At 31.9% G+C, this 72,089-nt stretch overlaps 3 protein-coding genes across 3 annotated transcripts in view; 2 read left to right on the forward strand and 1 right to left on the reverse strand.

Moving 5' to 3' along the window:
* The first annotated feature begins 3,330 nt into the window (after nucleotides 1-3,330).
* Nucleotides 3,331-28,359, forward strand: LOC130449443 (MOXD1 homolog 1). The gene is made up of 11 exons (XM_056787260.1): nucleotides 3,331-3,349; nucleotides 13,687-13,835; nucleotides 14,007-14,260; nucleotides 16,428-16,583; nucleotides 16,721-16,894; nucleotides 16,968-17,253; nucleotides 20,809-21,071; nucleotides 21,134-21,250; nucleotides 23,707-24,008; nucleotides 24,092-24,383; nucleotides 27,581-28,359. The coding sequence occupies exons 2-11, from the start codon at nucleotides 13,721-13,723 to the stop codon at nucleotides 27,767-27,769; spliced, it is 2,148 nt and encodes a 715-aa protein (XP_056643238.1). The 5' UTR covers nucleotides 3,331-3,349; nucleotides 13,687-13,720; the 3' UTR covers nucleotides 27,770-28,359.
* Nucleotides 28,360-31,590: 3,231 nt separating this feature from the next.
* On the reverse strand, nucleotides 31,591-52,721 carry LOC130449449 (uncharacterized). The gene is made up of 15 exons (XM_056787263.1): nucleotides 52,603-52,721; nucleotides 45,184-45,470; nucleotides 44,833-45,126; nucleotides 44,186-44,496; nucleotides 42,127-42,267; nucleotides 41,732-42,059; nucleotides 41,292-41,681; nucleotides 40,822-41,229; nucleotides 40,463-40,759; nucleotides 40,146-40,403; nucleotides 39,723-40,071; nucleotides 35,113-35,312; nucleotides 34,568-34,862; nucleotides 34,169-34,475; nucleotides 31,591-34,102 (listed from the first exon to the last, which is right to left on the reverse strand). Exons 1-15 carry the CDS (start codon nucleotides 52,608-52,610, stop codon nucleotides 33,848-33,850), a joined length of 4,128 nt encoding a protein of 1,375 aa, XP_056643241.1. The 5' UTR covers nucleotides 52,611-52,721; the 3' UTR covers nucleotides 31,591-33,847.
* A 15,603-nt stretch (nucleotides 52,722-68,324) lies between these two features.
* Nucleotides 68,325-72,089, forward strand: part of LOC130449765 (uncharacterized) — a 45,034-nt gene continuing 41,269 nt past the window's right edge. The window contains exon 1 of the mRNA XM_056787764.1: nucleotides 68,325-68,905. Within this exon, the coding sequence (XP_056643742.1) occupies nucleotides 68,889-68,905 (17 nt within the window). The 5' untranslated portion in view covers nucleotides 68,325-68,888. The remainder of the gene's footprint in view (nucleotides 68,906-72,089) is intronic.

Consider the following 72,089-nt stretch of genomic DNA (forward strand, 5'->3'; position numbering starts at 1 on the left):
TTCTATAATTTTGAACAGTTACCAACTTTTATCTTTATCTAAAAACGTTTATTACCAATTAGTCTTTTGTATCGTTAGTTAATTCGAAAACTCGTTTCCGTAATATTTTCCCACGCTGTCTATGACTACCTACTATATAGTTGACCGTTTCATGTCTACGGCCGAACAAAACTCGTACCATTTCATTCTCTTGTATTTCTTTAAAACCAGTTCGCAGATTTGTATCCTGTGCTTTAGGTACATCATTTATTATGAAGTAATTATTCTAATAGACAATTTTAATCCTAAAAACCAATAAATATATAGAAGATTTTGCCCAAATAACCGTAAGAGACGTTGATGTCAACAGTAAACTCGAACAAATTTTATATAAATCATTTCATTTTCTAGCCAGACTTCCAATTTTTATTATTGAAATATTTATCGATAGTTCGTTCCCTATGTGTGTTTTAAAAATAATTATTTAAAATTTTGAAAATCTTTTTTCCAATTATTAAAACAAATTGCTACAACGCAATCGATTAAAGTATTTAAAATAGCCTAGTTGGATGGTTACCAAAGCTTGTGATAAAGTCGGGATATAAACGTCGATCAATTGTCGAATTTTCATTATTCTTATAGTAATACGAGAAGTTTCGTATCGTGTTATGAATGAATATCACCGTTCCGAACCTTGAGATGGTTCACACAACCTCTTCGAGAGAGGGGAAATGGATAAAGTAAAGAAAAAATTGTTTGGTTCATGTTTGCAGTTATGGTCTCTTCAATTCTATCTAAAATTTTATTCTGTCTAACAAATACTCTATTGGTTTGGAAGATAAAAATAGTTTTGTAAAATTCAGAAAACTTTAACACCTAAAAACCCAAATAATAAGTACATAGTTTTCGTATCGTCCACGTCTTGCTTTGTATTTCCGAATTCCTTTTCTTTCGGGTGGATAAAAATGTATTTAGACTACAAGAAAAATGGGGGGCACATCATTTTTCCCATGTCTTGAGACCTCCTCAATACGATTATGATGGTTTTTCGAATGTCTGTAGTTTTGATTACCAAAAATTATATTTGGCGCAGTCAGTAGGATAGTGCGGTCGCGAGTTTTACGCAAAGTGCGATAGAAGTTTGGATGAAGTACTTTAGTACCTCAGCACTAAATCCACGAGCTTTACGAGGGACAGGACTTTAAATAATTAATAATGAAGCTGATAACAGTATTAATATTACTACTACTTTACAACACGAATAAGACAGAAGACATAGAAATTACGGAACTAAATAACTTGTTATTACCAATTAATTTAGGAACTAGTAATCTTATATATACTAAATACACTTTTATATATTATATAGATTTAGAATTTATTCATTAACAAATTAATAATTTGAAACAATATTATTATAGTTTAAGGAATAATTTATCTCAAGCGATCGCTACAAATCCTATTTCATATCATAATTTAGCCGAACAATCACTAAGTAGAACGGAAATTTTGATTGATACTTTAGATAGAAAATGAGAAAATATTTATCCGCATTTAAGATTAAAAAGAGGATTAATAAATGCAGTAGGCAAAATAGATAAATGGCTTTTTAGAACTTTAGATTCAGACGACGAAGAAAGATATGATAATGCTATAAATGTTTTACAACAAAATCAAAAAAAAAATAATTCATGAAGTAAATTTACAAATATCACTACATAAAAAATTAATTAATTATTATAATAAATCGATTACGACTCTATAGAATAATCAATAAAAACTTTCTGATAATTTAGAGAAATTTTGATAGAAAATAAAATAATAACTTTGAATAATTTTATAACATTTCACAGTACAATTTCACAGATTAATCTGGACTGTCAAAGTTTGATTACATTGATTGACAATATTGAAAACGCGATAACAAATTAAATACGATTCATAGTTCAGTAATATCTAGTCAAGAAATTTTAGAAATGATGAAATATTTAAGTATTATTTATAATGAAAAACAAATCCCAAAATTTAATAAAATTTTAACGTATTAAAAATTAGACTATTACGGTAGGCATGACTAGAAGAAAAATGGGGGGCACATCATTTTTTCCATGTTTTGAGACCTCCTCAACACGATTATGATGGTTTTTCGACTGTCTGTAGTTTATATAAATATCTGTTTAAGCTACAATTCTTATTTTCGTCTCTCGAGCAATTGCTATGGGTCCGATTTGGTTCAAAATTAGCTTTTTGGCGGCGGATTGATCTTATTAGAGTTTGGTTGAAAAAAAAATGAATATTTCGAGGGGTCGCAGTGCGAAAAAAGTGGTTTTTGACCTTTGTTCGCCTCTGCAGGTCAAACGAAAAGCGACTGAAAAATGAAATTTCACATGTAGGTTCAATTAGTTGCGAGATGATTTCCTGTCTAAGGTCGAAACTTTCCATCTCCACCCCTCTCCTTTTGATGGTCATTTTTGTTATATTTTCTTATTTTTTGGCCAGAAAAAGTTTAACTAGAGGGTTTAAGAATTGTCTTTCTCAAGTTCAAAGTTTTCTTCTTCAGTTCTTCTAGCACAAAACGCCCGAAATCATTTTGATCGTTGTAATTGTTGAACTGGACCGCCTCCTATTTAATGAATAATACGAGTATGATCGTTGCTAGGTGATTTTTTTTACGTCCCATTTTCGAAATTTCTTGTCATTATGACAATTTTTTCTTTGTTGTTAATTGGAATTGAACAAGAGGGTTCGAGACCACGGGGTCTATTGAAATTATGAATTTTCATTCGAGAGAAAAGTTATTGAGGAATAGCAAATTTTCCATATAAAGAAATAAGATTGAGAATTGATATCATTTCCAAGAAATTCATTTTATCGAAAGATTTGTTTGTGTATTAATTAAATTCTTCATTCGACTCTGCACTGCTGCTCACGGCTTTTTGTTTATATTTTATTCAAAATATAATAAACTAACATTTCTATATTTTGTAATAACTTTATGACCGATGACTTGTTAAATTTGTTTCGTTCTTTATATACAGTATGTTGGTGCAACCAGCATAATAAAATCATAACAGCCCATCTGTATAGGTAGCTGACTGCCGGTTGGAAGGAAGAGGGTTTGCCTGAGGCACCGGCCTGGTGAAAATCGACCAACGAGAATTGAAACTACACATATGCACCACCGACAGTTGTTTACTTCTTCGGTTGTGGAATACATCGAGTTTTTTACCTTTCGAAGAGACCCGAAAATTAATGATTTCGTATTTGCTTTTTGAATTATTATGAATTATTCACAATAAAACGTGACGAAATTGATTTTGAATCCAAAGGATTACGTGTTGTTACTACAAAGGTTAATCGAGACAGTTTGGTAAGTTTTGTTTTTTTGGAAATTTGTTTCATTTAAATAATTTACTGTGACAACAATAAATAAATTTTGCTTATATATTTAGTTAATTACATTTCCATTCTAGTCTAGGAAAAAATTATAACAAGGAATCTAAACGATCCGATGAATTAATCTTTAAAACTTTATTCATATCGACATGAAATTTGGATTCATTGACAAGCAATTTAAATCGAAACTTCATAGTCGTGTTATTCAGTTTTGGTCCTAAATTAAATCTATAATTACCTATAAAATGTTCAAAATTTCAAAAGTTCTAGGTACTTATTGATTCAAAATATTTTCGGCTAAGATACCCTTATACGACTTTGAGAATTCCCATTTAGCCTCGAGAACTTATAACGACAATAAAATCGGATTCTTGAGATCTTTACTGGAACGAAACCAGTTTGTTAAATACCTTTCTTGTGCATTTACAACGACCGAAGTTTGTAATTAATTGAAGAGGAAAGCATACCTCGTCCATTTCAGAATTCTTTTTTTTCTTCTTAATCCTGGCGACTACAGAATAGATTTTAAAAACTGTAGAAATTTTGTCGTGTCTAGATATATATTCAAGCATCGAGAAGTAAGTTCTACAATATCAAATTCTTTCTGAGATTTTCCATATTGTTGTTTTAGGTTTATTTTTCCTTGATTTTAACATTATAGTACTTGTTTTGTCTTGTATTAATCAAGTGTAGTATAATTTTATTGAAAAATATAGGGAAGTAGATTTCGAAAAGATATTGAAGTGTTTATATATATACGTTTGCCCCTTTTTCAAAGATTATGGAAATCAAAATCAGAACCTTACTTTAAAAACCAGTTCTGTGAGTTTGAAGTAGCCATGCACTAATTTGCGATTTTAAGAAAACTTGTTTAAAATGCAAATTGGAGGTTATCAATCTATTATTTCCAATTTGCGTGTTGGCTTTGTTTATAAACAAAACTGAATTACTAAACGAGTTTTTTACATTTATTCCAGTTCGATATACTAAAATTTAATTGAATCTCCTTGAATTTAAACCATTCTAATGAAATTCTGTTTGTGAATAATATCACGGTAAATTACATTTTTCACATAATAATTAGTTTTTGTATATTCTTCGTGTACATGTTAAGTACGTGAGCCACATTAAATGCCACAATTTGAATACATGAAATTTTGATTATCCCGACAAGTTTCGTGAATCCATCCGTATTTATATGAATAAATAGATTTTCCTGAAACGTGGATATTATAACGATCATTGTCGACGGGAATATATATGACATTATTATAAATGCCATGACAAAATTTCGGTAATTATACACTTTCACGGTCACCTGGTTTTTTGACTCTAGAAAATCGAAAAATGGATGGATTTTAATGATCTTGATATCAAAATGTTCCATTTTACGGTGGTTTTATAAAAAAAATTAGTAGAAATAGCTGGAATGAAAATTTCTCTTAGTTTTACTGTTTTAAATCGTAAAAATACGGTTTTGCAAAATAATCCTGTACAAAAAATTATGGTAATTATACACTTTGGCGGTCACCTGGTTTTTTGACTCTAGAAAATCGAAAAATGGATGGATTTTAATGATCTTGATATCAAAATGTTCCATTTTACGGTGGTTTTATAAAAAAAATTAGTAGAAATAGCTGGAATGAAAATTTCTCTTAGTTTTACTGTTTTAAATCGTAAAAAAAACGGTTTTGCAAAATAATCCTGTACAAAAAATTATGGTAATTATACACTTTGGCGGTCACCTGGTTTTTTGACTCTAGAAAATCGAAAAATGGATGGATTTTAATGATCTTGATATCAAAATGTTCCATTTTACGGTGGTTTTATAAAAAAAATTAGTAGAAATAGCTGGAATGAAAATTTCTCTTAGTTTTACTGTTTTAAATCGTAAAAATACGGTTTTGCAAAATAATCCTGTACAAAAAATTATGGTAATTATACACTTTGGCGGTCACCTGGTTTTTTGACTCTAGAAAATCGAAAAATGGATGGATTTTAATGATCTTGATATCAAAATGTTCCATTTTACGGTGGTTTTATAAAAAAAATTAGTAGAAATAGCTGGAATGAAAATTTCTCTTAGTTTTACTGTTTTAAATCGTAAAAATACGGTTTTGCAAAATAATCCTGTACAAAAAATTATGGTAATTATACACTTTGGCGGTCACCTGGTTTTTTGACTCTAGAAAATCGAAAAATGGATGGATTTTAATGATCTTGATATCAAAATGTTCCATTTTACGGTGGTTTTATAAAAAAAATTAGTAGAAATAGCTGGAATGAAAATTTCTCTTAGTTTTACTGTTTTAAATCGTAAAAAAAACGGTTTTGCAAAATAATCCTGTACAAAAAATTATGGTAATTATACACTTTGGCGGTCACCTGGTTTTTTGACTCTAGAAAATCGAAAAATGGATGGATTTTAATGATCTTGATATCAAAATGTTCCATTTTACGGTGGTTTTATAAAAAAAATTAGTAGAAATAGCTGGAATGAAAATTTCTCTTAGTTTTACTGTTTTAAATCGTAAAAATACGGTTTTGCAAAATAATCCTGTACAAAAAATTATGGTAATTATACACTTTGGCGGTCACCTGGTTTTTTGACTCTAGAAAATCGAAAAATGGATGGATTTTAATGATCTTGATATCAAAATGTTCCATTTTACGGTGGTTTTATAAAAAAAATTAGTAGAAATAGCTGGAATGAAAATTTCTCTTAGTTTTACTGTTTTAAATCGTAAAAATACGGTTTTGCAAAATAATCCTGTACAAAAAATTTTGGTAATTATACACTTTGGCGGTCACCTGGTTTTTTGACTCTAGAAAATCGAAAAATGGATGGATTTGAATGATCTTGGTCTCAAAATGTTCCATTTTACGGAGGATTTATAAAAAAATTAGTAGAAATAGCTGGAATGAAAATTTCTCTTAGTTTTACTGTTTTAAATCGTAAAAAAAACGGTTTTGCAAAATAATCCTTTACAAAAAGTTCTTATAAAGTTCTTATATATTTTTTGTATTCTACATAAATTAATAAACAATTTAAAAAAAGATCCAATAAGAATGAGTTTTTCAGTTTTTATAGCTTAAAATGAAATCGATGAAAAATAATCAATTTTCGTGAATAGTTTCGTACTATATTCTTCAATGTTAATAGTTTTTGGACCATTAAAAATCGAAAAATACATAAATTTTATAATTTTGGTCTCAAAATGTTCCATTTTACGACGAATTTATGAAAAACACGGGGGTAGTGGCTGAATTTGCGGTTTTTAATAGTTTTAAACCTTAAATAGTAGAAAAACTTTTTGTTTTTTCAAAATATTCATTTTCTTATGTCAATTGCGAAAAAAAATATACGAACTTGATTCCACGACGTCAGAAACAGTTACAAAGGATTATATGTAGAAAGTCATTTTTTTGCATTTAAAGTCATGAAACTGTAAAAAATATTTATTTTTTTTAATTTTCTTATTTTTTTTATAAATCCGCCGTAAAATGGAACATTTTGAGACCAAGATCATTCAAATCCATCCATTTTTCGATTTTCTAGAGCCAAAAAACCAGGTGACCGTGAAAGTGTATAATTACCAAAATTTCTATATTCCGCAAAATAATCGTACGTAGTAAATTGAAGAATAAACGAGGTCCTATATGTCACAAGTTATTAACCATTTTCATTGTCGATATTGAATTGAAATATCTAACAATCATATTTTTCATATATTACAAGATTTGAATATTTTTTCACCGTACAAATTTACGAAATTATTCAGACGCACTAAGTAACAGACAAAAAAATAACTACAACCAATGGACATTATATTTCTTTACATGCGTAGTGAACTTGATAGTGGCGTAACTTCCGGTGTAAAGATATTGATGAGCTAGCGGAAGTGGCAATGAAATCCTTATATTTTTCACACAGGAAAAGGTGCATCGAAGGGGATAACTACCTACTCTTCAGTAGGCTATACAAAAGTGAAACAAAGAAACCTACCCGCACTTGTTATACAAGTTTACGTAGTATGATGGTGTAAAAACGCATAATCTATACCAGACTGGAAATTCTCAATGAAAGTAATTGTTAATTATGAAAATTAAAAGCGTTAGGTCATTACAATAAATATATTATTGATACCGAAGATTACTAGTCTAAATTAACTTTGTTTTTTAATTGCGAATCACTTTAATGAAATCGACCCTGGGAAAAACAAATTATGTATTAATAATGTTTGTACACCAATCAATAATAATTTAGGCCCAGTCTATACAACCACGATATAGGTAATTAGTAGAAAATATCGCAGTTTTTACGGACCAAGCTCGAAGTACATTCATAAAATTTCTTCTTCTTGTGTCTTGTGTTTTCAAAGAGGCAGCCTAAGTTGTGACTCCGAGGACCAGCTCTTATACCAGCGCTTTGGTGGTCTCCCAGGTGGTCTACTTGCATTGGATCTCTCTTCCTTTGCGATTTTCGTCAGTCGATCGTCGTCCATTCTATTGACATGATCTCTCCATGCTCTTCTTCTAGTTCTGGCCCATCTCACTATATCCGGAACGTCACACATTCTTCTGATTTCATTGCTCCTTATTCTGTCTCTTAGTGTTTTCCCTGTAATTGAGCGTAATGTCTTCATCTCGGTCGTTCTAAGAATCCGTTTAGTAGTTGCAGTCTCCGCTCTCGTTTCTATGGCGTATGTCATTACTGGTCTGACACAAGTTTTATATATCTGTGCTTTGCTTGCTTTCGATACTTAAAAATTTATTCCTTCATATCACGGTTCGAAGGAATCCTGATATCCTAGATGCTGCTGTTGTTTGCGTTTTGACTTCTTGTTCCTATTGCTCGTGATGTTAACCCCTAAATATTTAAAAGACATAACCTGCTCTACACTTTTACTATAAATTGCCAGTTTGCATCTTCTTGGTTCTCTCGCTATTGTCAAGGATTGCGTCTTTTGTGTCGATATGATCATATTGAATTTTCCTGCAACTGTTTCAAATGTGTGTAGCAGTTTTTGCAGATTATCCTCATCTTCGGATATCCCAACCGCGTCATCAGCGTAGCAAACTAACTTAAACTCATGTTTTCCCATTCTGTATCCTCTGCCTGCCGTTTTGACTTCTTTTATGATTTCGTCCATTATAATGTTGAAGAGTATTGGGCTGAGACTATCTCCTTGTCTGATCCCTGTTGATACTAGCATTTTACTGGATAGTTCGTTGTTTACTTTTACACTTTACTCTATGGCCTTTTCGGCAATCTGTCTTAAGATGAATATAGCGTCTATGGTTGATCTATTTTGTCTAAATTCCTGTTGTTCTTCGCTCATGCCGCTACTTGAGATTTCTTCTGCAATAATTTTTGTTAGTAATTTTGAAGTCTTGTTTAGGAGGCTGATCCCTCTATAATTATTTGGATCTTTCTTTTCCCCTTTTTTAAAGACGGGGATCGTTATGCTTACTTTCCATTCCTCTGGTACTTTTCTCTGCCAGTATGGCCGTTGGGCGGATTGAGTAGCTCAGCGACCATGTTGCCGGTCCCAAGCCCGGATAAAAGAGGAGGGTTGTAAGGCAAGGCTAGCTACCTACCTCATGTAAAACAGCCATTTGCTCAGAGAACGAAGAAAGTAGCCTCGGATGGGACTGATAAAACTTATTCATAAAATTTAAAAATGTATTTACATGTACCGATCTTGATCTTAGACTGAGACTTGACGTTTGGTCAGTGCTTCTTTACGGGATGGAGGGTTGGACCCTTAAGGTAAAAAACATCAACAAATTAGAGGCATTCGAAATGTGGGTATATCGTAGAATCCTGAGGATACCATGGACTGCCAAAGTGAGGAATTAGGACAGAGGTGGGGAACCTTTTTACCATTAGAGGCCACATTTAAATTAGGCAGCAATAAGAGAGGCCGCATAAGCTGAACGACCTAAGAAAGTTACTTTTGTGAAATATACATATAAAATAATATAAAAATATTATAAAAAAATACAATAAAAAATATTTTTTTATTCACCAAGTTGGTGATTTATTTGGCTTTGGTTTTTGTATGGCAGTAATTGTATATATGGATCAAGCTTCGTGACACACAGCTTTAAATGATTCTCTAAAAGTGTATCTGTAATTTGCTTTCTTAAATGTGGTTCAAATGCCAGTTTCATAGCAGGAGTGTGCTCGTCAAAAACAGAAAATCTTTTGTTTGGTCATCATACCAGACAAAAATGCCAGGTTTCTGAGAAATACTTCATCTGATAGATCACATTGTTTTCCTTGTTCTTGATAAAAGTTTGTCGTCGTAACGACAAAACTTTTATCAAAACCTGACCTGTTGATAGCCAGTGAACCTTGCAGAAGTATGTTTCCTCATCTAAAGAGAGCATCTACCGAAATTCACGGATACGCATTGCATTTACGCGAATATTGTTGACAATTGCTCTATCCAAATGGTAGATTTTGCGCAAAGATTTTGCTGATGCAAAATGCAGTGGAATGGTATCAATTTTTTCAAGTTTAAGTTTTCCTTCTTTAACAAAGCAACGAATCCTTCTTTTTTGCATATTGTGGAAGGTGCGCCATCGGTGCAGACACCGACTAAATTACTGACATTCAACTGTAATTTATTACAAACTTCTTCGAAGTTTTCGAAAATATCGGCTCCGTGAGTTCTTCCAGTTAGTGTATCCAACGCAAGTAGTTCTTCGTAACATTGAAAAAATCTTTAGTTATAGCACGAATAAAATAAACTCTACCATTTTGTACTAGGTGGCAAAGGGCCGCACAAGAACCTCGTGGAGGCCGCAGGTTCCCCACCTATGAATTAGGATATTCTCAGGCGTATCAATAAAGACCGCGAACTCTTTAACATCGTGAAGAAACGAAAGATTGCATACCTTGGCCATATAATGCGAGGCCATAAATATCAATTCCTTCAGCTGATAATCGAGGACAAGATTGAAGGTAAGAGAGGATTGAGACGGAAGAGAATGTCATGGTTGCGGAACGTGAGGCAGTGGACGGGTATACAAGATATTTATTCAGACATTGATCCATACCACTAGAGATAGAGAAGCCATGAAAAATGTGGTCGCGAACATCCATTAATGGATATGCATTAAAAGAAGAAGAAGAATCAACGAACCAACATCCCATTCATCACCTTAAATTCTATTAATTGAAGAATAACTAGATTATGGAATTATTTCAATAGATTTCCTATTAGTAGTATGTATTCCGGCGGTGATATATAATTACCAATAATAATAATAATAATAATAATAATAATAATACTAATACCATCGTTTCAATTTCTATATAATTAACAACCATTTTTAATTACAACTTATTTATAACTAATGCAGTTTAATATCTTAACAATTACAGAAGTTTCCTTACTTTATATCGATCTCTATTAATATAATTATATCATTTCATTATCATTATATTTTTATAAATATGTTGTTCAAGATAGGTAAATAATATAAAAATGGAAAAATACTTATAAAAAGATTAATAATATGGAAAGTTGTATATTGTAGAAACTGTGTAAAGAATGGTAACGAAATAATCAATAGGATCAAATCAAAAAATTTATGTTTACAACGATTACATGAAAAACAAATTCGCAAGTTACATGCGAAGAATTCCTGAAGGACATTTATATAACAATACCATTGTATCTAATATCATAAACATGTATCAGCATTTATTCTATTTTTGTATGAAATAACGTAAACATGTATCAGCACTATTTTACTATAAATAAGATGTTTGTAAACAATTCGATGATATTTAATGTTTATAATTAGTTCGATCTTGAGATTAATTGTATTCATATAAATATTCAAAAATAAAGTTTTTTAAAAATAAATTTCGAAACCCGAAATTTATAATTGGCGCAGTCAGTAGGATTAGTGCGGTCGCGAGTTTACGCAAAGTGCGATAAAGTTCCGGCTAAGTACTTCAGTACCTCAGCACTAGATCTACGTACTCAACGAGGGACAGGACTTCAGATAGCTATAATGAAGCTGACAATAGTATTAACGTTACTATTACTTTACAAGATGACCAAAACAGAAGACATAACAGTTTCGAACGTAAATAATTTATTATTACCTATCAATTTGGGAACCAGTAATCTTATACATAGTAAACATACTTTTATATACTATATAGATTTAGAATTCATTCATAAACAAATCAATAATTTAAAACAATATTATTATAACCTAAGAAATAATTTATCTCAAGCGAACGCAACAAATCCTATTTCATACCATAACTTAGCTGAACAATCATTGAGTAGAACAGAAATTTTAATTAACACTTTAGATAAAAAATCAGAAAATATTTACCCACATTTAAGATTGAAAAGAGGATTAATAAATGCTGTAGGCAAAATAGATAAATGGCTTTTTGGAACTTTAGATTCGGACGATGAAGAAAGATATAATAACGCTATAAATGTCCTACAACAAAATCAGAAACAAATAATTCACGAAGTTAATTTACAAATATCACTACATAATAAATTAATTGATCATTATAACAAATCGATTACGATTCTATGGGATAATCAACGGAAACTTTTTGATAATATAGAGAAATTTCACATTTCAATTGAAAACAAAATAATAACTTTAAATAATTTTATAACATTTCAAAGTACAATTTCACAGATTAATCTGGATTGTCAGAGTTTAATTACATTGATCGATAATATTGAAAATGCAATAACGTTTCCTAAATTAAATACAATTCATAGCTCAGTTATATCAAGCCAAGAAATTTTAGAAATGATAAAATATTTAAGCACAATTTACAATGAAGAACAAATACTAAAATTTAATAATATTTTGACATATTATCTCTTTCTTGGTTCACAAGTAACCTTTTCCAAAACCAAAATAATATTTGCTACCCATGTTCCTATCCTAAAACCTAAAACCTATGAATTCTTTCATTTATACCCCGTAATTCAAAACCATACAATATTTATCCCTCCGCAACCTTACTTGGCCAGAAGTCAAAATGAAGTTACTTTCATCAAAGAAGATTGCCCCGAATTAGAAGGAAAATATTATTGTAAAGAAACTTTCAAATTACAAGATAACTGTACTGTTGAACTTTTGAATGGACATTCCGGTAAAAATTGTGTCATTAGTGAAATTAATCTTCAAGAAACAATATTGGAACAAGTAACAAATGATGAACTTTTAGTGATCCCAAATTCAGAAACTGATGTAATTTCTAAATGTGTATCAGACCGCTATTTTAAATTAATATATCCATCACTTATAAAAATTCCAAAAAATTGTAATATTCAAGTAGGAAGTGAAATTTTCTCAACCAATGTACAAATTAAAAAAGGGAAATCAATGATACTACCGAAATTAAACTTTAAATTTTTGAATAATCACATTTATAAATCCCCTAATTTAACTAATATAGATTTTAATAAATTGTATGAAATTAATAACATCGCTAAGAATATAAAACCAATTCATGAAATTTATAATCCACAAAGTCATGTATCGATAGGACTATTTACTGTAATAATAATAATTTGTATAATTTTCATAATATTTTGGATAATTCGAAAATATAAATATAAGTTTGTAAGAAAACAGAAAATAGAAGAAATGAAGAAAGAAGACATCGAATTAGAAGAGGAAAGACAACAAAGGATGAAAAATACCTCCGTCATTTTTCATTCTTAGGGATGGAGGAGTTACATGCGAAGAATTCCTGAAGGACATTTATAAAACAATACCATTGTATCTAATATCATAAACATGTATCAGCATTTATTCTATTTTTGTATGAAATAACGTAAACATGTATCAGCACTATTTTACTATAAATAAGATGTTTGTAAACAATTCGATGATATTTAATGTTTATAATTAGTTCGATCTTGAGATTAATTGTATTCATATAAATATTCAAAAATAAAGTTTTTTAAAAATAAATTTCGAAACCCGAAATTTATAATTCGCAGTTGTTTTTTTAATTGTATACTGAAAAATATGACTGTCACAACACTATACGCTTCGTTTATTTAAATTCTGTGTTGGAATTTTATTATCCTGATTCCCAAGAACTCCATTCAGGCATTCAACAAATGTATGATAGTACCGTTCTAAAGACTCGATGACTCACGATACTAAAACTTCTGTAATGTATTCTATTCACAATTATAATCATAGTTGTTACAAACTTTTCGAAAATTACGATTGACTATTGCCGTATTGCTCTAGTTTATAATTTTCATATATTCATTAGATCCTTATTTACAGCTATGAATAATTAACAGCGTCATATATAACCAAGATGACATTAAAATGGTTGAGTCGATGCATACTACTGATATTTCTTCTGAAAACTATTAGATGTGCTACGGAAGATTTACTCGATCAGTATGTTAAGCATGTCGAAAATGTAAATAGTATAAATTACGATATTAAGAAAAGACTAAACCAAAGATATCATCCGAGATTGAGGAGAAAACTTTCCTCAATTGAACAATCCTACAATCATACTTTTCCGTCTGAAAACGATTATTTAAAAATAACAACAAAAAATAAACATTCGTCTAGAAGATTACATAGTTTAGAAGATGTAAACGAAAATATATATCGTCGTAATCGTAGAGATACATCTACCGATATAGTTTGGACACACTCAGAAGTTTTGGATAAAGAAGGAAAGGTAATACTGAGATGGCAACCTAGACATCAAGAAATATTATTCAGAGTAGAAGCCAAAACTCGTGGATACGTTGGACTGGGATTTAGTCCAGACGGGAAAATGGAGAAAGCTGATATTATACTCGGTTGGGTGGATGATAATTCTGGTGTTGCAGTTTTAATGGTGAGTTTTTAATTTGATTGTTTCATCTTTCGTATTTCGAAGTAATGTTTTTAAATCTATTATTCTGCAAACCAACAACAAAAACCAGATCGACTTGTTTAATGGCTTTCCTCTTATTTATCTCGAGTTCTTTTTGGAGCTAACGATACTTATAATAACGGTGACTTCCGGAGATCGGTTCAACTGTAAAACGTTTAAATGGTAAAAACAAACATCTAAAACGATCTGTAATTAATATAGAAATTTATATTAATTGGATATTTCTCGTTCACAGTAAACTGGTATGTAGAGTAGACAGGAAAATAAAATACTTGTCTCGGATAAAAAACGATGATCATGATCTAATAAAAATATTGTTTTCCAATATATCAGTTTTCGTAAACTATCGACAACAAAAATATATTAGAATTATGAACAGTTTCGTTTTTTTTTTAACGTAATTTCCTTTATTTATAGATGAATTTGGTTCAATTTAACGAACTATTACTTTTCATAGGTACTTTCAAAGAAATGTAATGAGATTACTAAAGAGCAATTAAAATTAAATGAAGATTTCCAGGTATAATTAAAACAATTTAATTCGTTTCTCTGAAAGAATCGGAAATTCGTTTTTTTTTATCTCACATCCTGTGTTCAAAAGAGTAACGCGTATATTTATATCACCACGGTGTGGTGCACAAGGTGTACAAGATAACCAGTGAACCAGCTTCACATATTATAATATACATATTCTGTCTTATTCGACTTCCTGTGGCGGTTGCCATATCCGTTTTAGGTTTAGTTATTTTTTATATTTCCTCCGTTTCAGTTAACATTTGGAAGTGTCTACGAAACTACAAGTTTCAATCTTGAAAATATCAAATCAAAAAGACACATCAAAACTTTCTATAATTTCGTCGACTCCCCATAAACGTTCACAAAATATTTTCATCCTACGCGAGTTAACTACATACTTGGTCATTTTAATTAATGGGTTGATTTGTAGATTAATATAATAAACGACTGTCGAAAGAAAACCTGCCGGTGGCAGCTGTTTCTAAGAATTTGAACCTGTAAGTCCGATGTAATAATTGTTACAAAACGACCAAAGTCACGAAATTACTAAAACAGTTTCAATTTAATGATATCACAGAATGTTTCATAGAAAACGAAAAGCAGATTCCAGAAACGTTTTATTAGCAGTAATTAAAAAATAATATGTTTACTGTAAAGGTCAGTAGGAAAGCCACGTAGAAAAAAACTTTTTGAAATCGTCTAGAACCGAAAGAAATGTAAAGGCACGTGGTGCCAGGTGCAAAAACATCTGCGACGCGTTATAAGAACCGGCCTGACTCTGGTGGCACCGCTTAAACCCCGAGCGAGAAACGTAGCATCTGTTTTTTCTTTCTTTATAAATAGGGATGGGGACAAAAATGTTTGACTACTCTTTGGGTCGTGCCGTGAGAAACTTTCAGCTGCTTTTGCGTAATAAAATAATTTTAATCCTCTCGTCGTTGAGTACATTAACAATTCTTGGGAAGCTGTTGAAATTTGAAAAGCACGACAATATTTTAAAAAATAACATAACAATTCAACAAAAAACTATATTACAATGTTAAATTTGTGTCTTACTTATTGATTTTGTATTAGAATTGAAATAAAAAAATTTGGTCACGAAAGTTTCTATAGAATATGAATGCAATTATAATTTTATTGTTTACTTTTGATTAATAGATATTGATGGGTGCGGTTAACTTTTGTATCCGCGCTACCCATACTTCTATAGTTTTACAACGTAAAGTTGCGGTGAGACGCGAAAGAAAATTACTTTTTTTTTAACAATTTCTAAACCGTAATACTTATAACGCAATATCGGGAGAATTTATTCAACAGGAAAAAGCCTCAGGCGAAGGTAACCATAAAAAAGAAGTTAAAGCTGCGGTTGAGTCGTTTCCTATATACCTCTATTGCAACTATTGTTTATAGCGTGTGAAAAACTTTAGGGTGTGAATCGAAATTTACGGATTACGCTCGATTATCTCATTTAAAAACGATTATAATAAAATTTTTTACAAGGAAAAATATAAATGTGTCATTTGATCCATGTTCAAAACGTGATCATACCACAAAATTACCAAATCTTCATTCGAATATTCTGTATTGAAATTATTTTTTATTCTGTTCTTAGGATTGCCACGGAGTACCCGCTAGCCAAGGCAGTGCACCTGTCAGAGATGAAATCGACAATTATACGTTAATGAGGGGCCTGCAGAACTATACGCATACGGTCATCGAGTTTCGAAGAGCTTTCGACACCTGCGATCCCGACGATTACGTTTTATCGGTATGTCGAAAATAAGTTCGTAAATTCATCGGCTGGTCGTCGAAATTAGTTTTCTAATACTACAATATTGAAAATTTATTCATTTAGATCCTACAGAGTTGTTTCGGAAATTCGAGGTAATTATTTAATTATTTCAGAGTGATACTGTACGGGTGATTTGGGCGCTTCACGAATATGATCCGCAACGAGGCGCGGAAATGGTTTATCACGGTGAAAATCGAGGATACCAAAGTATTCACTTATTAGGACCGCCGCCTGTAGCTAAAATGAGTGCTGGACACTCCACTTCATGGGACGTTGTTTTAGAGAATGTAAGTACCACAAAAATTCGTTTTATATATTATTATTATTATCTACTATTACCGAAAAATTATTTCCTTCAAGTTCAATATTCCACAATACGCGGAGACGTTGTACTGGTGTAAAATATTCAAAGCGCCCGCTCTAAATTCAAAGCATCATATAGTTGGATTCGAACCGAATATCGGTAAAAATCATTCTAAAATGATACATCACATGGTAATGCACGAATGCGAATTGGACGAAGAAGAAGATATCGAATTATGGGAAACGTTCTCTAGAGATAAAGGCAAATCTTGTTATTCTAATATACCGTCTTTGTGGGATAAGTGTTTGACACCATTAGTAGCTTGGGCAGTTGGTTCGAAAGGTAATTAAATCTAATTTTATCGTATAAATACACTGGATATCGTTTATAACGACCTTCAATGGACCAGGCACATTTGGTCGCTATAGCCGATCGTCGTTATAACCGATCATGACATCTACATTAAGCAAATGTGAAATAGGAATTTTGTTAAATCAATTACACATTGTCAACATAATAATAATAATAGAATTTTTTATTGATAATGATATAAAACTTAATTTTTTAAAATAATTAACATAAATAAAAGGAAAATCAATTTCGAGCTGAAAAGTAATCGGTAATAACTTTTTGTTTTTTACATTTTTTTAGATAAAACTCGCGCGAAATTTTTTTTTCGATTTCATCAAGTCCAGATTTTATATTCTAAGTACAAAATTGATTGTCACACATCACAAATTTCTTCAAAAGTTGTGCCGCCCTCAATGCGTCGGTTAACGGTGGGATGTCAAGTTGTTCTTCTTCATCCTCTTCTCCATTGTCGGTTTCAATATCGGCGTCAAGTTCATTGATAAGGTCCTCATCACTAATATCTTGTTCCGTGTGGAGACCCTCGTCAATTTTTGCATAGTCTGCAAAGACATCTTTATTTATTAAGGTTGGCAGTTCTAAGGATTCGGACCACGGCAAAAACTAACTGCGTTAGTTTCGGCTGGTTCTGACGGTTGTTCCTCATTTTGATTTCCCAGCACACCAGAATGTTTGAAACAATTTGTGATTGTTGTCGCAGGTACATCTTCTCAAGCTTGGTGGACCATTATAATAGCATCAAGGATGCTAATTTTTGTTTCCCGATTTTCCTCCACATCTTGAAGAAACCGTAAAACAAGCTGCTTTCTGAAATTGGTTTTAATCTTCTGTATTATCCCTTGGTCCATTGGCTGGAGAACGGACGTTGTGTTAGGTGGTAAAAATACAACCTTTATAAATTCAAAATCTCTCAAATTAATATGAGAAGGGCAATTATCGATGAGTAGCAAAATCTTTCTGCGCTTTTTCTTCAATTCCTTGTCCCAGTCTAAAAGGAATTTATTGAACAGATCGGTTGTCATCCAGGCTTTCTGGTTATTGTAATAATCGACTGGCAAATTTTTTACATTTTTGAAGCAACGCGGGCTCTTAGACTTTCCTATCACGAAAAGCTTACGTTTTTCTGATCCACTCATGTTTGCAGCAACTAAAACAGTTATTCTTTCTTTCTAAAGTTTCCCGTTTGAACATTTTTCTCCTTTGAAGTGAAGGGTACGGTCAGGCGTAAGTTTATAAAATAAACCTGTCTCATCAGCGTTGAATACGTCACTATCACTGTAGCCTTCTCGAATAGTAGGCCAAACTTTGGATAGCCAATCATCAGATGTTGCCGATGGGACTCCCGCGGCTTCCCCACTAAGTTTTTTAAAAACAATGGCATGCCTAACGCAAAACCGTTGGATCCAACTTCTGGAAATAATTTCTTCCGATTCCCTGGAACTACGGGGGATAGATTTTAAAAAATCATTCGCTTTTGCTAGCAGAATTGGGCCAGAGATCGGAATATTACGACTGCGTTGGATTTTGAACCATTTCAAAAGTAACTGATCCACATTCTCGTTAGTGGAATTACGGAGTTTCTTTTTTTTTTAATGAATCCCCTTTTTGAACAATGTCTTTTATCTCATCTCTTTTTTTCCAAATGGATGATATTGTAGAGTGACTCACCTCTAATTCTTTTGCTAGGCTGATGTTCGTTTCTCCATTCTCTAGACGGCAGCAAATGAGGTATTTCTCCTCCAACGTAAAAGTTTTTCTTTTAAACATGATGTTCACAAGTTACCACACAGAGTTGCACCTTTGAATGTTAAAGTTGAACTACATAAGCAAAGAGTGAACAGTCAGAAAAGTCCCCACCACTTCAAAACCCGATCGAAAAAGGTTTCCTAGAAAAATTAGGGATTTTTGTACGCAATTTTCTCCTTATGAATTACTGGTAAACACCCAGAAAAGTCCTCACCAGTTTAAAACCTGATTTTCTATCAAAAGGGGTTTCCTAGAAAAATAAAGGCTTTTGTAGACAATGTCTCCTTATGAATTACAGGAACGGCGTCGCTAATACCGATCTTTTAATTTGGTGGGTCTTACCAAAATGAGTTGTTATAACCGATCAGTCGTTATAACCGAGGTTGTTATAAACGATATCCAGTGTATATATTGAAATGATCAGAAATCTAAAAGCAAGTAGGTACATAATGAAAATTTATAATTTATTGAGATTAGTTTTACCAAAGATAATAATTAAACTAAAGGCAGAAAATCGATAAAAAAAATAAAAGAAATTGAATTGATATTTGCAAGTTAATTAATTATAGTTATTTTATATATAAGGAATTATTTATTAACAATGATATATTCTAAAAGGATTGCATATGTACAAATCATAATTTGTATCATAGAATAATGTTATTAACTATAAATTAATATAAAACTTAGTGGAAGATTGATTTTTTTTAAAAAATATATGAAACTGTTGCCAAAATGACCCATAATAGTGAAAATTCATAAACTATTAATGAAATAAAAGTTTATTTAAAAACATAAATATAAGAACTGACAAGTGTTTGAAAAGTGAAGGACATTGTGAGGAGACAAGAGCAGCAAAAGTCTAGTCAGTCATATTATATGGTTGCTAAGGAAAGAAAAAGAGTATCAGCAGAAAAGAGAACAGGGAGTGCAAAGTTATAAGAAATAGAAGTTAAATTTGAATCAAAATACAAAATAATTGCGAATTATTAAAGATGAATGGAAGATAAATATCTGGACTGAAGAAAATCCAATGAGTTGAAGATTTGTTACTAATCCAATGAGTTGAAGATTTGTTACTGACAATTCACAGAATTAAATGCAAGTTTTAGATCTGATATTGCAAGATATTATCATCTCAGGTCAGTTCCTTCACGTATTATTGGCCAATAATAATAATAATATAAAATAATTTATATATAAAAAAGGAATATTACCTATACTTACGTTGACAATGGATAAAATTCCTTATTTGTGAGGTTAAGATTCCTTTTCCGTAGAAATAATATGAATTGTGTAGTATAATTAAATTTTGTTCAATGTATCATATGTAATCCTTCCACAGAAATAGAACTTCTTGATTATATCATATAAAATTGACATAATTTTTTAGTATTTTCCTTATATTGTACATCTAAATAATAGAATATTCATCTGAGTCGATTTATAACAGAGAACTGTGTAGAATTATCAAATTAGAGGAACGGCCAACTTCAGGTTAAACTCATAGGCGTACTCAACTACATTTTATTAAACTTTATTTGAATTAAAAATAATACAATTAACTTTTAACATAAAACTTTTATTGTTTTGTTAAAAGGAAAAACATCCATAAGTTATTTATTTATGCCAGAACTCAAAGAGAGAATGAGTTTCATGCCCGGCAAATAACGTGCTAGCGACAACAATAGAAAAATAAAAACAATAATAAAAACAATAATAGAGGTAGAAATAAATAATTACAATATATACATATGCGATATCAATTTTTCAATTCAACAGGTGAAAATTTTCCCAACCACGTAGGGCTACCGCTGGCGGAGAAAAAACATTCTTTCTATATGTTGGAAGTTCACTTTGACAATCCGTACGTAAAAAACGCTGTAGATACGTCCGGTTTAAAGGTGCATTATACAAGCGAATTGAGAGAAAATGAGGCCGGTGTTTTGGTAACGGGCGTAGCGCCATCTACACTGCATTTTATTCCTCCATATCAAACGGAATACAAAACCGCCGGGTATTGCAGTGTCGATTGCACAAAAGAAGTATGTAACATTTTTTTCTTTTTGATTAATTTATGACGATCGCTTACCTTATTTATTTTTAGCTTATCCCTAAGGAAGGTATTAACGTCGTCTCCGTTATGTTACATTCGCATTTGGCGGCGAGGAAATTGAAATTGAGGCATTTTAGAGCTATGAAAGAATTGACGCCATTAGCTGAAGTAATATTTATATTATATATACATTGATTAATTAATTTCTTGAGCTAAATAGGAGAGGGTGGGGCAAGTTGTCGACCTTAATGTGTTAAGAATCAAACATATATTTCAAAAGTTAAATCAAAATGCGCATATAAAATTGTAGAACATGACAAAAAAAAGTTTAATTTCTTACAACTTGCCCCATAGTGGGGTAACATGACGAACATATAGGGACAGGACGACTAATTATTACAGAAGTCACAAATAAATTCAATTTCCCCATCAAAATGACTACATAACTCATGCCACCACTTTTTACATTTACTACACATTATCCAGTCGTCAATAGGGGGATCTTTATATTGTTCCATACATCCAGGGCAGAAAATCTCAGACTCTGGTTCTACCGTTTTTGATGTTTTCGCACTATCCATAAAAACCGAACGCTTAACTTGTTTCTTTCCTTTTTGACCAATTGTTGTTTGTAGTTTTCTTCGAGCTCCTCTTTATTGGGAGTGGACGTTAAAATTGTCGCCTTCTGACGACGTCTTTGGCTATGGTTGATTGACTGGAGGTGGCCTAATATCAGTCAGAGACTTATTAGTATTAGAACATTCTGGCTCAGAAGTTATGTTGTCTTGTATCTTTTGTGTCAAAATACCACTTTTTCTTTCACTGGGCACTCCAGATGGACCAGTTACGGCTTCTTCTACGATAGTTTCTTTTACCATTGTTTACCATGTGTTTTCTCTCTGTGATTCACTGTTTCCATCCTCAAATCCTATAATACTCAGTCTAATTTTTTTTGTTAATAAGGGCTCATTATCGCTTGAGTCATCGGCATGATTTTCAGGAATTTGGCGTTCACCGAATTTGGAAGTTGCAAAATCAACATCAGTAAATACTTGAGGATTGAATGGCTCTATTCCACACTTTTTCTGCTGTCCCAACTGTGGCTGCTTTTAAATAGGCCACACCAAACCATTTAGCTACCTCTTTATCTGTTATTGCTTTTCCTGGATTGTTGACCATAAAATTCTCACAAGCTTGACTATAATAGGTTTTCATAGGGCCAAAAAACTCACATCTAATGGTTGGAGTCGGTGAGTTGAGTGGGGTGGAAAGCTCACCATTATTATGCCGCTTGAAGTGATCGATGAGAGGCATGATTGTCAAGTAACAGTAAAACTGGACTTGCTGGTGAAGGGTTTGCATACTTAATAAAATGGTGAAGATATAAAATAAAAGTTTCATTTGTCATCCACCCGCTTTGTTGGGCAATTCCGTCGCTGTTGGGAGGACTACCGTTCAGCAATTCCGGCCTCATTCTCACTCTTGGGAAGATAAACCAAGGTGGAAGATATGATCCTTGAGCGTTTAAGCAACAAACTATTGTTATATTTTTACAACGATCGGCGCTGGCAACTTTTGCTACTCTTCGGCTGCCGGTAGGAGACAAAATTTTTGGTTGTTTGGTTGGAACCGTTGAAAACCCGCTTTCATCAGCGTTGTAAATTTCGTCCGGGGAAAAATTGTATTTAAATCGAAATACCTGGTTACTTCCAATCTATTAAATCTCATTAGTCGGCCTAAAGATGTTGACTCGGGACTTAAATTGTGTCTTTTCATAAATTTTAAGACCATTGTTAAACTGGTGCTTGATATTTACTTCCGCAAATTCGTAAGCTAGTTTTCGACATTCTTTTGATGTGAGACCAAATGCCATCACATTGAATTCCTTTAAATAGTTAGCCAATTCGCGTTATTGTTCATTACTAAAAGTTCTTTTAAACCGACCACCAGAGGTTGAAAGATCTTCCACATTATTTTGTTTCTTAACAAATCTTCTGGAATACCATATTGGATACTTGCAGAATTGACGGATTGATTGTCATGTTGGACACCATGTAATGCTGCGATTAGGCTGTCTTCTGACCAACTGCGCCGCTCAGTTTTTCTAATGTAGGTTCTCACCATCCGAAAAGAGCAAAACATTTTAAATATTACAATATTACATATTATGTACATATTAGGGGGCAAGTTGACGAATTCGTCATCTTGCCCGCGCCAACTTGCCCCTTTATAACCTAAAAGTTATTTTAGGAAACAAAACAAAACACAAATACAAATTATATTTTATTTATTGAAAGGTTTACACCTTAGGGCCTATAAATACGATATAAGTATGTATCTAAATGAACTTACCTTTCTTTTTGTTGCTAAACTTTATTTAAACAACGAAAATATTAGAACCACAACAGCGTAATTTGTCAACATGCTCTTAAAGCGCCAACGAACAATACTGATACATTCAGCTTGGAAATATTACAAGGTCGCCGGGTTATAGACCTTCTGCACCCATGGTTAAAATTTAAAATATTTTTTCTTAGGAAATAAACGGAATTCGTCATCTTACCCCGTCCGTTAACTTGCCCCGCTCTCCCCTATTAAGATTTCATCAAGTTAAATGTTTTTAGGACAATAAATATGATTTTAATTATCAACAATCGAGGTCTTTACCGCAGGATATTCCTATATTACCAGGAGACGGCCTCATAACCGAATGTACTTATTCGACGTTGAATAGAAGTAAACCGACTTTGGGAGGTTATACCACATCAAATGAAATGTGTTTGGCTTTTGTATTGCATTATCCAAGAACTCGACTCGCGGGATGTTACTCCATACCGCCGGTAAAGTATTTCTTCGAAAATCTTGGAATCAAAGAATTTTATGGGAAGGATATGGGGGAAATCGAAAAAGCGCTTCTGGAAGGAAGGTAACTAACTATAACCTATACGAATTAAATTAGTAGTAGAATTGTTATTGAATATATTAAAGTTTTATTTTATTTTTTTTTAGTATCGAAAACGATTCCACTACAACTTCACCCAATAATCAAGAAAGTAAAATATCTCCGGAAGTCGATAAAAAAGTCAAAAAACACTTGATCGATGATCAACAAAGTGAATGGAATATCGTATTTGATAAATTGGTCATAAAAGAACCTCAAGAATTTCGAAATTTAACTTTTACCGAACATTTACGTAATATGCCGTATAATGAGACCGTATTTACAAAAACTATGGAAAAATATTTCTATGAGGGATTGCATTTAACGTTTTGTCGGAAAAAACACGATAGTGTCGATATGGTAAGTCAAATTTATGGTTTTATTTAATGGATTTTCAAAAAAAAAATAAAATAAATCTGTTATTTTGTATTGGAAAAATATTTTTAAAGATTTCTAGAAAACTCCAATATTTCTTTTATATAAGTAATAATAAATGAAATATTATAGGACGATTCTGTCGATTTTAATTTATACTAGCTTTTACCCGCGGCTTCTCTCGCATCGAATTCATTAAATAAGTATCAGAAATCTTATAATAGAAAAGAACGAACTCTGTAGCTATATTAGAACCTGAGATATAGAATGTAGAAAAATTTCCAAAAACCTACAAAAATCCATAGCTCCACATTGAATCTCCGCGCCTAGCTCCACTCCAACTCAGCCGATTTAAGTGTTTAAAAACTCAAAAGAAAGAAGATATTTCAGCCAGTGTTCTTAGATAAAAACGAACTCTAAAGCTATATTAGAACTTCAGATATAGATCTTTGAATGTAGAAAAATTGCCAAAAACCTACAAAAATCCATAACTCCACATTGAATTTCCGCACCTAGCTCCTCTCCAACTCAGCCGATTTAAGTATTCAAAAACTCAGAAGAAAGAAGGTGTTTCAACGAGTGTTCTCAAGCCAAAACGAAGTCTCTATCTTGAATAGAACCTGAGATATAGATCTTTGAATGTAGAAAAATTGCCAAAAATCTACAAAAATCCATAACTCCACATTTCATGTTCGCGCTTAGCTCCTCTCCAAATCAACCGATTTAAGTGTTCAAAAACTCAAAAGAAAGAAGGTGTTTCAACGAGTGTTCTCAAGCCAAAACGAAGTCTCTATCTTGAATAGAACCTGAGATATAGATCTTTGAATGTAGAAAAATTGCCAAAAATCTACAAAAATCCATAACTCCACATTTCATGTTCGCGCTTAGCTCCTCTCCAACTCAACCGATTTAAGTGTTCAAAAACTCAGAAGAAAGAAGGTGTTTCAACGAGTGTTCTTAAGCCAAAACGAAGTCTGTAGCTTTATTAGAACCTGAGATATAGATCTTTGAATGTAGAAAAATTGCCAAAAATCTACAAAAATCCATAACTTCACATTTCATGTTCGCGCTTAGCTCCTCTCCAACTCCACCGATTTAAGTGTTCAAAAACTCAAAAGAAAGAAGGTGTTTCAACGAGTGTTCTTAAGTCAAAACGAACTCTGTAGCTTTATTAGAACCTGAGATATAGATCTTTGAATGTAGAGAAATTGCCAAAAATCTACAAAAATCCATAACTCCACATTTCATGTTCGCGCTTAGCTCCTCTCCAAATCAACCGATTTAAGTGTTCAAAAACTCAAAAGAAAGAAGGTGTTTTAACGAGTGTTCTCAAGCCAAAACGAAGTCTCTATCTTGAATAGAACCTGAGATATAGATCTTTGAATGTAGAAAAATTGCCAAAAATCTACAAAAATCCATAACTTCACATTTCATGTTCGCGCTTAGCTCCTCTCCAACTCCACCGATTTAAGTGTTCAAAAACTCAAAAGAAAGAAGGTGTTTCAACGAGTGTTCTTAAGCCAAAACGAACTCTGTAGCTTTATTAGAACCTGAGATATAGATCTTTGAATGTAGAGAAATTGCCAAAAATCTACAAAAATCCATAACTCCACATTTCATGTTCGCGCTTAGCTCCTCTCCAAATCAACCGATTTAAGTGTTCAAAAACTCAAAAGAAAGAAGGTGTTTTAACGAGTGTTCTCAAGCCAAAACGAAGTCTCTATCTTGAATAGAACCTGAGATATAGATCTTTGAATGTAGAGAAATTGCCAAAAATCTACAAAAATCCATAACTCCACATTTCATGTTCGCGCTTAGCTCCTCTCCAAATCAACCGATTTAAGTGTTCAAAAACTCAAAAGAAAGAAGGTGTTTCAACGAGTGTTCTTAAGCCAAAACGAACTCTGTAGCTTTATTAGAACCTGAGATATAGATCTTTGAATGTAGAGAAATTGCCAAAAATCTACAAAAATCCATAACTCCACATTTCATGTTCGCGCTTAGCTCCTCTCCAAATCAACCGATTTAAGTGTTCAAAAACTCAAAAGAAAGAAGGTGTTTTAACGAGTGTTCTCAAGCCAAAACGAAGTCTCTATCTTGAATAGAACCTGAGATATAGATCTTTGAATGTAGAAAAATTGCCAAAAATCTACAAAAATCCATAACTCCACATTTCATGTTCGCGCTTAGCTCCTCTCCAACTCAACCGATTTAAGTGTTCAAAAACTCAGAAGAAAGAAGGTGTTTCAACGAGTGTTCTTAAGCCAAAACGAAGTCTGTAGCTTTATTAGAACCTGAGATATAGATCTTTGAATGTAGAAAAATTGCCAAAAACCTACAAAAATCCATAACTCCACATTTCATGTTCGCGCTTAGCTCCTCTCCAACTCAACCGATTTAAGTGTTCAAAAACTCAGAAGAAAGAAGGTGTTTCAACGAGTGTTCTTAAGCCAAAACGAAGTCTGTAGCTTTATTAGAACCTGAGATATAGATCTTTGAATGTAGAAAAATTGCCAAAAACCTACAAAAATCCATAACTCCACATTGAATTTCCGCGCCTAGCTCCTCTCCAACTCAGCCGATTCAAGTATTCAAAAACTCAAAAGAAAGACGGTGTTTCAACGAGTGTTCTCAAGCCAAAACGAACTCTGTAGATATATTAGAACCTGAGATATAGATCTTTGAATGTAGAGAAATTGCCAAAAATCTACAAAAATCCATAACTTCACATTTCATGTTCGCGCTTAGCTCCTCTCCAACTCAACCGATTTAAGTGTTCAAAAACTCAAAAGAAAGAAGGTGTTTCACCGAGTGTTTTTAAATCAAAACTAAGTCTCTATCTTGAATAGAACCTGAGATATTGCGGATGGAACGTGTGTATGTGAAAAACTCCCATAAATAATGTACAGGGGGAAATCGCATTTGAGTATAACTTGAGAATGGTGAAAATTAGATGAAATCCGATAGATGATGGCTGATCTGTGCATCAATACCTTTCATTGAAAAAAAAAAATGAAGCAAATCGGTTGGGTAGAACGCCTGAACGGAATGGAAATCAACAATTTTTTTAATATATAAGATAATATACGGTTACTTTAATGAACCGAATTTGTCTACGAAAAAAATCTATATTAATTTAAATAATTAATCAAGTCCATTAATTTTCTAAATTTGTATTACAGAATAAACAAATCGTGAAACTTCCCGAATTTCAACAGTACGAAAAAAAAGAAAACGTCCAATGTAGTTATCGCTCAAAAACAATTTACACTACACACACGGTTGGGGCACAGTCTAGGAATTCATCCCCCGATTTAATTTTATCATTAAGTTATTATCTTTTGATCAAGGTACTAACGAGTATTATTTAGAACCTTTGAATTTAGAATCGAAAAACTGAAAAATCACAAAAGAAATATTTCTGCATTTATCGTAGATAATGATCAATTTAGTCATGTATATAAATAAGGGATTTTGTTGAAAGTTGAAAATAAAAACGCTTGTTTTACCATCTTTTAATAATAATTAAGGATATTTATAATTTATGTCTCATGTATATAGCATTTTTGTTATTATTTTTTATGTTATTAAAACATTAGAAAGTAAAATACAGATAACATCCAGAAATATTTATGATTTGGTCGATAATCATTTTTCTTTTACAAATTTAAATCCGATTTGTTCGAATTTTTTATTTATTATTTATTCATAAGAAAATTGTATATTTTTGCAAGTCGGAAAAATAATTCATTTTGTACATTTTGATGTATATAAGGATTCGTACCAAAAAATTAGATTGTAATATTACATTATTAAGTAAACTGTGCTGTGAATTAATTCGACATACACAACGATCAATTTCAATTGATTCGTATGTATTTATTTATGATATAATTAGATTTCACTAGATATATTCCGTACCACTACATTATTTTAATACAATTATATCTTTTTGCAGAAAGATTGTTTTATTTTTTTATATACCTTCCATACACAGATGGCGTTGAATTGAATCAATTCAAATGCTCTCTACATCTCATATGGTTCTGTTGATCATTATTAGTTGTCAACGACACTTTTTTCATCTTTTCTACTACAAAAATTAAAACTGCTTTCATTAAATTACAACTTGTATGATTGCCGGATAAACTATAAAATTATTCACTGAACTATTTCACATTTTCTTCTTCTTCTTCTTGTAGTAGGACGAGGTCCTGTTAGGTCTGTCATCTGCCCTCTTGTGACGCCGATGTCCAGCTATCGTATCAGCGTTTTGGGGGTCTACCGATTGGGCGTCTTGTGTCTGGTTTCTGTGTTTTGGCCCCTTTGGCAATCCGTTCTGGAGCCATTCGTTCTACATGGTCTCTCCATTGTCGGCGTCTTGCTCTTACTCATCTTGTACTCCCAGTTCTCTTAAGGTATCTGTGTTGGGTATTCTATAGTGGAGTGTGGTACCCTTTATTGTTCGTCTCTGCTGTTCTCATTTTTCTCTTTGTTTGTGTTGTGTCTGCCCTTGTTTCTGCGGCATAGGTTAGTATGGGTCTGATACAGGTCTTGTAGATTCGCGTCTTACTTTCTATGCTCATATATTTGTTTCTCCATATAACGTCCCGTAAATATCCCGATATTCTAGTTGCTTTTAGGCATTTTATGTCTAAAAAATATTAAACTTAAATAACAAAACCTTCTAGAATATTTGAAATCTTTCAAACTATCGAATGATTTGCTGGAATCACTTGTAAATTTGAATTTTAGCGATTTTTTTTTGAAAATTAACACGCAAAAAAGATTTATCTTGTCGAACGTGAAAATTCACTAATTCCAAGAAGTATTTATTGTTGTTACTTATTCAACATAATCAAGAGTTTTATCTTCCGTTCATCTCCATTGAAAACGGTTCTTTCTTGTTGTTTATTCTCAACGTAATATTTTACTGGTAAATTTTTTGTTCTCGTCGAACCAGTTCGAAGATTTTTCCAAGATGTTCCATATCTTTTTTGCGTTTTCATTTATATCTATAACGGCAGAATCAACTTGACCTTTTTCGTTAATTAATCTCAATAGCTTTAAACAAGAAACGCGGTCAATGTAATGGATAAATTTGACTTTATATATTTTGTAACATATGTATCGATCCGCTCTTTGAATAAGTTTGGATTTTTTCGAATATCCGCGTTATATTCCGATAAGAATAAATAAACTTTAATTATAGATATAGATATTTAATTATATATTAATAAAAAAGAAACATCGACATCGATTTTTCCTAAACCGTGTTTCATCATGTAACACACAGTGTACGGATAACACGTAGCAATTCCTTTTAATGAAAACATCTTGTTTTTGGAATCTTCCAAGGATTTATAAGCTGCGCAAATAAAGTGACAGAAAAGCTGAACATAGAAAGCCTTAGCGATGACACCACAAAATACTTCTACCAGCAAAGACTAAGGAAGGCAATAAATGAAAACAAGATCTTGAAAGATGATACCGAAGAACTAGCATGGAAAAGATTAAGTACTAATATAAGGACAGCTGCAGAAGAGGCATTAGGCAAACGAAAGATGAACCTAAACGGAAAGCCCAACACGAAACCATGGTTCACACACGAAATCTGGGACAATTCTGGGAGAAATATTCATCAGACATGGAAAACGACTTATATGGAGGACAAAAAAAGATCTGGAATATGATAAAGAACATCAAAAGACCAATCAATGAATACATCCACACGAAAACAATAACGTTAAAAGAATGGGAAAGGTATTTCGATGAACTCTACGGTGACACAATAACAAGCCAACCCACTGAACAGAAACAAGAAAATATATCTGGGGAAGGAGAAGACATCCAACAACAATTAATATCAAAAGACAAAATTGAAGATGAAAAACAGGAAATCACCAGGGTTGGATAACATTAATAACGAGCTTCTTAAATATGGTGGCATTGACAAGATATACGACCAGAGAAAAGTACCAGAGGAATGGAAAGTAAGCATAACGATCCCCGTCTTTAAAAAAGGGGAAAAGAAAGATCCAAATAATTATAGAGGGATCAGCCTCCTTAGCACGACTTCAAAATTACTCACAAAAATTATTGCAGAAGAAATCTCAAGTAGCGGCATGAGCGAAGAACAACAGGGATTTAGAAAAAATAGATCAACCATAGACGCCATATTCATCTTAAGACAGATTGCCGAAAAGGCCATAGAGTAAAGTGTAAGAGTAAACAACGAACTATCCAGTAAAATGCCAGTATCAACAGGGATCAGACAAGGAGATAGTCTCAGTCCAATACTCTTCAACATTATAATGGACGAAATCATAAAAGAAGTCAAAACGGCAGGCAAAGGATACAGAATGGGAAAACATGAGCTTAAGATAGTTTGCTAGGCTGATGACGCCGTTGGGATATCCGAAGACATTACGCTCAATCACAGGGAAAACACTAAGAGACAGAATAAGGAGCAATGAAATTAGAAGAATGTGTGACGTTCCGGATATAGTGAGATGGGTCAGAACTAGAAGAAGAGCATGGAGAGATCATGTCAATAGAATGGACGACAATCGACTGACGAAAATCGCAAAGGAAGAGAGACCCAATGCAAGTAGACCGCCTGGGAGACCACCAAAGCGCTGGTTTGAGAGCTGGTCCTCGGAGTCACAACTTAGGCTGCCTCTTTGAAAACACAAGACATAGTCTTAAAATAAGAAGAAGAAGAAGAAGAAGCAAATAAATTTGATAGGTTGTATCCACTCTTTGTTAAACGTTTTTATCGCTTTTTCACTAGTATAAACCAAAAGTTGAATGAAAAGATTTTTTTTAGTGTTGAATAAATTTTCACCGCTTTATAATGTAACTTTGATTGGATCTGCTACAAACTATCGATTCACTTTAAATATCTAAATGATATTTCACCTTTTTTTGATCTGAAATAAGATCTTTTAATTCCGAGTGAGTTTTCCTCCATTTCGATAACACAGAAAACACAGAAACGGCTCTTCTTCTGAGACAAATATCCTGGTACAACGTGTTTCAAATTCGACGTAGATAAATATTTGGTTTCTTCACAGTGACTTTTGTAAAGCGAAGATTTACTCGCACATTTAACGGAATTAATATTCGATATAATTTTTTCCAACCACTTACTTAGAAATATAGACAGTAACTAACATAACAAACTCGTTCATAGCAATGTTATCTCTCAAGATATGTCTTGAGCTTATTCAGCAAAAATTTTTATCGCTAATGATGAAATGTAGTTTCAAATTACTTGTTTATAGGGTAATTCAATTCACTACCGAAATTGAAAACGTTAATAAATATATTAAGACTCAAATCGTGTTTCTACCGAATTATTTTCGTATATATACATAGCAAATATTTTATATTTAATTACGACGTCTCCTTATGATTATCATTTGAAATAAAAGAAGCGTTTAAAATATTTATTTGGCACACGGGTAGTTGTGTCCATTCAATTTACATTCAGGCTAAATCACAGTTTGGTTTTTATTAAATGAGAAAATATATATACAATACTTAGTTATAGCGAAAGTAAATATCTAAAGCTAAATATAATATTACAAATTATTCATATTTAGTTGTACTAAATTCATAGTAAAGTCGAAATTGAGTAACACCCTGTATAAATGTAATTAATGACGGTAATTATACACTTTCACGGTCACCTGGTTTTTTGCCTCTAGAAAATCGAAAACTGGATGGATTTTAATGATCTTGGTCTCAAAATGTTCCATTTTACGGCGGATTTATAAAAAAAAAATACGAAAATTAAAAAAAATAAATATTTTTTACAGTTTCATGACTTTAAATGCAAAAAAAATGACTTTCTACATATAATCCTTCGTAACTGTTTCTGACGTCGTGGAATCAAGTTCGTATATTTTTTTTCCGCAATTTACATAATAAAATGAATATTTTGAAAAAAAAGTTTTTCTACTATTTAAGGTTTAAAACTATTAAAAACCGCAAATTCAACCACTACCCCCGTGTTTTTAATAAATTCGTCGAAAAATGGAACATTTTGAGACCAAAATTATAAAATTTATCTATTTTTCGATTTTTAATGGTCCAAAAACTATTAACATTGAAGAATATAGTAGGAAACTATTCACGAAAATTGATTGTTTTTCATTGATTTCATTTTAAGCTATAAAAACTGAAAAAATCATTCTTTTTGGATTTTTTTTAAATTGTTTATTAATTTATGTAGAATACAAAAAAATATAAGAACTTTATAAGAACTTTTTGTAAAGGATTATTTTGCAAAACCGTTTTTTTTTTACGATTTAAAACAGTAAAACTGTGAGAAATTTTCATTCCAGCTATTTCTACTATTTTTTTAAAAAAATCTGCCGTAAAATGGAACATTTTGAGACCAAGATCATTAAAATCCATCCATTTTTCGATTTTCTAGAGCCAAAAAACCAGGTGACCGTGAAAGTGTATAATTACCTTAATGACAAAATAAATCGGAGTTCGACGCTCAAAAAAATGATTTATGGATTTATAAATGAGAATGATGTTACTAACTAAATGATGAAGTAAAATTCTATTAAAAAAATCAATGGCTATTGCTGAATCAATGTTTTTACGCCATTGTTTAACACGGAAGTATATTTAATCTCAACAGGTGACTAATTTGAAGAGCACCCGAATAAAAAAGTGTATTTACAGCTTTAATTTGAAAAAAAATGAAAATTATATCGTACATCTACTCAAATTTTCTCAAAAAAGTATTTGTTTTATCATATGCGAAAGTTTTTGGAGTTTACTCCTTAAGAATCGATTTGCATATATAAGGGGCCCAGTATGAGAAAAATGTGAGGAGTAAAATCTATCGATGAATGACCTCGTTAAGTTTTTGGTGCGCACCCTATGATGCGCAACTTTCTAATTTGTCAGTGTCAACATACTTATATTGCTGTTAATGTGAAGTTTTATTATCATTGTGTTCCGCTAAAGTGAACTGAAAGTATTTTCAAATAACTATGGCAGAAAGAGGTGTAGATGATATTGCCGGAACATCTAACAAACACGTGGTTGCAAGGTACGTTATAATTCATGTATTATATGTATAAGCATGTGCAATTTGTATTTATTAAATATTTTAATAATTATCGATGTAGTTCATATAAATATATGTTTGAAAACAACACATAAAATTAGATAATCAACTTTAAGTTAAATAAACTCTTTTTGCGTCTGGTTAGACTATCGAACTTAAGGAGTAAACTCCAGTCGTGCGTCGGAGCTGACACACACAATTTTCATTTTCTTGTAGTATGTCTACTTCTTTCCGAATTATTCATGTTCTAAATATTTTTTTATAATGAGATCATCTAGTAATTTTATTGTCTTAAAATCGTTTTTCTATATTGCTCATTTGCATTTTGAACACGCTATATCGTTAGAAACGAAATTCATTTTTTTAACAAATATGAAAAATCTATAAGATCGAAATCGTCGGAATTGTCTAGATTGGTCGGCGGAAATTGTGGTTTATTCCTAAGAAAATTTATCGAGTGTTGTCGGAATTCGTGCGCTGACGATGAATCTAATTTAGATAATAGGTAACCACATTGGGCTGTACAAACTTCATCTTTCAAAATTTCTCGTTTCGACCAAAATCTAATCAACTTATGACAGTCGGCTATTCTTAAAGAGGCACAATTTCCCTAAACAAACAAAAATAAAATGAATAAATAGGGGATATTAAGAGAAATATCATTTTTTCTACGTACTCCTTGTGGTGTACAAGTACAAGCGGAACACGGACTCGGAAAATTAGATTCTCCAACCGCCACATATTTATCTCCGATTAAACATCCTCTATGAGCCCCGTATTCTTTCCAAGCACGAATATTAATAGACGGTAGTGAATGACAAGGTACTCGGGGGTTTAAGAAATTCGATGGTAAATCGAACGCGTAACGTTGAATATAATTTGCTACATCCATATTATCGCAAAGAATTTTCGCTAACGAAATTTTTCTTATTTCGGCTAATTGTTGTTCTGTAAACCTCGTCGCAAAATTATCGTTTTCGTACCTTAAAACAACAACTATTAATATATTATCAATCGAGTAATTGGAACGATCGGATTGGAATTGGAAAAAATTATGTTCCAATTACTTACTCACCAAAATCTGTCACATTTCTTCAATTGTCTAAATTGAATACCAATAATACAGGCGAAAGTGGGTCCTACCATACCGCCCTTCACCGCTATTTCGCTCATTCCACCCGGAAATAAATCTATATCATCAACCGATGCATATATACTTTTCAATTTAGCAATACTATCTTGAGTCATTTCTCGATGAAGATCTTCGAAAGTCGTAGCTCTCTTCAAATTACAATAAGCTCTATAATTGTTATAAGATGGAATTCCGTGGTCTCTAGCTCTTTGAAGGTTTCTCGAAATTAAATCAATTCCTACAAAAAATATTAAATAAAATCATTCTTGTGCCGATCTCAATCACGTTTTTTTCGGATGCAACAAACACATTCATAAGACAAACAATTTTATTAAGGATCATTGGAAAAGTCTGTGACTGAAGGATTTGCTTCCAAGCCGTTTTCTTTCACACACACACACACACACACACACACACACACACACACACACACACACACACACACATCTTCAAAGGAATGATATCTTTCGTAAATAATGGAATATCACCTGAAAATGGTATTTTCCTATCTTCAAAAAGGTGATTCGTTACTTCAGCTGTTATAAATTGATCCATACTTTCGATTGGTGTCGAAATAAGTCCTCTCGTAATTTCGTCCACCATGTTTTCTCTTAACATCATGTCCATTTTGAAAAAACCATCTCTTAGAAGTATGGGTGGATTGACGATTTCGTAATTAGCGTTCGCTCTGATGGTATAATTAAAAAAGTTACTTTTAATTGATTCAAACTTGAAATTTTTTGGAGTTTACTCCTTAAGAATCGATTTGCATATATAAGGGGCCCGGTATGAGAAAAATGTGAGGAGTAAAATCTATCGATGAATGACCTCGTTACGTTTTTGTTGCGCACCCTATGATGCGCAACTTTCTAATTTGTCAGTGTCAACATACTTATATTGCTGTAATTGTGAAGTTTTATTATCATTGTGTTCCGCTGTGAATGAATTGAAAGTATTTTCAAATAACTATGGCAGAAAGAGGTGTAGATGATATTGCCGGAACATCTAACAAACACGTGGTTGCAAGGTACGTTATAATTCATGTATTATAACGAGTGGCCCAAAAGTCGCGCAACGCTAACACAAAATGCGCATGAGTTGGTTTCACCCTACTAGTACAAGGTTACGCGTTTCTACCGAATATCTTACAGTTGTTCGTGTGTAAAGGAGCGGTGAGGGTATTTATAAATGTGTAATGAATGTGTAACCATGGCAACGGGATCGAGTTATCGGTTCACAATTGCGGAACGCGTGTTTTTAGTGACCTCGTACTACCGTTATCATGCCTATTATCAAAACATTTTCTCCGATTTTGCCGAAAAATTTCCTAACAGTCAAGTTCCGAGGCGTGAAACTGTGTATCGTTTGATAAAAAGGTTCCAAAAAAATGGTACTGTGAATGATACGAAGCGTTCGGGGCGGCCACGCAGCGTGCGAACTGCAGAAAACCTACACATCGTCGCTGAGTGTTTTGTTGAAACACCGGCGCGATCAGTCCGTAAAGCTTACCATGAATTGGAAATTTCTCGTTCCAGCTTGCAGCGAATAATGAAGGAAGTAGGTATGCATGTTTACAGACCACGTCTTTTACAAGCATTAACAGAAGACGATCCGGACCGCAGACTTCAGTTTGCTGAGTGGTACGTAATTCGATGTGAAGCGTTCAAAGACTTTTTTAAAACCATTTTGTGGTCAGATGAAGTACAATTTAAATTTAATTGGCCGAATCAACAGAAACAAATGCGTATACTGGTCTACAGACAATCCGCATATCACCATCCAAGAAGAATTAAATGTTCCAGGTGTAACGGTATGGCTTGGTGTTTGCTCCTTCGGAAACATTGGCCCTTACTTTGTCGACACAACAGAACAGGTGCTGCATACCTTGATTTGTGGATGGAATTGCGCGAAGAACTGAATAATAACCCGGATTTTTCTGGTCGTGTGTCAACTCTTCAACAAGATGGCGCGCCGGCCCATTACGTTGTAATTGTTCGCGAACTCCTAAATCAAAATTTTCCGGATTGGATTGGTAGACGAGGTCAAGTCGAATGGCCACCAAGATCTCCTGACCTGACTCCTTTAGATTTTGCAGTGTGGGAAATTTTAAAGGATAGGGTGTTCAAAAATGCTTTACCAGATGTGGAGACCATGAAATACATAATCACCAACGAAGTCGATACGCTGAATGCAGATAAACCTACACTTGCGCGCATCTGTAAAGCTGTTAAGAAGCGATGTCTGAAGTGCACAGAACAAGAGGGAGGTCATTTCGAACATCTGTTATGATGCCAAGGAGTCAGCTTTTGCCTTGCTTCAAACTAATTTTGTGTATTTCGTTTTTTTTGCGAATAAATTTTGTACTTTTGCTACGCAATGTCATTTTTTTTCAATTGGTTGCGCGACCTTTGGGCCACTCTGTATGTATGAGCATGTGCAATTTGTATTTATTAAATATTTAAATAATTATCAATATTAATGTCCCGAGTGCATGTCAAATTGTCGATAATTTAATTTTCTCGAGGAAATTATGAGACAATTTGACGTGCACGAGAGGGCATTTTGGCAGACTATTTCCTGAGAAAAATTTAATTTAAAATAAACTTAATTCTGTGTTTAAAATTTGTTATTCTTTAAATTATACCGTAGTTGACGATCATCATATTGGCATTGAATTGGTATCTACGGTAACTTATTGACAACAGTTTTGTTCGTGAAAAAATATTTCAAAATGAGTTTACGTTTTGGGCAGAATTCCACGCAAGTAATAGACGCCGCAGTGGATAAACTAAATCCACTGAATACGAAAAAGTCGAGAGATTCTGCGTGGCGATAGTTTCAACAATTTTGTGATGAACGAAAATACACTTTGAACAAGGAAACTTCTGTCGCACAGCTGGCCGTAATTCTAAGAGATTTCGCTTTCAACATGAGACGTAGTGATGGGGAAGAATATAAAGAAGGTGTTGTCAAAACACTTTGGAATACAGTAGCGAAAATTTTGCAACAAAAATGTTATGAAGAGTTTAACATTATTTTCGATCCTTTTAAAGATGTAACGTTTGAATGCGCCAGAACTGCGAGAGACCCAAAAAGGAAGCAGTTGCAAAAGTGTCCTGAAAAAAGAAAAACAAGTGCATCTAACTTATCAGGACAAGATATTGATAAAATGTGTGCCATTTGGGACGAGTCGACTCCGGACGGACTTCAACGCAAGTTCTTTCATATTGCTTCATATGAACTGGCGTGGAGAGGAGGAGAAGCATGTAATTGCCTTTTGAGTTACTTTGAAGAAGAATTTGACAACTACGGCAACCCTACAGGACGCATAGCTTATAATCCTATTTTTTCTAAGACAGCGCAAGGAGGGAGTCATAGGTTAACAGAAAAAAGATGGTTAGTCCAAAACACCACCGAGCCTGATAAATGCCCAATAAGGTATTTAATGTAAAGCATGATATCAAATAATCTATCATTATAATTTTGCGGGCTTTTTAAAATGTTGAAAGAAAAAAGAGGAAAACATATTACGGTCGATCGTCTTTTCTTAACTGTAAACCCATCATGGATGAAAGAAACATCAAAAGGTTTTTTTTAAAAATTGTCCAGCAGGACGAAATGAAATTTCAAAGTGGACAAGAGATGCAGCGGAAGCTATAGGAATTGACACGAAAAGAATAAAAGTGACAAATCACTCGAACCGTGCTGCGGCAGTTACTCAGCTTGCCAAGGTTGGGGTTTCAGAAAATCAAATTATGAAGGTTACCGGACACTCAAATCAGGCCTCGATAAAGAGTTACTTCCAAGTAAATAGTGAACACCACGAGGAAATTGTACAAAAAATGCGAAATGACAGTAGCGAAGTAACAATGAGAAGTGGTGGAAGCAGCATAGAAACACCATCGTCGGCCTCCAGTAAAGTTGTATATTCTAATTGCATTTTCAATAATTGTTCCTTTTCTTGAAATATAAAATTAAAACCAAATGATGTTTATTAATCCTAGACGAAAATTTGGCACTAGTGCAAATTATCGATAATTTGCACTAGTGCAGTATTATCGCTGAAATTTGATCGTTGCTAGGTAAACATAAAATATTACAGCTTTTTGGTTGGCTTAAATTTTTCGAAGGAAATAGTCGATGTAGTTCATATAAATATATATTTAAAAACAACACATAAAATTAGATAATAATCAACCCAATATGAATTATCGGGCGCATCCACATAAAATAGAAAATTTTTAACCTAACCAAAGATTAATTTTCTTGTCGATGTCTATAAATTCTTCCACGTTATTATGATTTATTTTATAAATAATTTTTAAATATTAACAACTGTAGTCAATAATTCGATAATATTATCAGAAAAATCGACAATATTTTTTCATTTAATAATGTTTTCATATAATTTTCTTTCGAAAAGTTATTTTTTAGCTTATTTAAATAATGTTCATATACTATTTATTATTGTATGTAAAAGATTTAGTGACATAATTATCTTTTTATAACCATTTTTGTTAATTATTAAGATAATATTATATTTTAAATAAAAAATTAATTATAATAATTTGAAAAAAATGTTTATAAAAACCTTTTTTTATCAATTTTCTTAAAGTCGGTTAAAATTTTTATAATTATGCATTTATAAATTTTCTAATTTTTGTTTATACTTTTTGACTGGGAAAAAATCTAAATCTTGAGAGCGAGCTTACAGGTTAAAAAAAAATTAATGAAGGAAGCCCAAAATATTCTGGCAATCAACCAACCCTCTGGGTCCGTCGCACCCGTGATTGCTGCACAGTTGCCACCATCAAGTCCTGATATAGGACCCAGAATCATAGAGCACGAAGCAGTCATCGAAACTGTACCATCGAGGCCATCAATAAAAACGAAAACCTCAAAAAAGAATCAACGTTTCTAGTAAAAGTATATTATTTTCATTAATTAACACATTTACCCTTTTATACAGTATCAATCAAGTTAAATAAACTCTTTTTGCGTCTGGTTAGACTATCGAACTTAAGGAGTAAACTCCAGTCGTGCGTCGGAGCTGACACACACACACACACACATACACAATTTTTTTTAATCACCTCACCTAGGTATATGTGGTCTCAATAAAGAATGGCCTATCCTGAAAGCGGCGGCTGCAAATTCATTAAACGCCGTAGGATTACAATCGGGATCGTAACCTTTAAAATATCCATTAGGTAATAAAGTGAGTTCGTACAAATTCATAGCGTTCCAGCCTAAAAGTCTCGGTAAAAATTCATTGTAAGTTATATGTTGGAATTCGGCCGTCACAATTCTTCTAACGTGCTCGAAAATATTTTCTTCGTCCCAATGAGGATTCAATTTATACAAAATTTCCGATATTCTGTTATGTTCTCGCATAAATATTGTGTGGATCGTTGCCAAAGCTGGTTGTTCGGAAGCGCGCGGATCGCCTAAATTACAACATTCATTATTGAATAGATCGAATTTGATTGTAATTGATATATTGAAAATATTAACAAATTACCTGCGATGAAACATAATCCCGAACGCGATTTACATTCAGGGTGATGTGAACTTTGGGGTAGCAGGGGTTTGCCTTTAATAGGATGATTAGTATAATTCATAATACCTAATCTACTTTTCAATTTTCGCGCTTTACAAGGATTCTCCCCGTAAATCATAGAAGCGTCGAGAAAAGCACTGTTCATGTTCATTTGTTCTCTAGGACCCAAATGTTGTTGAGCCGGTAAAGATCTCATCGAATGGAGACATACTCTTTCGCCTGAAACAACAAAAATTATTAAAAAATATATTGTTAATAACAACTATTAATAAGTATACCTGTTTTAACGTTAAATTCTGGATAATAATGATCGCCGGGAGGTATTGGTAACGGATCACATTCCGGATGTACAGTAAAACGACTGTTACACGACCTGCAATCTGGTATAGATTCCTCGAAACCCTTATGAACAGGTGTAAGTGTTATATCGTGATCTAATAGTTGAGCGAATTGCATCGTCATTAAAGTATATTTAGAATGAATATTACTTATATCGGGATGAATTATCCTTGATACTATTCTAGGATTCGGAAGAGGTAAACCGCTAACGCCAGTCACTATAGCTTTCGATATACCTTTAAACAAACGAAATATAATTTAATAATAAACAATAATTTTATTATAAACGCGTAATTACCATCTTCATATGCGCTAGGTAACATTCTAATGAAAGGAGTTAGGGAGTTTCCCCAATGGGGATGTTTCAAATTATTACAATATCCTGTATAGGTTCTGAAAGGAGACGTCGAATCGCAAATTTCTTTTTCGTCACAATCTTCATTAGGTTTCATTTGTTTGAGTAAATCTGATAAATATATGTTTATATCTAGATTTTTAAGATTTTCCGTCAATTCGTTCCTTAAAATTGGTAATTCTTCATCGATAAAAACGTGTCGTTTCCTTCTACGATGCATAAGCGTATCGATAATTTTGTTAGAAGTCAATTCAAATAATAGGGAACTATTAGCCAGTTGAAGAGCGTCTTTGCTAGCTTTACTAAAAGCTACCGCCGTACCTTGAGGAGACTTTGGGTTAACGCCCCCTACTGTAATCAAAAACAAACCCGATATTTATTAAGTTAGTTGAGGTTAATGCGAAAATACCTACGTTCGGTCCAAACTTTATATTCCATCTTTCTCCTTTCCACGAGATCTTTTTGAGCTTCAGCTAGAGCTTCCTTTAGTACGTACTCATTAATATCCGTTTCGTTTTCTTGATCTGTCCATTCTGTAAATTGTGGAAGTGGATATTGATCACAAGATATGCCAGAATTTAAAAATATATCTTCCTGTATAAATATTTTAGGAGGTAATTTATAAAGTTCCGGAACGTTAGCGCACAAAATACTAGAAAGGGTTGCTTTCTTGATTTCTTTCAATTGATTGTTAGTGAAAGAACTAGGTGGTAAATCGTTTTCGTACCAAAATCTGTCTGATTCTCTTAAAAGTTGGAATTGTTTTTTCAAAATACAGTTAAAAGTTGGACCCAACAAAGAACCTAAAATAGATATATAAAGATATTTCAATATATAAAATTTGTATAAATACCTGGTAAAGGTTCTTCTAAAATGGCCCCGACTATAAGATCAATATCGTCAGGGTTTTTATATAATTGTTCTAAATGTATTAAATTTGATTTCTGGATTCGAAATATTTCTAAATCGGTATAACGTTCGATGGTTTTTAAAGGTTTGTTGCACAATTTTAAATATTCTGTATACGGTGCAATACCATGATCTCTACTCATATGAAGAAGAAGTGCAAAAGTGTCCCAATTGCTCCGTAACGTCACATATATTTGGGCATTTGGTATTAAAGCAGGATTTCTAATTAGGTCAATTACCTTTTCTGCATAACTCCCGGAATTTATCTTGGTCTAAAATCAATAAAACATATGTCGAGTTAATTTGAGAAAATTAAAAAGCGATTCTTCTTTATATTACCAGTGATTGTGGTAACAACGACAGCAATATCGGTAAAGCCGTTACGGCAACTTCATTATATATTCCAGTTCGATTTTTACTCGAATATTTCGAAAATCTACCGTATTTTTTCAATCCAAGATCAAATTCCGTCATGGTTTCCTATAATAACCGTTTGATAAAACAATACTCTTTCTATACAGGGTGATTCATTAAAAATGTCCAATCTCTGAACTGTAGATTCTAGACCTCAAAATATGATGATTCTGCTCAACATGCCTTTTGCAAATATTGCTAGTTTTCGGGTGTTGAAAGTTTAAATTTTGATTTTCGCAATAATTTATTATGTTTTCACAATTTCTCTTTGAAAATTGGCAATTTTACGTTTTTTGGCATGAGAAATCATAATTTGCACTCTAATTTAACATTGCTAATAGCTAGTTACACTTGTTCGTGTTAATTAAATCAAAGTAAACTATTTTTGAGCTAAACTTACAACTGAAATAAGAAAAAAATATTAAAAAGCGTTCAATTCCACAAAAAAAAGTTATTCTTCTTCGATTCGTGTAACTCAATCGGTTATCGAGTTATTTGCTTCTAAAAATTTTAATATTTTCATAAAAAATTTTATTATTCCTTAAATATTTTCTGGATACAAATTCTTTTTACTGATGAGGCAACATTTACCAGACGAGGAATATTTAATTAAAAAAATAATCATTTGTGGGATTCTGAAAATCCACATGCTACGAGGAAAACACATTTTCAGCACGAGTTTAAGGTTAACATTTGGTGTGTGGTGTAATATGTGGGTATTTAATAGGTCCTTTTGAACTGCCAACCAATTTAAATGGATCTCTTTATTTAGATTTTCTTCAAGAACATTTACACGATTTACTAGAGGATATACCTCTCGCTTTAAGACAAAATATGTGGTTTTTGCACGACGGAGTTCGTCAATACTTAAACGAACAGTTTCCGCATCGATGGATTGGTCGTGGAAGTGAGTCTGCTTGGCCACCAAGAGGCCCTGATTTAAATCCTTTGGATTTTTCAATTTGTTCGCAAATGAATGGCATTAGTTTACAAAGAAAAAATTACTTCTCTTCCACAACTGCGACGGAAAATATAAGAAGAGATCTCTACGAAAGCGGATCAAAAAGTGTATTGAAGTAAATGGTGGGCATTTTGAGCATTTGCTTTGAAGTTTTTTTATTTTTGTTTACAAATTTGTTATTGTTACAATATTTAAGGAATAATAAAATTTTTTTTTAAAAGCAAATAACTCGATAACCGATTGAATTACACGAATCAAAGAAGAGTAACTAGCGCCCTCTATTAGCAACGGTTAATTTTAATCTTAATGCTGCTCATGCCAAAAAACGTAAAATTTAAAAATCGAAATTTAAACTCGGAAACTAGCAATATTTGCATAAGGCATGTTGAGCAGAATCAACATATTTTGAGGTCTAGAATCTACAGTTCAGAGATTGGACATTCTTAATGAATCACCCTGTATATAAATTCACCATCATTCCCGCGTATGGAAGAAAATTTATTCAAGGACAAAGGTGAAAAGCGGTAAGTTTTATCATAAAAATAAAAAAAATTGTAGACCATAAAATGATCTAAAAAAAAAACGTATCGATACTTTTTTTCTTACGAGCCCCTGTTTGCGAGATATAAAGAATCAAAAAGTCGTAAGAGATAGATAAAAGAGATTTAAATTAAAAAAAAAATTGGGAAACTTAATCGTCCAAGTCGTAACTTTCAAATTTTTCTTCTTGTTGTACTCATGCATATTATGACGATTACAACTTTTTAAATCGTTATAGCTATAGCTCAGAAACGGTGGCTCGTAGGAAAAAAAGTAATAACACGTTTTTTGTAGATAATTTTAAGATCTACAATTTTTGTCTGAAGTATTTTTATGATAAAACTCACCGTTTTTTTAAAAATTGCGAAAAACCCATATTTTGAACTTTCCATACACGAAATGATATAGCTTCACTGTTATTTTATCTTTAATGTTTATAAAGTAATCATGAATATTTCTAATAAAGTATAATGAATATTTTACCTCTCCTAGAACGAGCGGTAAGAACTCATTATAAGTAATATGTTGAATTTCCGCTATTACAATTCTTCTACTTTCATAAAAGAGATCATCGTCTTTCCATTGTGTATTTATATTCTTTAGCTCTCTAGCTATTCTGTTGTGTTCTTCCATTAAAACAGTATACAAAGGATTTGAAAAACAAGTAGCGCAATTGGATTCATTTATTCTACCTCCTTCGTATAAACGAATCTTGTTCATATCGTCTAAGGTATTCCCGTAAATTGAGGATGCATCCAAAAATGATGTTGCCAAATTCATCTGATCTCTGAATTCTGAAAAATTACCATTAACAAGTTCCGACTTCGATAAATTTCTATACTTTCTAAATTAAATTTGAATATACATCTCTTGTCGTATTATTTGTAAAATTCACATACATTTCCAAAGTAATCACCTGTTGGTTTAGTTTCTAATGATCAGTAACACTTAAGGCGTGACCGAATTTTATTACCTTCTTAACTACCTGATTGGTATAATTGATATAATTCATTGAGTCCTTAAAGCGATATCTCAATTAGTGTAATTGAGCAAATAAAATTTTTTATAAAGAAACGTGAAATTCTGTGTCTGTATATACTATATAATGTTTTGTTTTCGAAAATTCTTACCGAATTTACAACGTTTTATATCAATGGACGGTAACGTTCTCATATATTCTAGACAATCTTCTTCATTTAGATAACTGTTGTAACATTCATCGTGTTTTTTGTTTTTATCACAACAATGCGGATTTTTCAAAGTACCAGTACTGGTTAGATCGTGTAATAATAATTCGCTCCAAGCCGCCAATAAAGCAGTCACGGATTCATGTTTATTTTTCGGATTTTTTCGGAGAATCGAACTCACATGTCGTGAATCAGGTAGTAAATACGATGGATAATGATTTATAGGAAATGAAGTGCCTAAAAACAATAACAAACAACTCAAAAATTTATTAAACTATTCTCAACACTACTTACCATCGGCATAATTAGGTCTTATTAATCTTAATAATTTCTGTCCTCTCGCACCCCAATTCGGATGTCTAACATTATTACATTTGCCCGATGGTTCTCTAAATTTCATAGCGGGACAAGTTCTTTCCTCAACATGTATGCAGTTCATTGTCGATTCTACTTTTTCTAATAACAACGCCTTTTCTACAATGTGTTTAATATCATCGGGAAGCGATTTGACGTATTCGGTTACATTGTAATCGGTCGCGATACAAAAATTTGCGACCACCACAATTAATATTAGTCCAAACCTGTAATAATATTCGCCGATTTTGAAAAATATCTAAGTTGTAGTATTGGTAAATCACTAAGACATTGATGATAAACAATTGATCAAATTATAATATGCCGGACGATTTTATTTGAAATTTAATATCAGTTTCAAATGTTGTTGTATTAGATATTGACATGATGTTAACTGTCACCAATAACACCCCTTCATCCCCATTCGTTATACGCCATTTCTAGAGAAATAATCGTTCCAATATATCCTATTTCCTTTATTAAGATAAATTATAACTAGCTTTTACCCGCGGCTTCGCTCGCATCGAATCCATTAAATAAGTATCAGAAATCATTATAATAGAAAAGAACGAACTCTGTAGCTATATTAGAACCTGAGATATAGATCTGTGAATGTAGAAAAATTTCCAAAAATCCATAACTCCACATTGAATGTCCGCGCCTAGCTCCTCTCCAACTTAACCGATTTAAGTGTTCAAAAACTCAAAAGGAAGAAGGTGTTTCAGCGAGTGTTCTTAAACTAGAACGAACTCTGTAGCTATATTAGAACCTGAGATCTAGGTCTGTGAATGTAGAAAAATTTCCAAAAATCCATAACTCCACATTGAATGTCCGCGCCTAGCTCCTCTCCAACTCAACCGATTTAAGTGTTCAAAAACTCAAAAGAAAGAAGGTGTTTCAGCGAGTGTTCTTAAACTAGAACGAACTCTGTAGCTATATTAGAACCTGAGATCTAGGTCTGTGAATGTAGAAAAATTTCCAAAAATCCATAACTCCACATTGAATGTCCGCGCCTAGCTCCTCTCCAACTCAACCGATTTAAGTGTTCAAAAACTCAAAAGAAAGAAGGTGTTTCAGCGAGTGTTCTTAAACTAGAACGAACTCTGTAGCTATATTAGAACCTGAGATCTAGGTCTTTGAATGTAGAAAAATTTCCAAAAATCCATAACTCCACATTTAATGTCCGCGCCTAGCTCCTCTCCAACTTAACCGATTTAAGTGTTCAAAAACTCAAAAGAAAGAAGGTGTTTCACCGAGTGTTCTTAAACTAGAACGAACTCTGTAGCTATATTAGAACCTGAGATCTAGGTCTTTGATTGTAGAAAAATTGCCAAAAACCTACAAAAATCCATAACTCCACAATGAATGTCCGCGCCTAGCTCCTCTCCAACTCAACTGATTTAAGTGAAAAAAGTCTCAAAAGAAAGAAGGTGTTTCACCGAGTGTTCTTAAACCAAAACGAACTCTGTATTAGAACCTGAGTCTAGGTCTTTGAATGTAGAAAAATTGCCAAAAATCCATAACTCCACATTGAATGTCCGCGCCTAGCTCCTCTCCAACTTAACCGATTTAAGTGTTCAAAAACTCAAAAGAAAGAAGGTGCTTCAGCGAGTGTTCTTAAACTAGAACGAACTCTGTACCTATATTAGAACCTGAGATCTAGGTCTTTGAATGTAGAAAAATTTCCAAAAATCCATAACTCCACATTGAATGTCCGCGCCTAGCTCCTCTCCAACTTAACCGATTTAAGTGTTCAAAAACTCAAAAGGAAGAAGGTGTTTCAGCGAGTGTTCTTAAACTAGAACGAACTCTGTAGCTATATTAGAACCTGAGATCTAGGTCTTTGAATGTAGAAAAATTGCCAAAAATCCATAACTCCTCATTGAATGTCCGCGCCTAGCTCCTCTCCAACTTAACCGTTTTAAATGTTCAAAAACTCAAAAGAAAGAAGGTGCTTCAGCGAGTGTTCTAAAACTAGAACGAACTCTGTAGCTATTTTAGAACCTGAGATCTAGGTCTGTGAATGTAGAAAAATTTCCAAAAATCCATAACTCCACATTGAATGTCCGCGCCTAGCTCCTCTCCAACTCAACCGATTTGAATGTTCAAAAACTCAAAAGAAAGAAGGTGCTTCAGCGAGTGTTCTTAAACTAGAACGAACTCTGTACCTATATTAGAACCTGAGATCTAGGTCTTTGAATGTAGAAAAATTTCCAAAAATCCATAACTCCACATTGAATGTCCGCGCCTAGCTCCTCTCCAACTTAACCGATTTAAGTGTTCAAAAACTCAAAAGGAAGAAGGTGTTTCAGCGAGTGTTCTTAAACTAGAACGAACTCTGTAGCTATATTAGAACCTGAGATCTAGTTCTTTGAATGTAGAAAAATTTCCAAAAATCCATAACTCCACATTTAATGTCCGCGCCTAGCTCCTCTCCAACTTAACCGATTTAAGTGTTCAAAAACTCAAAAGAAAGAAGGTGTTTCACCGAGTGTTCTTAAACTAGAACGAACTCTGTAGCTATATTAGAACCTGAGATCTAGGTCTTTGATTGTAGAAAAATTGCCAAAAACCTACAAAAATCCATAACTCCACATTGAATGTCCGCGCCTAGCTCCTCTCCAACTCAACTGATTTAAGTGAAAAAAGTCTCAAAAGAAAGAAGGTGTTTCACCGAGTGTTCTTAAACCAAAACGAACTCTGTATTAGAACCTGAGTCTAGGTCTTTGAATGTAGAAAAATTGCCAAAAATCTATAACTCCACATTGAATGTCCGCGCCTAGCTCCTCTCCAACTTAACCGATTTAAGTGTTCAAAAACTCAAAAGAAAGAAGGTGTTTCAGCGAGTTTTCTTAAACTAGAACGAACTCTGTAGCTATATTAGAACCTGAGATCTAGGTCTTTGAATGTAGAAAAATTGCCAAAAATCCATAACTCCTCATTGAATGTCCGCGCCTAGCTCCTCTCCAACTCAACCGTTTTAAATGTTCAAAAACTCAAAAGAAAGAAGGTGCTTCAGCGAGTGTTCTAAAACTAGAACGAACTCTGTAGCTATATTAGAACCTGAGATCTAGGTCTGTGAATGTAGAAAAATTTCCAAAAATCCATAACTCCACATTGAATGTCCGCGCCTAGCTCCTCTCCAACTCAACCGATTTGAATGTTCAAAAACTCAAAAGAAAGAAGGTGCTTCAGCGAGTGTTCTTAAACTAGAACGAACTCTGTAGCTATATTAGAACCTGAGATCTAGGTCTGTGAATGTGGAAAAATTTCCAAAAATCCATAACTCCACATTGAATGTCCGCGCCTAGCTCCTCTCCAACTCAACCGATTTAAGTGTTCAAAAACTCAAAAGAAAGGAGGTATTTCAGTGAGTGTTCTTAAACCAAAACGAACTCTGTAGCTATATTAGAACCTGAGATATAGATCTGTGAATGTAGAAAAATTTCCAAAAATCCATAACTCCACATTGAATGTCCGCGCCTAGCTCCTCTCCAACTCAACCGATTTAAGTGTTCAAAAACTCAAAAGAAAGGAGGTATTTCATTGAGTGTTCTTAAACCAAAACGAACTCTGTAGCTATATTAGAACCTGAGATCTAGGTCTTTGATTGTAGAAAAATTGCCAAAAACCTACAAAAATCCATAACTCCACATTGAATGTCCGCGCCTAGCTCCTCTCCAACTCAACCGATTTAAGTGTTCAAAAACTCAAAAGAAAGAAGGTGTTTCAGCGAGTGTTCTTAAACTAGAACGAACTCTGTAGCTATATTAGAACCTGAGATCTAGGTCTTTGAATGTAGAAAAATTTCCAAAAATCCATAACTCCACATTTAATGTCCGCGCCTAGCTCCTCTCCAACTTAACCGATTTAAGTGTTCAAAAACTCAAAAGACAGAAGGTGTTTCACCGAGTGTTCTTAAACCAAAACGAACTCTGTATTAGAACCTGAGTCTAGGTCTTTGAATGTAGAAAAATTGCCAAAAATCTATAACTCCACATTGAATGTCCGCGCCTAGCTCCTCTCCAACTTAACCGATTTAAGTGTTCAAAAACTCAAAAGAAAGAAGGTGTTTCAGCGAGTTTTCTTAAACTAGAACGAACTCTGTAGCTATATTAGAACCTGAGATCTAGGTCTTTGAATGTAGAAAAATTGCCAAAAATCCATAACTCCTCATTGAATGTCCGCGCCTAGCTCCTCTCCAACTCAACCGTTTTAAATGTTCAAAAACTCAAAAGAAAGAAGGTGCTTCAGCGAGTGTTCTAAAACTAGAACGAACTCTGTAGCTATATTAGAACCTGAGATCTAGGTCTGTGAATGTAGAAAAATTTCCAAAAATCCATAACTCCACATTGAATGTCCGCGCCTAGCTCCTCTCCAACTCAACCGATTTGAATGTTCAAAAACTCAAAAGGAAGAAGGTGCTTCAGCGAGTTGTCTTAAACTAGAACGAACTCTGTAGCTATATTAGAACCTGAGATCTAGGTCTGTGAATGTGGAAAAATTTCCAAAAATCCATAACTCCACATTGAATGTCCGCGCCTAGCTCCTCTCCAACTCAACCGATTTAAGTGTTCAAAAACTCAAAAGAAAGGAGGTATTTCAGTGAGTGTTCTTAAACCAAAACGAACTCTGTAGCTATATTAGAACCTGAGATCTAGGTCTTTGATTGTAGAAAAATTGCCAAAAACCTACAAAAATCCATAACTCCACATTGAATGTCCGCGCCTAGCTCCTCTCCAACTCAACCGATTTAAGTGTTCAAAAACTCAAAAGAAAGAAGGTGTTTCACCGAGTGTTCTTAAACTAGAACGAACTCTGTAGCTATATTAGAACCTGAGATCTAGGTCTTTGAATGTAGAAAAATTTCCAAAAATCCATAACTCCACATTTAATGTCCGCGCCTAGCTCCTCTCCAACTTAACCGATTTAAGTGTTCAAAAACTCAAAAGAAAGAAGGTGTTTCACCGAGTGTTCTTAAACTAGAACGAACTCTGTAGCTATATTAGAACCTGAGATCTAGGTCTTTGATTGTAGAAAAATTGCCAAAAACCTACAAAAATCCATAACTCCACATTGAATGTCCGCGCCTAGCTCCTCTCCAACTCAACTGCTTTAAGTGTTCAAAAACTCAAAAGAAAGAAGGTGCTTCAGCGAGTGTTCTAAAACTAGAACGAACTCTGTAGCTATATTAGAACCTGAGATCTAGGTCTGTGAATGTAGAAAAATTTCGAAAAATCCATAACTCCACACTGAATGTCCGCGCCTAGCTCCTCTCCAACTCAACCGATTTGAATGTTCAAAAACTCAAAAGAAAGAAGGTGCTTCAGCGAGTGTTCTTAAACTAGAACGAACTCTGTAGCTATATTAGAACCTGAGATCTAGGTCTGTGAATGTAGAAAAATTTCCAAAAATCCATAACTCCACATTGAATGTCCGCGCCTAGCTCCTCTCCAACTCAACCGATTTAAGTGTTCAAAAACTCAAAAGAAAGGAGGTATTTCAGCGAGTTTTCTAAAACTAGAACGAACTCTGTAGCTATATTAGAACCTGAGATCTAGGTCTTTGAATGTAGAAAAATTGCCAAAAACCTATAAAAATCCATAACTCCACATTGAATGTCCGTGCCTAGCTCCTCTCCAACTCAACCGATTTAAATGTTCAAAAACTCAAAAGAAAGCAAGTGTTTCAGCGAATGTTCTTAAGTAAAAAAGAAGTCTCTATCTTGAATAGAACCTGAGATATTGAGGATAGAACGTGTGAATGTGAAAAACTCCCATAAGTAATGTACAGGTGGAAATCGCTTTTGAGTATAACTTGAAAATGGTGAAAATTAGATGAAATCCGATAGATGATGGCTGATCTGTGCATCAATACCTTTCATTGAAAAAAAAAAAATTAAGCAAATCGGTTGGGTAGAACGCCTGAACGGACTCGAAATGGAAATCATCAATTTTTTTAATAAATAAGATTATTATTGAAAAATTTATATTGAACATTTAATTAGTTACACGTTGATGGAATATTTATTAATTAATATTTTCCTTCAGTTCCTCATTACGTAACTATATATTGTTCAAACAACGATTTCTCCGAGCATTTTACTACATAAATTATGAAGAGCGTTGGAAGTGAATGCGATTCTATTTAAAAAAAAAAAACGATAATTCATGAAAACCTAGAAGGTAAATAAATGTAATTAACGGTAACAGATAGAATGCTTAGATAGTTTTCACGTCAAACGGATTAATAAATCGATATTTCTTTCATTTAGAATATTTGCAAAAATATACAACGAATCAATAACAAATAAATGTTTGAAAGTAAAATCGAAAGTAACATTCTATCGAATGGATTTTATTATATTTTTTGGTCAACGTGAAGGGTCAAGTTTATGGATTACATTAAAAAAAAAGTTATGTTTGATCAACGAAAGTTGACCGGAAAGTAAAAGCGCACCACGTAACATGTTTATGTATCTATTTTTTAGATGTAATCTACTATAATTGTTAGAAAGTCCAGTATTAAACTCTTGAATTGTTTATTTGATTTTAATGTTTTTCCAATCTAATGATTCATATATTTCATATATTCTCATAGTTAAAGGTGATCTAAATAATTTTGAACGTTAAAGAAATTTAAAAACCTAACCTAACCAATCAAATTTTCAAAATAAATAAAATGATAAATATGCAATAATCTAATATCTATAAACTATAAAGATTCATGGTTAAAGTCAAAAAAAAAACAGAATGAACCAATTTAATTTATTATAAACAACGCATATTGTACAACATTTATATCGCTGTATCGCTTTGAATACTAAATATTTAATTCGATCGACTAGATTGTTATGCAATCTAACAACAATTGTTTCTATTCACATTGGGTAATATAATTAGAAGAACCTCTTTGGATATATATCCGTAAAAGAGTTTATCGAAGTTAAATGAAAATATAAGCGGTCATGGGCAAAGAGAAACAGCCACACAGATTGCTCAAACTAAAATTTTAATAGGAAAGGAAATGAAAGCGAAAAACACGCATCATTACAATAAACAAATTTGTTAACCTGAAATGTAAGTAATAAATAAACTATCGGATAAGAAAATTCGTGTTTATTAGGAGTTAAATTTAAAGAAAAATTGAGGAAATAAAAAGAAAATTAATCACTATATAATACGTTAAAAGTTTAATTTTTATCTGGCATGTAAATAAATTTTAGAATAATTTCCTTTCCAATAAAACTATTACCAAGATAGAAATCGATAATACCAACTGCCCCAACCTATTTAGACATTAATTTCGTATAGAAAAAATAAATATTTAACATAGTTGTTAAAGAAAATAAAAACTTACTTAACCATTTTCACTATAAACACAGCACTTCCACATTAAAATTTCCGGTAAATCGTAACAATCGTTGTTGGAGAATACGCTTCTCGACGGTGATGATGTCCACGCCAAGTGGATCTTCTTTGCGACTGCACTTTCTGATCGACATTCCTCATATATCAGAGAAAGGAGTAAAATGTAGGAGTACTATTATTAATACAGTCTCTATAAAATCCGATATATCTATTAAAAAGCTATTTGCATTAGATGAATACACGGTGATTTATCTTTTTAGCGCTTCAAAACTTTTTTACGCGATTCGAAATAAAAATTATATTAGAATATCCTTCAACTTTCTAAAAAAATCAATAGGTATTCACTTTCTCTTATTTTTTTTAGAATAATATACTGAAGAATTGGTTTTAAGCTGTAGATTGTTAGTTATTTGAAATATTTCGGATGCAGTTTTCACAAAATAAAATTTAATTCATTTGATAACCGAAGCAGATCATTTTTTTTTTCTTAATTCTAATTTATTACCGAGTGTAAATTCTGTAATGCTTTTCTAGTTTCATTAATTAAAATAGTACTGAACTTTTGATTTATTTAAAATATCCTAAACTCGTAATCAGTGGCTTTTCTCATTTGATTTAAGATGATTGATTTCGCTCTAATAAAGTCTATTTTCACCTGGATCTGTATACTTTTTGAGATTGTTCATCATCGCGGATCGTTGACAATACTTTTAGCATTATATTTTGTATACAATTGGTATTAACTTTTTTTAATTAAATTCGAATTGATGCAGATTCTAAACATTTTTCATACAACATTCTAATTATATTTTTCTTTGTAAGAACATAATTCAAAGTGTCCAGCTATAATATTTGATACAATACATATTTTTGTTTAATTAGATCCATCAGAAACTTTAAATTTGATATTTTCTAATGTGTGCCATGGATTTTTCAGCAACGAAATCTTTCGATAATTGCGACGTGCAGTAGATAATTTCCAAATAATTTAAGAGTTATACAAAATAGATTTAACGTGTTTAAATTCTTAGAATCCCCCTATAATGCTTGTTTAGTTTCATTAATTAAAACATTACTGAACTTTTGAATTATTTAAAATATCCTAAACTCGTAATCAGTGGCTTTTCTCATTTGATTTAAGATGGTTGATTTCGCTTTAGTAAAGTCTATTTTCACCTGGATCTGTATACTTTTTGAGATTGTTCATCATCGCGGATCGTTGACAATACTTTTAGCATTATATTTTGTATACAATTGGTATTAACTTTTTTTAATTAAATTCGAATTGATGCAGATTCTAAACATTTTTCATACAACATTCTAATTATATTTTTTTTTGTAAGAACATAATTCAAAGTGTCCAGCTATAATATTTGATACAATACATATTTTTGTTTAATTAGATCCATCAGAAACTTTAAATTTGATATTTTCTAATGTGTGCCATGGATTTTTCAGCAACGAAATCTTTCGATAATTGCGACGTGCAGTAGATAATTTCCAAATAATTTAAGAGTTATACAAAATAGATTTACCGAGTTTAAATTCTTAGAATCCCCCTATAATGCTTGTTTAGTTTCATTAATTAAAACATTACTGAACTTTTGAATTATTTAAAATATCCTAAACTCGTAATCAGTGGCTTTTCTCATTGGATTTAAGATGGTTGATTTCGCTCTAATAAAGTCTATTTTCACCTGGATCTGTATACTTTTTGAGATTGTTCATCATCGCGGATCGTTGACAATACTTTTAGCATTATATTTTGTACACAATTGGTATTAACTTTTTTAATTAAATTCGAATTGATGCAGATTCTAAACATTTTTCATACAACATTCTATTTATATTTTTTTTTTGTAAGAACATAATTCAAAGTGTCCAGCTATAATATTTGATACAATACATATTTTTGTTTAATTAGATCCATCAGAAACTTTAAATTTGATATTTTCTAATGTGTGCCATGGATTTTTCAGCAACGAAATCTTTCGATAATTGCGACGTGCAGTAGATAATTTCCAAATAATTTAAGAGTTATACAAAATAGATTTACCGAGTTTAAATTCTTACAATCCCCCTATAATGCTTGTTTAGTTTCATTAATTAAAACAGTACTGAACTTTTGATTTATTTAAAATATCCTAAACTCGTAATCGGTTGCTTTTCTCATTTGATTTAAGATGATTGATTTCGCTCTAGTAAAGTCTATTTTCACCTGGATCTGTATACTTTTTGAGATTGTTCATCATCGCGGATCGTTGACAATACTTTTAGCATTATATTTTGTATACAATTGGTATTAACTTTTTTTAATTAAATTCGAATTGATGCAGATTCTAAACATTTTTCATACAACATTCTAATTATATTTTTCTTTGTAAGAACATAATTCAAAGTGTCCAGCTATAATATTTGATACAATACATATTTTTGTTTAATTAGATCCATCAGAAACTTTAAATTTGATATTTTCTAATGTGTGCCATGGATTTTTCAGCAACGAAATCTTTCGATAATTGCGACGTGCAGTAGATAATTTCCAAATAATTTAAGAGTTATACAAAATAGATTTAACGTGTTTAAATTCTTAGAATCCCCCTATAATGCTTGTTTAGTTTCATTAATTAAAACATTACTGAACTTTTGATTTATTTAAAATATCCTAAACTCGTATTCAGTGGCTTTTCTCATTGGATTTAAGATGGTTGATTTCGCTCTAATAAAGTCTATTTTCACCTGGATCTGTATACTTTTTGAGATTGTTCATCATCGCGGATCGTTGACAATACTTTTAGCATTATATTTTGTATACAATTGGTATTAACTTTTTTTAATTAAATTCGAATTGATGCAGATTCTAAACATTTTTCATACAACATTCTAATTATATTTTTTTTTTGTAAGAACATAATTCAAAGTGTCCAGCTATAATATTTGATACAATACATATTTTTGTTTAATTAGATCCATCAGAAACTTTAAATTTGATATTTTCTAATGTGTGCCATGGATTTTTCAGCAACGAAATCTTTCGATAATTGCGACGTGCAGTAGATAATTTCCAAATAATTTAAGAGTTATACAAAATAGATTTACCGAGTTTAAATTCTTACAATCCCCCTATAATGCTTGTTTAGTTTCATTAATTAAAACAGTACTGAACTTTTGATTTATTTAAAATATCCTAAACTCGTAATCGGTTGCTTTTCTCATTTGATTTAAGATGATTGATTTCGCTCTAGTAAAGTCTATTTTCACCTGGATCTGTATACTTTTTGAGATTGTTCATCATCGCGGATCGTTGACAATACTTTTAGTATTATATTTTGTATACAATTGGTATTAACTTTTTTTAATTAAATTCGATTTGATGCAGATTCTAAACATTTTTCATACAACATTCTAATTATATTTTTTTTTTGTAAGAACATAATTCAAAGTGTCCAGCTATAATATTTGATACAATACATATTTTTGTTTAATTAGATCCATCAGAAACTTTAAATTTGATATTTTCTAATGTGTGCCATGGATTTTTCAGCAACGAAATCTTTCGATAATTGCGACGTGCAGTAGATAATTTCCAAATAATTTAAGAGTTATACAAAATAGATTTACCGAGTTTAAATTCTTACAATCCCCCTATAATGCTTGTTTAGTTTCATTAATTAAAACATTACTGAACTTTTGATTTATTTAAAATATCCTAAACTCGTATTCAGTGGCTTTTCTCATTGGATTTAAGATGGTTGATTTCGCTCTAATAAAGTCTATTTTCACCTGGATCTGTATACTTTTTGAGATTGTTCATCATCGCGGATCGTTGACAATACTTTTAGCATTATATTTTGTATACAATTGGTATTAACTTTTTTTAATTAAATTCGAATTGATGCAGATTCTAAACATTTTTCATACAACATTCTAATTATATTTTTTTTTTGTAAGAACATAATTCAAAGTGTCCAGCTATAATATTTGATACAATACATATTTTTGTTTAATTAGATCCATCAGAAACTTTAAATTTGATATTTTCTAATGTGTGCCATGGATTTTTCAGCAACGAAATCTTTCGATAATTGCGACGTGCAGTAGATAATTTCCAAATAATTTAAGAGTTATACAAAATAGATTTACCGAGTTTAAATTCTTACAATCCCCCTATAATGCTTGTTTAGTTTCATTAATTAAAACATTACTGAACTTTTGATTTATTTAAAATATCCTAAACTCGTATTCAGTGGCTTTTCTCATTGGATTTAAGATGGTTGATTTCGCTCTAATAAAGTCTATTTTCACCTGGATCTGTATACTTTTTGAGATTGTTCATCATCGCGGATCGTTGACAATACTTTTAGCATTATATTTTGTATACAATTGGTATTAACTTTTTTTAATTAAATTCGAATTGATGCAGATTCTAAACATTTTTCATACAACATTCTAATTATATTTTTTTTTTGTAAGAACATAATTCAAAGTGTCCAGCTATAATATTTGATACAATACATATTTTTGTTTAATTAGATCCATCAGAAACTTTAAATTTGATATTTTCTAATGTGTGCCATGGATTTTTCAGCAACGAAATCTTTCGATAATTGCGACGTGCAGTAGATAATTTCCAAATAATTTAAGAGTTATACAAAATAGATTTACCGAGTTTAAATTCTTACAATCCCCCTATAATGCTTGTTTAGTTTCATTAATTAAAACATTACTGAACTTTTGATTTATTTAAAATATCCTAAACTCGTATTCAGTGGCTTTTCTCATTGGATTTAAGATGGTTGATTTCGCTCTAATAAAGTCTATTTTCACCTGGATCTGTATACTTTTTGAGATTGTTCATCATCGCGGATCGTTGACAATACTTTTAGCATTATATTTTGTATACAATTGGTATTAACTTTTTTTAATTAAATTCGAATTGATGCAGATTCTAAACATTTTTCATACAACATTCTAATTATATTTTTTTTTTGTAAGAACATAATTCAAAGTGTCCAGCTATAATATTTGATACAATACATATTTTTGTTTAATTAGATCCATCAGAAACTTTAAATTTGATATTTTCTAATGTGTGCCATGGATTTTTCAGCAACGAAATCTTTCGATAATTGCGACGTGCAGTAGATAATTTCCAAATAATTTAAGAGTTATACAAAATAGATCAGCTTTATGACATTTATAACCTTTTAAAAAGAAAGTTGTTTCGATAGATTTATTGTTTAAACTTATTTAAACACAGTGCAATTAATTTAGTCGAAATTTTTTCTAGTTGTATTATTGAAGCATATTGAAGATAATATTCGGACAGTTTTAACAGGAAATCTTGAAATATAATTATTTTTAGGCAGGGCCGGGGATTAAGATTTGTAAGGCCCGGGGCTAAAATAATGACGAGGCCCCCTTAAGGTTATTACGGAAACCCGGAAAAATTCACAAAATAATATCAATACGTTAGATTTGTGGTATCAACACATCAAAAAATACAGAATGATTTCCAAATGATGGGGCCCTCTTGGACCTGGGGCTATAGCCCCCCCAAGCCTTTAGCTTAATCCGGCCCTGTTTTCAGATAAGCAGTACGGTGTTAATTTTCTGGAAATCAAATACCAAGAAGAGATATCGATATTCTCGACAATTATACAAATTAATTTTTTTCATTCGTTGCAACCAAATAAAAGTTTCGTAATCAGATTTCTAAACAACACTCTATCTTGTAAAAGTTGCATATTAATTAATTTCTTTTATTACCAATTCGTTATAAATATATTATATGCTTATAGTTTTTTTTTTTCGATTTTGATACACAACGGAAACTGATATTATTTTTATGATGGTTATGAATAGTTAATTTTAGAAAAATTTTAACGAAACGAATCCTCTTTTCATCCGGAGACCTCATTTAGTATTTGTCAGATAATACGAGAACTTATTTACTCATTATTTAAGTAAATCAAAGCGTCGTAACTAAAGTTTCAAATAACTCAAGTATCACAAACTCACTGATTATTTTGTCTTTTTTTTTGACCGTCATGTACATAAATAAAATTACTCAAGATGACTTCGAATGCGCAGTAATTGCAATAAATTAAACCAGTGGCACACAAACAATACGATAAATAATTTCTAGGTGACGTAATCACGATAAGTGAAAGTCACTTTTTTATATAAGGAGAACGGTTCCTTTCCGTTTATTTTTTATGTATAATCCAAGAAACAATATTTTATTTAAAAAAATATATTATAGAAAATATGGTTAGAAATCTACAATTTATTTATTAGAAACTAGAAAACGATAAAGTAATAATTAGATTTGAAGGTTATAAGTCGATAATAAATTTTTAATTGAAACTGAAATGAATAAATGAAATATTTTATGCTTGATACTCCTAATTGTAATTATTTATAATCATCTCTGCTATTAGAATTTCCGCGTTTTTTTTATTAGAATGTCTATCACTTTTTCTAAAGTTCAAATCATTATATTCCAACCCACAATGGTTTATGAAATTTTGTTTTTACATACTTGTACGTATGCAACCATTACTACATTGGTGTATGTGAAAACATATAACACGGTTGAAAAATGAATTATATCACCATTGATGCGGATTTTGCAATAAGAGGTGTTATAAATGATCGGATTTTTATTTCATTATAAAGAGGAAGGTATGTCGTTAATAATGGAACACAACATCAGCCAAATGACCGCCACGACTGCGCTTACAGGACCATATCCTTTTCATGAAATTTTCCGTAATCAAATTGCAAAGCGGCTGCCCTATGTCCTCGATAGCCTCCCGAATTCCATCTTTGAGGTCTTGAATCGATGCTGGACTGTTGGCGTAGACCTTATCTTTCTTTGTTGGCCCCAAAGGAAAAAGTCGCAAGGTGTTAAATCACAAGATCTCGGTGGCCAATTGTGATCACCTCTTCGAGAGATAACACGGTCCGGAAATTTTTCCCGTAAAATATCGAGATGGTTTCGTTGCTTGTGTGGCACGTAGCGTCGTCTTGTTGAAAGTAAACGTTGTCCAAATCAATACCATCCAATTCCGGCCATAAGAAATCATTAATCATCTCTCGATAGCGCAATCCATTCACCGCAACTGTTGCTCCAGCCTTATTTTCGAAAAAGTAAGGTCCAATGACACCGCCAGACCATAAACCGCACCAAACAGTCACTCGTCGAGGATGGAGAGGATTTTCAACAATAACTCTTGGGTTTTCCGAGCCCCAGATTCGACAATTTTGTTTATTGGCGTAACCACCAAGGTGGAAATGGGTCTCATCAGTTAAGATGATTTTTCGATGAAATTCCGGATCATTTTCATGCATTTCAAGGACCCAATCAGCAAAGACACGACGTTGTTGATGATCGGCCGGCTGGATCGGACAAACCTGCGTTTTCTTCAACACTTTGGGCTACAGCAGCGATAATCTCAGTTGTTCTTGAGCAACGTGCACGGGTTTTATTCTTCACATCACTACTAACTTGTCCCAATAGCTCAAATTTTTCCACCAATTTCTGTATTGCGGTCCGAGAAGGTGCTTCACGTCGACCCAAAAATGTTTTAATTTTACGAACCGTCTCTGCCAAACTTTCACCATTTTTATAGTGAATTTTAATAATTTCATTGCGGTGTTAAAGCGTGTATCGTTCCATTTTCGTTAATGGCGTAGTTTCTACTTGTCAAATGTCAAAAAATGACAGCTTCAAAAGTGACATTTACCGAAATAGCGGGCTGTTCAAAATAACACCTCTTATTGGAAAACCGTTTATAAAGAATAGGATAGTAGAACAATTACAATGTTAAAACCATTTGAGGCAATTTTGCACGACATCTAGTTACTTTTACGCTCGTTCTAAATAAGAATGACCCTTAGCTTAGTGCCATCTGAAATAAACAGCACTATTTTCAACAACTAAATTTTTTTGGGAAGATCCCAACTGAATGTGAAGTTTTGTTTATCTTCGAAATTCGAACAGTACATTGTTGCCGATTTTACTTTTTATTACGAAAGTGACACAAATTACCTATTCGATAGGAATCTTTACAATAGATAGATAGGGTGTATTTTGAAATATCATGTTTCTAATAACGTTATAGCATGTATTCATCTCGAACCAAAAATAAACTTAATCTCAGTACTAATTAATTGTCACCAATTTCAATGTATAAAAAAAAGATTTTTGTAATGAGTTCGTGTCGCACTAACAAATGAAACAAATAATTTTTCATTAATCTGTTAATCACTTAAATTTGGGATAGAAAGAAGGATCCTTGCACAAAGGTATATAAAATATTTATACTTTTCTTTTGGTGACTGAAATAAAATGAATTTGCCATTTCAGAACCTCGACCATGAATATATTTTTGAAACATTCATATTTTGATGATTTTTTTTAAGAGGCGAAAAAAAAAATAGTGTGTGTCAGCTCCGACGCACGACTGGAGTTTACTCCTTAAGTTCGATAGTCTAACCAGACGCAAAAAGAGTTTATTTAACTTGATTGATACTGTATAAAAGGGTAAATTGGTTAATTAATGAAAATAATATACTTTTACTCGAAACGTTGACTCTTTTTTGAGGTTTTCGTTTTTATTGATGGCCTCGATGGTACAGTTTCGATGACTACTTCGTGCTCTATGATTCTGGGTCCTATATCAGGACTTGATGGTGGCAACTGTGCAGCAACCACCGGTACGACGGACCCTGAGGGTTGGTTGATTGCCAGAATGTTTTGGGCTTCCTTCATTAATTTTTTTTTAATCTGTAAGCTCGCTGTTTCTCGGCTGGAGTTTTTGGAGGTTTAGAATTTTTCCTAGTCAAAAAATATAAAAAAAAATTAGAAAATTTATAAATGCATAATTATAAAAATTTTAACCGACTTTAAGAAAATTGATAAAAAAAGGTTTTTATAAACATTTTTTTTAAATTATTATAATTAATATTTTATTTAAAATATAATATTATCTTGATAATTAACAAAAATGGTTATAAAAAGATATTATGTCACTAAATATTTTACATACAATAATAAATAGTACATGAAAATTATTTAAATGAGCTAAAAAATAACTTTTCGAAAGAAAATTATATAAAAACATTATTATAATGAAAAAATATTGTCGATTTTTCTGATAATATTATCGAATTATTGACTACAGTTGTTAATATTTAAAAATTATTTATAAAATAAATCACAATAACGTGGAACATCGACAAGAAAATTAATTTTTGGTTAGGTTAGAAATTTTCTATTTTATGTGGATGCGCTCGATAATTCATATTGGGTTGATTATCTAATTTTATGTGTTGTTTTCAAATATATATTTATATGAACTACATCGATAATTATTAAAATATTTAATAAATACAAATTGCACATGCTCATACATATAATACATGAATTATAACGTACCTTGCAACCACGTGTTTGTTAGATGTTCCGGCAATATCATCTACACCTTTTTCTACCATAGTTATTTGAGTTCACTTTAGCGGAACACAATGATAATAAAACTTTACAATGACAGCAATATAAGTATGTATACCGGGCTTATATATGCAAATCGATTCTTAAGGAGTAAACTCCAAAAACGCCACAAACTATTAGATATTAAAGCCCTTAAGCTGTGTTGTAAAGTTTTTTATTTTGGGTGCCTATAGCAAAGTTGCAATTTGTTTTCATTATTGTATTGTGTTTGTTGTGTTATTGATGAGTTTCGTTGGTTGTGCATTTGGATTATTTCTTTATTTGAGAATCTTTGAACTTGGATTTACATTTCATTTTTAAGGTAAGTGGATATTATTACATTTAATATACATCACTACTCTCTTAATTAGTATATTCAAATTATAAGAGGCGCTAGATGTATAAATGCTACAGCTTACAATTTACAATACAAGTAAGAGATCAGATCCTACAATTAAAATGTACAGATTTCCTGTGAATGACCCTACAAGATGTCAAAAATGGATCATATACTCGGGTGAGTTTTAATTAAGACAATTATTTTTCATAAAGGAATAAAAAATAGTGAATGTAAATAAATGACTGTTTACAAATGTTCAATAAGTAGATATTTAATTATCGTCAAATGAAAGATAATTCGTCCAATAGTTTTTTCTGATATCTAATGATAATGATATACTACAAATTCTAAATCCATTCAATCTTATAAACCTATCAAAAGTACTTGAATCATACCTAAATTTAAACTTAGAAGCCCCCTTTATAGTAAAGACAAACAGAATAGAATAAAACATTTTTGAAAATATTTCAAACTTATACATAAACACAACTAACCAAATATCCTGTCAATGAGACAAAAATTTCACCTGTTCAAATGTATATCACATATTATAATATGGTTATAATACTATATTCTATGCCAAGTTATACATGAAAATTATGCTTTTGTTTTATCCAGCATAGAATGTTTAAATGAAATAATATACTAGTTTTATTTGAAAGTTACTATAGACATGTACCCCAACAAATCTTCGATACGACGTTTCGTGCCTTCGCGGGGCAAACATATAGGTTTTTAATGAGGATATGCTTATTTATTATAATTATTAGTCAATTTAAGCGATATACCACAATTTTATCTCGAATAACTAACATCACTAATGATTATTCTTAACTACGTTTCTGTCGTGGATACTCGTTTTGATTTTGTCAAAAAATGTACTGCGAGCTTTATTTTTAACATTACCTGGTGTTTTCGATATAAAAAAGAACTTTTTTAACCAATGTAATGTCCCTCCATAATATAATCAACATTTTTGTCCATTGTTCATTTTGTTTAAAAGTGTAGTGTTATTATTATTACTTTATTTAATATTTCTGTTCGATATTTTCTAATAAATTCATTTACTAAAACTTTGAGTGTCTTATTTAGTTATCTAATATGAAGGATGCAATTACCTCAGAGCAAAAATTCGTGATTCCTGACGTTTATGCCAAAATCTAACATTTTTTTTATTTACATTCATTTACATATTTCAATTTATTCATAATGTTCATTCATAAATCCACATTGTATTAAAAATACAAAATTTTAACTCATCCTACTCTATTTATATTGAAATCCGTGTGTTTACAATTTAACTGAAAGTCCAAGCATTAGGTAATGCCATAAGATGTTTATTGCCCAACCGATCTCTGACCTTCATGCTAAAAAATTATCATCTAGGTATCTTTAGAATAATAAGCAACAAATAGATTTAGTAAGTTCCGAATATCGACGACGGCAATTCTTCAAGAAAGGACATTTTGCACAATTGAAGAACTCGATGTTGTATTATGATACATTTAGTATATTTCATCTCGTTACGTTTAAAATATTTATATAGTTAGAACTTTTTACAAGTTTTATCAAATATATTATTATACAGTACGAAAGCGGAACAAAAACAAAAATATTTTTCCCAGGAAGAAAGGGGAAATGGATAAATCACATAAATCAACTGAAAGTTACAAAAAACACAAAATAGCCAGGACTTATTTTTGGAGTTAACTCCTTAAGAATCGATTTGCATATATAAGGGGCCCGGTATGAAAAAAATGTGAGGAGTAAAATCTATCGATGAATGACCTCGTTACGTTTTTGGTGCGCACCCTATGATGCGCAACTTTCTAATTTGTCAGTGTCAACATACTTATATTGCTGTTTTTATTAGAAATATCAATAATTAATATTGTTATTGTTTTAATTTTTATCATTGTGTTCCGCTAAAGTGAACTGAAAGTATTTTCAAATAACTATGGCAGAAAGAGGTGTAGATGATATTGCCGGAACATCTAACAAACACGTGGTTGCAAGGTACGTTATAATTCATGTATTATATGTATGAGCATGTGCAATTTGTATTTATTAAATATTTTAATAATTATCGATGTAGTTCATATAAATATATATTTGAAAACAACACATAAAATTAGATAATCAACCCAATATGAATTATCGAGCGCATCCACATAAAATAGAAAATTTCTAACCTAACCAAAAATTAATTTTTTTGTCGATGTCTATAAATTCTTCCACGTTATTATGATTTATTTTATAAATAATTTTTAAATATTAACAACTGTAGTCAATAATTCGATAATATTATCAGAAAAATCGATAATATTTTTTCATTATAATAATGTTTTTATATAATTTTCTTTCGAAAAGTTATTTTTTATGTAAAATATTTAGTGACATAATTATCTTTTTATAACCATTTTTGTTAATTATTAAGATAATATTATATTTTAAATAAAAAATGAATAATAATAATTTTTAAAAAATGTTTATAAAAACCTTTTTTTATCATTTTTCTTAAAGTTGGTTAAAATTTTTATAATTACCTATGCATTTATAAATTTTCTAATTTTTTTTTATATTTTTTGACTAGGAAAAAATCTAAACCTACAAAAACTCCAGCCGAGAGACAACGAGCTTACAGATTAAAAAAAAATTAATGAAGGAAGCCCAAAATAATCTGGCAATCAACCAATCTTTTTTAAGTTAAATAAACTCTTTTTTTGTCAGGTTAGACTATCGAACTTAAGGAGTAAACTCCAGTCGTGCGTCGGAGCTGACACACACAATTTTTTTTTTAAATTCTTCCACTTGCTACTCAAGCGCCATCTTAATTTGCTTCCTTTAAACATACACTTTTTGATACACCGAGATGGTTTTCCTTAACTCTAACGTCCATAAACTGAATTTGTACAATTAATATCAAAATTATTTACCTAGCGATCGAAACTTGAATAATGGAAAGAAACTTTTGTTTAAACTAATTTTGACCAAATATAGGAAACATTTTTGATCATCAAAATTTCCAATTATTATTTATTAATAGTTAATAAAAAGATTATATCAGGAAAAACCTGGACTGGACTGTTATATTTCAGGATTCATAGTTATTAATAATATAAGTAGAATGTTCGTACCAACCGTCCTTGGTGCAATCACTTTTGCGGTTAAAGTTGATGGTTACGTCATGTGATTGTTTGTATGCCACTGACTGATCGTTTATACCACTGATTAACCCATATAAGATATTAAATAATCGTCCTTTTTTATAATTAATAAAATACGTTTTTGGACAACAAAATTAAATTAAATTCGTTTTAACGTAACGAGATATTTTAAGAAAAATAATGCCACCCCCATAACTATCATTGCTTTATACAAACCACTTTAAATTTAAAACTTTTTCGGATTTTAGATTATTTGTTTGTTTATGACTCTAATTTCATCCAAATTCGTTGGGGATTCGGTTTTTTAAAAATATTTCTATTGATCTTCTCTGAATACGCCCCTGTGGTCAAATGACTCAAGAGAAAGTGATTAATTTCGTATCTTATCTATTGAAACTATGATCGTTTGGGATTGAAGGAAACGTACATATGGGCGTGTCAATTAATTACAATTTTTTTAACACATCAATACTTTTAATAAATATTATTTTATTAAAAAAAAAAGGAAAAGTTATGATTCCTCTAGATATTACTACGATTTTCATGCAATTATCAAACCAATTCTTCGGTTCCAATCAAGTGATAACAATTAGAAATGTTGTTTAATTGGAAAATAAACTATTCATAATAATAAAGCACATTTTCTTCTTCTCTAAAATATAATTCGATTATTATATTTCCAAAAAATAACTCAACGAGACATCCAAAGTTGAATTTATTATAAGATTGTGACATAATAAATAATTAGTTTGTTGTCGTTTGGTTAACAGTTTTAAAGATTCATTAAGAATGTTTCCGAACTTTATTTAGTAACTAAATAAAATATACAAGAAGCAATTTCTGTTGTTTAAGCTGCTGTTCAATAATAAAAAAAATTTGAGGTGCTGGTTTAGTTTATAATGCTAATATTCAATATTTCAGCAATAAATAATCTAAAGAAAGCGGTTGCTAAAACACTCAAATTGTAGAGGTTCGATTCGGGTTTTTCCAAAATTCCAAAAATATTAAATGATAAATAACTCGACGATTCGGCAACTGGAGTAAGAAAGTACACATCGAAGTACAGCGCCTTTTGTTGTCCATTCTTAAAATACTAGCTTTTACCCGCGGCTTCGCTCGCATCGAATCCATTAAATAAGAATTAAATAAAAATAAGAACGAACTCTGTAGCTATATTAGAACCTGAGCAATAGATCTTTGAATGTAGAAAAATTGCCAAAAACCTACAAAAATCCATAACTCCACATTGAATGTCCGCGCCTAGCTCCACTCAAACTCAACCGATTTAAGTGTTCAAAAACTGAAATGAAAGAAGGTATTTCAGTGAGTGTTCTTAAATCAAAACGAACTCTGTAGCTATATTAGAACCTGAGATATAGATCTTTGAATGTAGAAAAATTGCCAAAAACCTACAAAAATCCATAACTCCACATTGAATGTCCGCGCGCCTAGCTCCTCTCCAACTCAACCGATTGAAGTGTTCAAAAACTCAAAAGAAAGAAGATGTTTTAGTGAGTGTTCTTAAACCAAAACGAACTCTGTAGCTATATTAGAACCTGAGATATAGATCTTTGAATGTAGAAAAATTGCCAAAAACCTACAAAAATCCATAACTCCACATTGAATGTCCGCGCCTAGCTCCTCTCCAACTCAACCGATTGAAGTGTTCAAAAACTCAAAAGAAAGAAGATGTTTCAGTGAGTGTTCTTAAACCAAAACGAACTCTGTAGCTATATTAGAACCTGAGATATAGATCTTTGAATGTAGAAAAATTGCCAAAAATCCATAACTTCACATTGAAGATCCGCGCCTAGCTCCTCTCCAACTCAACCGATTGAAGTGTTCAAAACTCAAAAGAAAGAGGGTATTTCAGCGAGTGTTCTTAAACCAAAACGAAGTCTCTATCTTGAATAGAACCTGAGATATTGAGGATAGAACGTGTGTATGTGAAAAACTCCCATAAGTAATGTACAGGGGGAAATCGCATTTGAGTATAACTTGAGAATGGTGAAAATTAGATGAAATTCGATAGATGATGGCTGATCTGTGTATCAATACCTTTCATTGAAAAAAAAAAATTAAGCAAATCGGTTGGGTAGAACGCCTAAACGGACTCGGAATAGAAATCATCAATTTTTTTAATATATAAGATGAAAATTTTGCTCAAGATTTTTATCCAAAAATTGATTTTCGAAATTGAAAAAGTCGACAAAAATACTGCGAAAAAGATCATGTAATATTCTCTATGTACCATAAAAATATTTATTATTACGTTTATCAAATTTTATAATAAAAAAATGGTCGGAGCAAAATTTTTTTAGATGAAATTTTCAAACTGATAAATAGTAATTCCGTCATAAATATAAGACGTGTCGAGACATAGGAAATAATTATAGAGAGATAGATTAAGAAGCACTTTCTTCAATATCAAGTTGTAGCCCCAAAGTCTTGATTATTACGCTATACAATTGTCCAGTATCAAGGGCATGCTGACATTCGAAGTCAGCGGCCATCAAAATTTGTAAATAAACGTTTGAATAAATTCAATATTATTTATAACTTTAACGTTGTACTTTCATTTCTTTTTATTCTATAGAAGAATAAAAACATATTTTTATACATTGAGCTGGTTAAAAGTTCAAAGTTCTCAAGTCGTAAAAATATACGTTGATGAGAAGAAAAAAATTTTAAGTTTTTTGATTTTTTTTATCAAATGTTTTGTTAATCAATTTCAATATTAAGTTTTTCGTTAATATCTATTATAATATTATTCAAAACAATCACTTAGTTCATGACATATTCATGTAAATGAAAAAACAATGTGTTAATTTCGAACCAGGATCTCGTTTCCAAGGTTTTTCAAAACGAAAAATAACAAAATTCAAAGAATTCGCACGGATAATCGTAATTTTTTCTTCACGAGCACTCATAGAGAGGGAGCAACTATTAAAACATCTCCTGATTATGATGCCGCGCCGCACACATAGTTTTGTTGCCACTGATTTCTGTGTCTCCGGATTATTCTTACTTTCTCCGGTGAGTTAACTGAATAATTTGCCAAACAATCTGACTTAACCGTGGAAGTCGGTGCGCTCGTGGGTAACATCTCCGTGGAGTAGTGCTATACCTCGTGAATTTCAAATTAAGAAAAATAACAAAATCATTTGTGTTATTTTGATTGAAGATTTCGGCTTTTGACATTAGTAGTATATACTAAATGTAGTGACAATCTCATAAAATTCTGAGAAACTACATTAATATTTGCCATAATGGGTTGTATTCTTAGGTAAGTTTTTGTTTAATTCAATTAATTGGTATGGTGTAAAGATAAAAGAACAAAGAAATAAAACTGTGAAGAACCAGTACATATTTCATAATGTTCAAAATTATAGTATAAACAAAATATAAATTACATTTTATTAAAGAATAAGTACATAAAAACCATTAACTATTAGTTTTTCACCTGATAAAAATTAGTAACCAACTAAATTCGTAACCTGTGGCTATATATAGACCGTTTTAATGATTGCAATAATAAATTATGAAAATGAAAAGAATTTACCATGAATTTATGGGAGATTCTCATAATACGTTACGCAAATCCGCACATTTTACGATTTGTTAGAGTCAAAAATGATTCAAAGAAGAAACCGTCAATGCAAATTATTCTATTTTTAGATATTAGTATATATTATTATATTTATATAAAATTTTATCGTTTATATTATCACAGACGGATTCTTTAAGGCTACCTCTGAAATGGTTTAAATAATGAAGCGATTATCATTAAAAACTTTCCGAAATATTAAAATTTTCGATTATTTATAATGTACATACTATAATGTTTCGTATTATTTACAGTAACGTGACTTAATATAATATTTTTCTAGACTGGTTACCAGTTTAACCGACTCGATATAAAAATGGTTGTTTCTAAATTCTTGAGTCGCTTTAAAAGTGAAATCGTTCTTAGTACGTTGCTCTTATATAGGTACTGTAAGGTCATAAAATATCGTTTCTACATCTTTTGGGAGTAAGTTTTTTAATCTCTAATAAAAATGAGATTAATTTTTTCAAAAACAAATATACCTTCGCATATTTCGAAAAATGGTTTTTTTTTTAATTCTATTATATTGAAACTGTGTGACTAGAAACGAAAATTTTTTTGTCGTGAATCAACATATTCAATGTTAATTTAAACACCCGTATTTTTGGAAAAACAACAAAACAATACCAATAGTATCCGAAATGCCCGTGGCGAAAAACAATAGTATTGAATGTGGACGCATATTTTATCGATTAGATAATTGCTTTCTCTTTCTTTTTTACAACGCAGTCCAAGCACCTAGTCTACTAGAAAGTTTCGATATATTTTCTTCACATATAAATGAAGAAATGACCAAATATGTAAAGTAAATTATCACTTCAGCTAAAACGATTTTCCATCTTTTTATAACTTCTTGATTTCCATTTACGTGTTTGTATTATTTGAAAAAATTCATAGAATCAACATATAAAATGACATTTTTTCTATTTGTACAAGTATTTAACATTGTTCTTGACACTATATTACGTTAAAAATTAATATTATATAATACTTTTACCCGCGGCTTCGCTCGCATCGAATCCATTAAATAAGTATCAGAAATCTTATAATAGAAAAGAACGAACTCTGTAGCTATATTAGAACCTGAGATATAGATCTTTGAATGTAGAAAAATTGCCAAAAACCTACAAAAATCCATAACTCCACATTGAATGTCCGCGCGCCTAGCTCCTGTCCAACCCAACCGATTGAAGTGTTCAAGAACTCAAAAGAAAGAAGGTGTTTCACCCAGTGTTCTTAAGCCAAAACGAAGTCTGAAGCTATATTAGAACCTGAGATATAGGTCTTTGAATGTAGAAAAATTGCCAAAAATCCATAACTCCACATTGAATGTACGCGCCTAGCTCCTCTCCAACTCAACCGATTAAAGTGTTCAAAACTCAAAAGAAAGAAGGTGTTTCACCCAGTGTTCTTAAGCCAAAACGAACTCTGAAGCTATATTAGAACCTGAGATATAGGTCTTTGAATGTAGAAAAATTGCCAAAAATCCATAACTCCACATTGAATGTCCGCGCCTAGCTCCTCTCCAACTCAACCGATTGAAGTGTTCAAAACTCAAAAGAAAGAAGGTGTTTTAGCAAGTGTTCTTAAATGAGTACAAACTCTGAAGCTACATTAGAACCTGAGATATACATCTTTGAATGTAGAAAAATTGCCAAAAACCTACAAAAATCAATAACTCCATATTGAATGTCCGCGCCTACCTCCTCTCCAACTCAACCGATTGCAGTGTTCAAAACTCAAAAGAAAGAAGGTGTTTCACCCAGTGTTCTTAAGCCAAAACGAACTCTGAAGCTATATTAGAACCTGAGATATAGGTCTTTGAATGTAGAAAAATTGCCAGAAATCCATAGCTCCACATTGAATGTCCGCGCCTAGCTCCTCTCCAACTCAACCGATTTAAGTGTTCAAAAACTCAAAAGAAAGAAGGTGTTTTAGCAAGTGTTCTTAAATGAGTACAAACTCTGAAGCTACATTAGAACCTGAGATATACATCTTTGAATGTAGAAAAATTGCCAAAAACCTACAAAAATCAATAACTCCATATTGAATGTCCGCGCCTACCTCCTCTCCAACTCAACCGATTGCAGTGTTCAAAACTCAAAAGAAAGAAGGTGTTTCAGCTAGTGTTCTTAAACCAAAACGAATTCTGAAGCTATATTAGAACCTGAGATATAGGTCTTTGAATGTAGAAAAATTGCCAAAAATCCATAAGTCCACATTGAATGTCCGCGCCTAGCTCCTCTCCAACTCAACCGATTTAAGTGTTCAAGAACTCAAAAGAAAGAAGGTGTTTCACCCAGTGTTCTTAAACCAAAACGAATTCTGAAGCTATATTAGAACCTGAGATATAGGTCTTTGAATGTAGAAAAATTGCCAGAAATCCATAGCTCCACATTGAATGTCCGCGCCTAGCTCCTCTCCAACTCAACCGATTTAAGTGTTCAAAAACTCAAAAGAAAGAAGGTGTTTCAGCTAGTGTTCTTAAACCAAAACGAACTCTGAAGCTATATTAGAACCTGAGATATAGGTCTTTGAATGTAGAAAAATTGCCAGAAATCCATAGCTCCACATTGAATGTCCGCGCCTAGCTCCTCTCCAACTCAACCGATTTAAGTGTTCAAAAACTCAAAAGAAAGAAGGTGTTTCAGCGAGTGTTCTAAAACTAAAACGAACTTTGTAGCTATATTAGAACCTAAGATCTAGCTCTTTGAATGTAGAAAAATTGCCAAAAATTCATAACTCCACATTGAATGTCCGCGCCTAGCTCCTCTCCAACTCAGCTGATTTAAGTGTTCAAAAACTCAAAAGAAAGAAAGTGTTTCAGCCAGTGTTCTTAAGCCAAAACGAAGTCTCTATCTTG

Source organism: Diorhabda sublineata, chromosome 10 (genome assembly GCF_026230105.1).
Source record: "Diorhabda sublineata isolate icDioSubl1.1 chromosome 10, icDioSubl1.1, whole genome shotgun sequence".
Classification (NCBI taxonomy): domain Eukaryota; kingdom Metazoa; phylum Arthropoda; class Insecta; order Coleoptera; family Chrysomelidae; genus Diorhabda; species Diorhabda sublineata.

Excerpts from the sequence above, each read along its gene's own strand:
- LOC130449443 (XM_056787260.1), top strand. The coding sequence starts at position 13,721 with ATGACATTAAAATGGTTGAGTCGATGCATACTACTGATATTTCTTCTG. Across the intron at positions 14,261-16,427 it reads CTGGTGTTGCAGTTTTAATG|GATTGCCACGGAGTACCCGC; the intron begins GTGAGTTTTTAA and ends TTCTGTTCTTAG. Across the intron at positions 16,584-16,720 it reads CCGACGATTACGTTTTATCG|AGTGATACTGTACGGGTGAT; the intron begins GTATGTCGAAAA and ends TAATTATTTCAG.
- LOC130449449 (XM_056787263.1), bottom strand. Across the intron at positions 42,268-44,185 it reads TACCGCTCGTTCTAGGAGAG|GAAACCATGACGGAATTTGA; the intron begins GTAAAATATTCA and ends CGGTTATTATAG. Across the intron at positions 40,760-40,821 it reads ACCTAGCGCATATGAAGATG|GTATATCGAAAGCTATAGTG; the intron begins GTAATTACGCGT and ends GTTTGTTTAAAG.